The sequence below is a fragment of the Tiliqua scincoides genome, chromosome 3, assembly GCF_035046505.1.
Source record: "Tiliqua scincoides isolate rTilSci1 chromosome 3, rTilSci1.hap2, whole genome shotgun sequence".
NCBI classification, from domain to species: Eukaryota; Metazoa; Chordata; class Lepidosauria; order Squamata; family Scincidae; genus Tiliqua; species Tiliqua scincoides.
This window is the reverse complement of record NC_089823.1, coordinates 240,994,061-241,063,508: the sequence shown is the minus strand read 5'-3', so window position 1 is coordinate 241,063,508 and position 69,448 is coordinate 240,994,061. Positions and strand designations below refer to the sequence as shown.

Below are 69,448 nucleotides of genomic sequence, written 5' to 3'. Positions count from 1 at the left end.
GCCAGGATCACCCTGCAAAGGTCTTCAAAGCCCATCTCGTCATCTGGGTTGCAGGGTGGGGGTGGGATGATTGAGGGGTCACACCTGAAAGCCAGAAGCCACTTGAGAACCAGGGCACCTTTCACCTTGGGGTGCGCTGAGAATGACAGTCTTGGCTCTGTTGAGCTTGTTGACAGTGGAACAGAGTGAGCTGAATTGTCACACAGAGCAATACTAGGCGCAACAGGCCATTCTGAAGGCAAGCGTGAGTGGGCTTGTCTCTGTGGGCAGTGGGGTGGCCTTGCATTTTCATAGGCGGGGGCTGGAGCCTCTCCTCAGAGTACTTTCAGGTGTCCTCTGCATTTCCCTGCTAACTCATCACACAGTGCGTCTAAAAGGGTGGGACACTGAGCAGGTGACAGAACCCCTTGATCAGAAAAAGCCTCACCAGAAGTGAAGGCTTTGGCCAGGGACACGGAGAGCCACAGATGACACTCGGCCTTGGCCAGGAGGCGCCCTTCAGCACTTACGTCCAGTGGTCGTCTGGCACCCTCCAGCTGCTGCCAAACCGATTAGGGTCATGTCCCAGGATTCCGTCTGACTGCAGGAAATCATCCAACTGGCTCCCAGTGTAGGTGCCACACAGGCCACACAGGTGCCCCTTGTATCTTTCATCCACCTGGACAAGCAGCTCCTGGTCTCCATTGAACTTAGCCAGAAGGCCAAAGGGAGTGTGGATGACCACGTAAGGAGGCCTCTCCTCTACCCTAATCCCGAGGTGCAGCTCCACAGGGAGATCGACTTTTGCTTCATTCACCTTGAGAAAGGAGGCAATAATAACAGGAACTGACTCTGACTTGGAACCACAATTCCTGGATCAGACCAAGAAGTTGCTTGCTGCCCTCCAGCTCGCAGAAATTATCCCCTTGTTTGTCCCCAGCCCCTGGAGGTAGTGCCACTGGACATGGAGGGTCTGCACATGAGGAACTGCACATGACAGCCACTGATAGGCATCTATCTCCCTTGTCTTCCTATCCCCTTAAGCAAGAGAGCTATTCTGGAACAGATCACATTCACCTTTGAGTTTCCCAAGAACTCCCAGGGGCGGGTTGTATTTTTGTGCCCTTTAACTCTCAAACCTTGTCAGTCTCCAGAGGTGTTTGGGAGCATTCTTCCAGGACACCTTAAATGCAGTGGGGCATAGGGGGAACCCCTTTGACGTCTCCTGCAGTGGGGACTACTGGCAGGAACTCATCCTGCTTCTCTTTTGTTCCACCACTGCATCATTCAGTGATGATGCAGTGGTATTTCTTTGCTGGGTATTCACAGGGAGGGCACAAGTGGTCTTCAACCTCTTCAACCTTGACCAGCACTGAAGGGACATCTACAGACTGTTGGTGCATCTTTCCTGCAAGGTCCATTTTTGCTCCTTGTTGGAGTTGGTGCAACTGCGCCTGCTGTCCAGAGGGGCCAGGATGCTGTCCAGAAGGGGTCAAGCTATGGCCCAATGACTGTGACCTTTCTACCTGTTCTCTCTGTGATCCTTGTGGGGTGTGGCCCTAACCCTTTATCCTTTCTTTCTCCTCTGAGCACTTCCTCTTGTCCTCTGACCACCTACCTGTCAAGGTGGGCACACCAGGGCTCTGATGCCCAGGCCATCTTGAGCACAAGGCATGCAGGACGAGGCAGCTCCAGGGCCTTGCTATCTCTAAGTGTTAGCTGAACCTCTGATCCTAATCAGACGCTGTAAGAATACACTCAATGGAACTGTAAGTAAATAACTTCTTTTTGCAACTTTAACAAGCCATTGCCTCTTTGTCTTTTTTTTATTGATTAGCAGTCAACCGGGTGAGTGAGGTTCCCTGGAGTGATACCCAAAGGGGGGGGGGGTCTGCTGCTTAAGCTACTCTGCTCCCCCCCCCAAAGAGGAAACTATTTTTAATTTCCTCCAACAGGTTATGGGCCCAGGGACCCTGCAGTAAGAAACCCAGGGACTGCGTACTAAGAAGCCCAGGTACCCTTGAAGAATTTTTATTTTTTGATTTTTGGGATCTCTCCCCACTCACTTGTGTAAGGCTGAACTTGCTTGCTAAGTAAAAGATGGCAGAAGGAACAGATGTGGAAGGCTTAGCCATACAACCAATGGTCAGGCTGAACCCCAAAACTTTCCACAACTGGTATTGTAGAATAAAGGCAGAAATACAAATGTATGGAGCCTTAACTGCTCTAAACAAAGAGCGCCCAACTAGCGGAGAGGCTGCAATTGAAAAATGGGATCAGGCAGATGGGAAGGCTAAGTGCCTCATTCTCAGATCACTAACTGAGCTTCAGTTGCCTTACATGCGAGAGGCTAATACAGCAAAAGAAATGATTACAATCCTAACTGAAACCTATTCAAAAACAGGAATGAAAGACCAGTTCAGTTTGATTAATGATTTGTGTTGCCTCAGATTGGAAAGGAAAGAGGACTGTGATAAGTACTGTAGCAAGATGATCCAGCTTTTCCATGATCTTGCACTCACTGGCAAGGTTCTTTCAGAGGATCGACCTGTGGCATATCTTGTTGGATGCCTCAGCGAATCAGTTTTTGGGAGTTTTAAGTCAGCAATAAGTGGAAGAGAGAAAAGGGTGTATAAAGACATATTAGCAGAGCTGAGGGCAGAATGTACACCCTATAGGCAAGGAGACCTTGCTGAGAGTGGATCAAATTACAGGGCAGAGAGTAAACTGAACAAAGAACAGCTAAAATGCTACCAATGTGCTAAACAAGGCCATTTAGCTCGCTCTTGTTATTCAAAACAGCCAGGTGTAAAGGAGCACCTAAGCTTAGCCCAAGGCAGAGGAAAGAGTCAGAGAGAGAATCAGAAAAGGGGGGTTGGCAAACCCACTCACAGATTTACAAGCAACAGCTCAAACCAAAGAGAGAAACATGGTTGTTGCACGAAGGAGCAAAAATTAGAGAAACAAGCCTGGTTTGTAGATTCAGGATGCTTCTCCCACACATGTTCAAGCCAGAGTTTTTTCCAAGAATTGGACACCAGCATAGGAGGTCAGATTACTATAGCTGATGGAAAGAAAATTGAAATTCATGGAAAAGTAAAAGTAAAGCTGAATTGTGTGGCAAATGAACTGATAAATGAAGTCACAGAACATGAAGTTATATATACTTATATCGGGAGAATATATAAGTGGCAACATGCTTAGTGTATCAACATTAACCAAACATGGATACACAGTTAACTTCATGCAGGACAGCTGTACCATAACAAGAAAGAGTGATGGTTCTTTAATGGCTCAAGGCTTTGAGCAAGATGGAGTTTATTTTCTAGATTTGCACCATGAAGAACAGCTGATGTATGCCAAACAAACTTGTACCAATGATTGTCTGAACTTGTGGCACCGCAGGCTGGGACACAGGGACACAACTGCAGTCCTAGACTTGCAAAACAAGGACCTAGCAAAGGGAATAAAGGTAAAACACTGTGAAAACCATCCAGACAGGTGTGTATGCTGCATCTAAGCCAAGGCAGTCAGTCCATCCTTTCCAAAGAGGACTGAACAGTGCAGCTCCAAAGTCTTGGAAATTGTACACAGTGATTTAATTGGTCCAATGCCCAGTCCCTCACTAGGGAACTATAGATATGTGCTAACATTTGTGGATGATTTTTCGAGATATACAGTGCTTTATCTATTAAGAGAGAAGTGTGAAGTTCCTGAGATGCTCAGAAAATACCTAGCTATGGCGAAGAACAGATTTGGAAGGAATCCTGGTGCGTCACAGACGGACAATGGTGGTGAGTACAACTCACAGCACACAAAGTCACTTTTAGAAAGCCAAGGAATCAAACGTAAATTGACTGTCCCATACACTCCACAACAAAATGCCATTGCAGAACACAAAAACAAAAGCCTCTTGGAAATGGCTAGATGCATGCTAACTGATGCAGAGCTACCCACAAGTTTTTGGAATGAAGCAATAGTCACAGCCAACTATTTGCAAAACAGACTACCCACTAAGCGTGTTTTAGACAACAAAACCCCTTTTGAGTTGTGGCATGGCAGAGCACCAGACATGAAGCATCTTCATGTGTTTGGATGCAAAGTCTATACTTATGTTCCAAAGGAGAAAAGGTCCAAGCTAGATCTCAGAGCTGAAGAAGGTCTATTCATTCGATATGCTCCAGGAACAAAAGGTTACAAAGTTATGGACATGCACACCGGAAAGGTGACCACTAGGCATGGTCTGTACTTTGCTGAGAATGAGAGAGCTGACAAAGGTAAAAGGTTCATTGATGGTCTATCACAGACAGATGGGGAACTCATGTATGTACCAGTTTACCATAACAGCATACCAGGACCCTCATCGCCAGAGTCTGAGACCAGTGCAGCAGCAGAAGGGGAGACTGATGGAGAAGAGGAATTGTCAGAGCCAGAAGTTGCTGCAGGAGCAGACCAGGTTCCAGCAGAACCCAGACGTTCATCCCGAGAGAACAAAGGTGTACCACCTCCACGATTTGGACTGACCTACCTCGCAAGAATGCGAACCAGAATCCTGGGAAGAAGTGGAAGCAACGCCTGCAGATGAATAAAGTAAGTGGAAAAGAGCTGCACAAGAAGAGATGGATGCACTACACAAAAACAAAACATGGAAATTAACCAAGTTACCATCAAGTAAAAGGGCAATAGAATGCTAATAGGTCTTTAAGGCCAAAACAGATGCAAAGGGACAAATAGAGTGCTACAAAGCAAGATTAGTAGCCAAAGGTTACTCCCAGAAATATGGAGAAGATTTTGATGAGGTTTTTGCACCCGTAGTGAAACACACTACTATAAGACTGCTCCTGAGCATAGCTGCTTCAAGGAAAATGTGGGTACGCCATTTGGATGTTAAAACTGCATTTCTCCACGGAGAAATTAAAGAGGAGCTTTATATGAAACAACCACCAGCTTTCACAGACAGCAAGAAAGCTCACCTTGTATGCAAGCTTCAGAAGGGGCTGTATGGCTTAAAGCAATCGGCCAAAGCTTGGAATGAAAAATTGGACCAGATGTTAACACAACCACACAAGGTGCAGCAGACCAGTGTCTGTACACAAAACAAAAGGATGGAAAATGGACATATCTCTTGGTTTATGTAGATGACTTGCTATGTTTTTATGAGAGGGAACAAGACTACAGAGATTTACATAGTAAATCACCTGAACAAAGAGGTGGAAATTAAGGAACTAGGAGAAGTCACTTATTACCTGGGTATGCAAGTGGACAGAGAGGAAGACGGAAGTTTTCTTCTCAGCCAGAAAACAAAGATTTTGGACTTGTTGGAGTCACTAGGACTCAAAGATGCACACCCAACTGCTACACCAATGGAGACCAACTTTCTTAAACAAAAGGATGAAAGTGAACCTCTCCCAAACAATACACAATACAGAGAAGCAATAGGCCAGTTGCATTACCTGTCGAACACAACCAGGTCAGACATTGCTACTGCTGTAGGAATTTTGAGCAGGAAAACTAATTCTCCCACAAAATGGGACTGGCTTGGAGTTAAAAGGGTTGCAAGATACCTGAAAGGCACCCAAGACTTCAGACTGAAGTTACCAGCCAGTGAAAAGCCTAAATTAGTAGTCTATACTGACTCAGATTGGGGAGACGACAGAGCTGAACGAAAGTCAACCAGTGGACATTTGGCTCTGTATGGAAATGGAGCAATCAGCTGGGCAAGCAAGAAACAAACCTCTGTTGCTTTCTTCCACAGAGGCCGAGTACATATCTGCATCAGAAACATGCAGAGAAATAACGTGGCTTCAGAGCGCGATACCATAGTCTTTCGAGACTGAAGGTTGCCAACACAACTAAGTGATTTTGGCATAGATGAACAAAAGCCAATCCAAGTGTTTGAAGACAACCAGAGTTGTATCAGATTGGCACAGTCAGAAAGCTAAAATGCACGCACTAAGCACATAGATATCAGAAATCACTTTGTGCGTGACATGTTCAAGAAAGGAATTGTCAGGATGGACAACTGTCCAACCCAAGAAATGATAGCAGACATCTTGACTAAGCCACTAGCAAGAGATAAATTCCAGAGTCTACGAGAAAGTATGAATCTGCTAGATGACTCGTGCATCCGGAGTTGAGAAGGGTGTTGGAGTTGGCGCAACTCCGTCTGCTGTCCAGAGGGGGCAGGATGCTGTCCAGAAGGGGTCAAGCTATGGCCCAATGACTGTGACCTTTCTACCTGTTCTCTCTGTGATCCTTGTGGGGTGTGGCCCTAACTCTTTATCCTTCCCTTCTCTTCTGAGCACTTCCTCTTGTCCTCTGACCACCTACCTGTCAAGGTGGGCACACCAGGGCTCTGATGCCCAGGTCATCTTGAGCACATGGCATGCAGGGCGAGGCAGCTCTAGGGCTTTGCTATCTCTAAGTGTTAGCTGAACCTCTGATCCTAATCAGATGCTGTAAATATACACTCAATGGAACTGAAAGTAAATAACTTCCTTTTTTGCAACTTTAACAAGCCATTGCCCCTTTGGCTTTTTTATTGAACAGCAGTCAGCCGGGTGAGGGAGGTTCCCTTGGGTGATACCCAAAGGGGGGTCCACTGCTTAAGCTACTCTGCTTCCTCCCCAAAGAGGAAACTATTTTTAATTTCCTCCAACACTCCTGACCCTCCTCTCCACAGGCAGCGAGCAAGTCAAAATGCAAATTACAGGTTGCAGACGCGCTCAGCCAAATATTCTCTGGGCAAGGACCCTGTGCTTGGCTCCTGTGCACAGAAGGCATCTGGGGGGAGGGGTAGAGGAATCCCACTGCGCATGGCCACTATGGCTTCTCGGAACAATACTCACATACACCTCCTTGTTCTTCCTCAGAGCAATGTGCAGGTTTCTGAAGGAGATGGCCACTGAGTTCAGAGCTGTCCAGGCCGCACTCCAGCGACGTTCATTCCTAGTGGTCACAGAAAACTGTTCGGAGGAGTTGGTGCAGACCTTCACTGCTGTGTAATTGCAGCTACCCTGGAAATGGTACAGTCTCCCATCGAAAGTGACGTAGTGCGGGTCCCCGTAGATGTGGCAGGTGGCTGTGTCTGGTGTGTAGCAGCCCAGGACCCCGTTCTGCACCTTGCAAACTTGGCCCACTCGGCAAGTCTCTGTGTTGCAAAGCAGGCTGTTGTTTCCCACACAGCGACACTGGCCCTGGCAGTCTGCTTGCCAGAACGCCTCCCCTTTCTGTTGGAGACAAGCAGAGAGGTCAGCTCAGAACGGCTGGTGGTTGCCGCAATTGCAGCGCACTTGACACATTGCCCACAGGACTGGCCCAGGCATGGAAACAAACCTCATAATATTTGCCTTCCTGCAGGCAGCCACAGTCTGCCACCGAGACGCACTCCGCCCCGCTGAGAGCAAAGCCGGTGTTGCACTCACAGCCCTCTGCGCAGGGCTTGCTGCAGTTCCTTGGGGCCAGTGGGTTGGCACAAGTGGCTGGGCAGGCATTGGTGCACGTGTTGTAATGGCTGTTGGCAGGGCAAGGGAGTGCTGGAAGGGAAGCAAGAGCACTGTCACCTCATGTGGCAGTCCTGTACTGGAAACACCTGCACCGACTCTCAGACTCTCTGCGGAGACCTGGCAGGAAGGAACCTGTTTTGTGCTGACCCTGAGCAAAGACTCTTCAGCACACCCCACTCTCGGAGCAGCTGTGGGGAAGTTACTTGCCAAGTTGCAAAGTCTGCAGGGAATGAGACGTCAGTGTTGGATAACTAACGTTCCCCCTGCAATGCCATACCAGGAGGAAGGACCACAAAGAGTCTCAGTGTTGAGAAAAGGCCTCCACCTCTGGAACCTTTCAGCTGAGAAAAAGAGGAGCCTGAACTGTGCAGAGGTTGAGGCTCACACAGGGTGGAGGACAGAGAAGTGCTTCTTCCTCTCTTGTGACAGCAGAGAGAACTGGGCAGGCAGGAGGTGGAGGAGGGAGAAAGGACGTTCTTCACACAGCCTGGAATTATTCTCTGGAACTACTGTGAAGGAGCTGGCCCCCTGCCTCAGCCGGCATTCGAAGGGGATGAGGCAGATTCACGGAGGAGGAAGAGTGAACATCAGCCACCAGTCGCAACGGAAGCTGTGGTGCTCACGTGCGGGTCAGTGGCAGCCTGGCTGGAACACCAGTCCCAGTGGAGCTATGGAGGAGAGGGCTTTTCTCCCCTGCTTGCAGCATCCCAGAAGCATCTGGTTGGCCCCGTTGGAAACAGGAGGAAGATGAGATCAGTTGGTGGTCTGACTCAACAGGGATTCTTATCACGTAGGAGACCTGCTCGCAAACCAGCAAACCTGGTGACTGGGCCATCCACAAACCCTGGCAAAGCACGTGCCTCAGGGCCCAATCCTGAATAGTGTGCACTGGCTTACATCCGGCACACACTGTTGCAACCGTGCCATAAAGCACATTTGCGAGCCCCTAGCACTGGTGCAACACCAGTGCTCCGCTGCTTCACAGTCGCCCGAACTGCTGGGCAGAGGAGAGACAGGTGGGGCTGGGGTGGGAGGAGGCGTTCCAGGGCAGGAGGCAGGGGAGGGCTGGGAGGAGGTGTGTCGGGAGGAAGGGGCAGGGCGGGGGTGGGACTAGGGCTCAGCTGCACCAGATCCTGAGGTCTGAGATGGGCTACGCAGCCCATGATTCTCTGGCAGCCCAAGGGCTGCCCCATTGTGAGGCTGTTTTTCTTTCCCCGAGGAGCCACTGCTGGCTGCCCTGTTGCGCGCAGGATGACACGGCAGACACTCCAGTGCCACGGCAGTCCCAGCAGAACAGGCAGCTCAGGCTTGGGTGGTCACTGCTCAGCAACACACCCTCCACCCTCAGGGGGAAGGTCAGTGCCCATGTGCCAGCCTCAGCCAGGACAGGTGGGCAGCCAGAGAGTATACTGCAGTGTCTCCGGATGTGCACAAATGACACCACCACAACTGCTTGTGGACACGTCACTGCAGATAAGGCAACCACGGGGACAAGAGTCATGCTGTCGCTGGAGATGGAAGGTTCTGTTCCCTACACGAGCAAGATATCAGGGGAGCAAGGATAACTCATGGAAGGACATCTTAAGCATTCATCAACCATGTTGATTGTTCTCTTAAAAGCACCTGTCCAAAACAGTGGCTCCTTTCGATCCACAAGCACAATGTCAGACAGCTACTCACGGCAGAACGTGGAGTTCCTCCAGCGGGGCAGGTTCACGCCGACTCCCTGGCAGGCGTCGGCGTAACTCTCCAGAGCGCTGCACAAGAGCTGCAGGCTACCGGCACACACGTCGAAGACGCAGCTCTCAAAGAAGCCCGTGGGGCTGATGGCGGAGTGACAGGCCTCAAAGGGCCCCTGCTTGCTGGTCAGCAGCCCACACAAGGCCTCCGTCTCAGGCAGGCAGGGGGGTGGCGGTGGCACGGTGGCTCCCGGACCCCCACAGGAGTCTTCGTCGTGCTCTGCGCCAGGCACTTGCCAGCTCTGGCCCAGCTGGGTGGAGGTCTGGGCTTGCTGGCCGTCGGGCATCATGGAGTCGTCCTGCCGGCGGCCGTCAAAGTTCCCGCACAGGCCGCAGGTCCGGTTGAAGTAGGTGACGGGCAGCCGGATTTCCACCGAGTGGTCGGCGTCGTAGGAGACCCTCAGCCGGAAGTCCGTCTCCAGGGCCACGTATCGCCCGCTCCTGCTCACGGTCACGGCGCCGTTGAGCCTCACCACTGGAAGGGTGGCCCAGACTTTATTGACCTAGGAAAACGCAGTGCCACAGGGCCGAGGGTGAGCTCAGGCCGCCAGGCTGGCGGGACTCTCGGAGACGGAGAGGATCCTGCCGCCAAAGGGAGGGCCCAGGCCCTCCCGCCAAGGAGACCCGGCACTTAGGATGGCCGGGCTGTTATCCCGCAAAGCTCCCAGGCGTCTCGGAGGCGGCACCGCGTGCATCCGGAGCAAGACCAGGGTCTAGGCGGAAAGAGGGAGGGGGGCACACCGTGCTGGGGGAGTCGCAGCCTTCCAGCCAATGGCTGCATGACGTGGACGGGCGGGCGACCTCGCACCCGGCCCCAGCACCTCCTGGGAGCAGGACTGCCGCTTACCAGCACTCGGCTGGGGGAGTTCTTCAGGATTTCGATCTGCTGCCCGTACACCTCCACCAGGACCCTCTGGACGTAGGACACGGAGGGGTTTCCGCGGTGCTCGTTTTTGGCCTCGATGTTGAAGGAGGGCAGCCCCGTGGTGTTGGCGCACACCTTGGCCAGCGTGTAGGTGCAGATGCCCATGAAGTGGTGAGTCACGCCGTCAAAGGTGTAGTAATGGGGGTCTCCGTAGGCTTGGCAGACCCCGTAGGTGTGCGCGAGGCACTGCCGGACACCGCTCTGAACCCCGCAGTAGTAGCCCTCGGGGCAGGAAGCGCTGGAGCAGCTCAGCTGGCCGCCCCGACTGGGGCACGTGCACTTGGAGGAGCAGGTGTCATCGGCCCAGAACTCGGCCCCCACCGGGTAGTGCCGGCCCTCGTGCCAGCACCCGCACTGCCCACTGGGCACGCAGGTGCCGTCGTAGAGGAGGAACCCGCTGTCGCAGAGGCACGCTTCCGCGCAGGGCAGGCCGCAGGCGGCAGGAGCTGTCGGGTCCATGCAGGTGGGGGGGCAGGCGGTGGCACAAGCCTCGTAGTGGCTGTTGGGTGGGCAGGACACGGCTGCAGGAAGCAAACGCAGCTCCATCAGCTCTCAGCAGCGCAGACCCCGGGCGGACTCCCAAGTCAAAGAGGACGGGAGTCCTTCACCCGCAGAGAATCAGGGCCGCTTCGCACAGGACCGCTCCTAAGCGCGCACCCCGGTCGCCGCTGTGCACCCAAACAGCGCCAAACCAACAGCGGGGTCTTCCGGGAGCCTGATCGGCCGCAGCTCTCGCCCCAGCCAACCCGAGCGTGCTCCCGCCAAGCGCGGAGAAGGGCCTCCGGACTTACGACAGAAGGTGGCGTTCCTCCAGGACTCCACGCGGACCCCCAGAGCCTGACACGCGTCTGCATAGGCCTGCAAGCTCCTGCAGAGGGCGCCGGGGTCCAGGTGCAGCGCGCACTGGTCGTAGAGGCAGCTGGCAAAGTGCCCGGCCGGGCCAAAGGCGCCGTGGCAGTGCCGAAAGGGTCCCGTCACATCCGTGATGAGGCCACAGAAGCTGCTGCTCTGGGCCACTTCCTTCTCCGCCTCCGTGCAGGTCGGCTCCGACCCTGAAGAGCAACTGAGAGACAAGAGCGCCACGCTGACTGGGGCCCAGCGCTTCGCATTTTGGGGAGAACGCGTGGGGAAGCTACAAACCTGGTGCTGTTTGAGACCTGCCAGCTGACGCCCAGGCTTGCGGAGTCCGGCTCAAGCCCCCCGCTGGGGTTCTGGAAGTCGTCCGCGGGGTTCCCGTTGTAGTTTCCGCACAGCCCGCACACCTGGGCGCGGTACGCACTTGGGAGCGTCAGTTCCACTTGATGGTCTCCGTCAAACTTGACTCTCAGCCCAAAGTCCGTGGAGACCACTCTGTAGAAGCCACTGGACCGGACCTCCACACCCGGTGCCGGTGAGGCGGGGACCGTAACCTCCGCCCCGTTGACCTAGAGACGGGTTTACAGGCGTTCACGGACCGCCGTGTGTTCTGCCTGCCCCACCCCGCCGCAGGCTCCTGGTTCCTGCCCCACCGACACATACCTTGACGACTCCCCCCTTCCCCAGCGTGATCCGGACGCCGGAGACATCGACGTCCACGCTCTGGACGTAGGACACCTGCGTGTTGCCCCCCCTGTGCTCGTTGGTGGCTTCCACGTTGAAGAAGGGCAGGGAGCTGTTCTGGCTGCACAGCCGCGAAAGGGTGTAGGTGCAGTTCCCCATGAAGTGGTGGGTGTGCTTGTCAAAGGTGTAGTAATGCGGGTCTCCGGACACCAGGCAGGACTCTGTGAGTGAGTGAGAGAGAGGGGTCAGAAGCAGGCTCTGGTCCCACGCTGGACACACCCCTTCCTCAGGTCAACCTGAGGAATCCGTTCCCTCTGGGGCCCTCGGTCCCAGGGTCTCCCCCCAGCCCGTGTCTTACGACGGGCACTAGAACAAGCTCCGCCAGCGAAGGCCGGAAGGGGAAAGCTGCCGTGTAGGAACGGGCACCTAAGGACAGCTGAGGAGATCTCCAACTCACCTGAGCTGGGCAGGGCTGGAGTGTTCACAGGGGTGGTGGTTGGTTCTGCAGCAAGAGAGAAGCGCAGTTATCCTCTCGCCTGGGCTCCTTCCACGCCCTACCCTGGTGGTTCGGGCTAAGCAATGAAAGCAGCGCCTTTGGAGATCAAAGTGCTGAACAAACTCACCTGGACGTGGAGGGGCTGGAGTGTTCACAGGGGTGGTGGTTGGTTCTGCAGCAGGAGAGAGAATCACATTATTCTTTCTTCTGGATGCCTGCTGCATCCTACCCTGATGGTTCTGGGCAACTAACTGAAGGATAATTTAAAAATGACTCACTCATATAGATTGCACCTTTATAGATTGCATATAGATTGTACATTCAGATGTACACCAAGGCAGGGATTTCCAAACACAACAGAGTTAGCAGACAAAAGGAAGTGTTCAGTGGGAGGTGTAGGTGTGGATGAAGATGCCAATATCTCTTTTTCACCCCGTTAAGCTTAGAGACAGTAGGGAAAGGGGAGCTGGGCATTGTGTTAAGTTTTTCACAGAAACAGTGGGTTCCAAGAAGGGACTGGAAGGACATCAGGGAGAACACATCACGCACCCAGTAGTGCACCCAGAGCGCAAAGGTCAGGGTCAAGAGTGTGGTGGAATGAGCCAGCTGGGAGGGAGGGGGGCACAGCTACCAAGGACTTCGGATGTAAGGAGGATCTGGAACCGGAATTCTTGCCAAGCAAAGAACTGACCCTGACGTCGCAAAATTCAGGGCAGAGGAGCAAACAGCATGGACAGTTGGATTTCACCATGGGAAAAGGGGTCCTTCCACTGATTGCTCTACTCCCCCCCCCCTGTTTTCCAACAACCTCTCCTTATTGTCAAGATAAGCCCCAATAGCATGGCTCACTTGGTGATGGAGGATGACTAAGAACATAAGAAAAACCCCGCTGGATGAGGCCACAGTTCATCTAGTCCAGCTTCCTGTATCTCTCAGTGGCCCACCAAATGCCTCAGGGAGCACACAAGACAACAAGAGGGAAACCCGGGCCAGCAATTGCACTCCGCATGGTGCTCAGTGCGATCGCTGGCCGAGCCTTCTCCAGACCGGGAGGGAAGCCCAAGGCCAGAGAGAGCCTTGCTGCCAAGTGCACCCGACTGGTGAGCTCTCTCAACAGAGGTAAGCTCATTGCCGGGGAGGCTCCACCACCTCCCTCCGCCATGGTTCACACTCCCTCCCCACCTCACACTGCCCCACCCACCTTGTCCACTGTCACAGAAAAGCAGCAAGCGGGGAGGCCAGCACTTGCAGCTGAGCTGAGCAGCCGTGGTCACCTCTCCCCCCTGGATGCCTCCTGACACCCCTGGGGGCTTTCCCCGCCTCCCCAGAGCGTCGCAACGCACAGACTGAAAACCTCAGACGTAGGCACTATCTCCCAGCCCTCATGAGAGAGGACTTCTTCCCTCTCTCTCCTCCCCCTCACCAAGGCCCAACACACTTGTGTTGAGTCACAGTGTCCTCTCCACAGGACTCTCTCTCTCCCCTTCAACAGGACAGGTAACAGGACTATCTTGCACCTTGAACTCTTTCACTTCTCTCCCCCCCCCCATCTTCAGCTAGCAGCTGAGGTTGGCATAGCAGGGACCCCTAAAATCCTTCCCTACAACCCCCTCCCTGATTTCTTTGGAGGCACCAAACACACTTCACATGCAGCCAGCACGAAAGCCAGGTACACTGGATTCAATTATTAGGACCAAGATACGAGCCCTAGAATTGCTCTGCATTACGCCATCTTGTTATTCGGCCCAAGGGCCTGATGTTCCAATAAGGGCAGAGTAATAATTCCCCTAAACCAAAACAGCCCTTTCTGGGAACACTGTAGCAGGGAATTCCACAGACTAACTACATGCTGAGTAAAAAATATTTTCTTTTCTCTCCCCTAATTCTCCCAGTACTCCATCTCAGCAGATGTCTCCTGATTCTAGTGTGAGAGGGAAAAGGAGCATCTCTCCGTCTGCTGTGACCACTCCCTGCATAACTCTTGCTGCTTGCTGGAGGCCTGGATGTTGCTCCGGAAACAGGAGCCAATGAAGGCTGGTGGAGGTGCTTGATGAAGGGGGCTCTGCAGGAGGCAGGCAGGTGGGGTCGGTTGGAGCCCCTGGGCCTGGGGACCCAGAGCCATCTATATAAGCAGCTGCTTCTGGAACTCTCCACAACTGCAGCTGGACTTTGCCCTCCCACTCTCTTCTCCCCGGCAGAAAATCAAAGCCATTTCAAGGGGGCCAAACCCCCACTGAGTTCAGCAGGTCCACTTGGCGAGTGCTTACCGGCAGTGCTTGCTTCTGAGGGGGAAGATGTTGCAGTAGGAACGGTTGACCCTGGAGGAGGACTGGTTTCTGGATGTGGAACCTGGCCTGGGAGAGAGCACAGAGGTTCCACTGGGCTAGGGCCCCACGCAATCCTTTATGTCGCACAGTGGCCCCGTGCAATAAGAGGGCGTTTTCTTATGCTCTGTGCACATCTGGCCCCCATCTCAATCCTGGGATTCTGAGGCCATTCCCCTAATTGCATGGTGGTGGTGGTGGTGGGGGAGGTAGTCTAAATCTGCCCTCTTCGCACTCTTCTAAACCTACTTTAATGTAACAGCAAACTTTCTTCCACCACATACTTACATTGGCCCCTGAACTCTCCATTGCGTGGGGACAGATTTAGGTCGGTTGAGTACGCTCTGAACAAGCCTCTGATGTTCTGAACATCAGAATATGATGAGAGAATAACTCCCCCTCCATATTGGGAAATACAATGACAAGGCAATGCCCCCTTCTTTGTCAGTCCAAAGATAACTCTGAGCATGTACAGAGTGCAAGAACCTACCAAGGCAGCAACCAGGGGAAAGGGACACCTCATCCACTGCGAGCCTTGTCTGATTATCTTGGCCTGTCACGCCTTCCAGAAGGATCTGTCAAGAGACGACATCCCATGAGAACAGAGGAGCAGGTGGGGAGCGTAGGCTGCCCTGGGCTGTAACTGACGGTGCACCCCCTACCCTGGTGAGGGCGTCGTGGGCAGCACAAGAAGAAGTTCCTTAGCGGGATTCAGAAAATGGGACCTTCTTTCCTTTGCAAAGGCCCCTCGCAAAGTGGGCCAGTCAAGTCACTGAACATTCAGGCTGCACTAAATTAGGAAGTCATTAAGGACGACTCCCACCCTCCCCCCAAGACCTTATGGCTTGTGCCACCACCCCCCCATCACCCCCTTAGGCCAGAGTTCCGCGCCCTTTACCTGAAACCTGCCGGAGATGTGCAAATCCACCTCCGCTTGAAGCCAGCGGTCCCCTGTGCTCTCCGAGACTGACCAGACCAGAAGGGGACCGGCCCCTCCTTCCGGAGCCACGTAGACTTTCAGGGCATCTTCCTCGGACGCCACTGCTGTGCGGTACCAGAAGCGGAAGCAGGCCGGCTCCCGGGCGGTGCACCCCGGGCTCACCAGCAGGCCCGTCTCCCTCGCGCGGGCAAAGTGGCTGTCAGCAAAAATGTGGCGACCCCCTGAAATGGAAAGCGCAGGCCTGTCGCCTGAAGGGTCTCTGGAGATCAGGAGGGACCTGTAGCCCCCCGACGTGAGCAGAACAGCAAGGCAGGCAGGGACCCAACCCAGAGCCTGGAAGCAGCTGGAGAGGGCAGCCTTCAGCAGGGGCCCACTGCCAGAGGGACACACCAGCTGGCTCAGCTCTGCTTCCCCCACAGGACGGACCTTCCAGCACAGGGAATTCCACAGAAATGGACTCCAGGAGCAACGATGAGCAGTGCCACCTGCTAGAGCCGACCCTTTCCAGCCATGCTGTCAATCCGGTAGGCCAGGCAGACCCTGCCGGCGAGGGAAGCGCCAGCCAGGTGGTCTCCCCATGGTGCATCGGTGCGTAGGGCCCCAGACACAGAGCTAAGCTCACCTGGTGAACTGCAGCCGTCAGTGGCAGGAAGGGGGCAGTCCTCGCTCAGACTCCAGTCAAAATCCCCCAGCACGGACTGCTGCCACTCACAGAAGTCTTGGTCGTCGAAGGAGCAGTTGAAGAAGCAAGAGGCTGGAAGGAAAGCAGGGCTGTTGTGACACAGAGGGGCTGAATCGGGGATTTCTGGTTTCCCAGTGTGTGGGGGGTGCCGGTTGAAGTAACCGAGAGAGAGAAGTGCTCCTTCGCCCTGAATGCGCCAACCAGAGTCGGGGCTGGCGGGCAAGACGCTGGTGTTTCTGCAGACTAGACTGGGAGAATGGCAGCAGAGGGTGTTCCCTGTTGCTCCCGAGCAGTGGGCATGTCCTGCTCTTCAGGCCAGAGGCACACGCGCAGGCCTGTAGGGGCACACGCGCAGGCCTGTGGGGAGTCTCACCCCCAGGGAGAGTGTCGCGAACGTGCAGGCACAGGCTTCCTCTGCCTCTCAGCACTTCCCCAGGAAACCCCACCCCTACAGAGCTGGAAGAGTTAAGCACACAGCCCTTAACGGGCACGGGGCAAGGGGCGCTGCTCTTCCCGCACTGGCCACAGCAAGGGAGAGGAAGCGCCCTGGTCTGGGCAAGAGGCAGCAGGAGGCGGGCATTGGCCAAAGGACCTTCAGCCGGTGGCGCCAACAGCGACACAGACTGGGGCGGGATCGCTGGACTCACCGCAGACGGTGTCTGCCTCCCAGTCACCCAGGGCTACTCCGGCTGCCTGGCAAGCAGCAGCGTAAGAGCGAAGCAAGCTGCAGAGCTGCGCAGAGCTTCCGCCGGTGGCGCACAGGTCCTGAGTGCAGCTCTCCAGGTAGGGCTGAGGAGGAACGGCAGCATGGCAGGGCGCAAACGGACCGTCGCCAGCAGAGAGGACCTGGCAGCGTTTCTCGGCCGCTTGTTGCTCAGGAGGAGGACAGGCCTCTGGAGAGGCAATGCTGGAATTGCACCTGGAGGGCCAAGCGGAAAGAGGGGATCGGCTCCTGGCGCATGCCGGCGTCACCGAGACCCTCAACTCCCAGGGCCCTTTCAGGTCCACCCGCCCAGCGTGTGCACCAGGGGAGCTCACAACCCACCAACTCCCAAAGGGCCCGGCACCGCCCCCAGGCAGCTCTGCCGACCTGATGCAATTTCTGGGGCTAATCAGACATTTCTGCCTGTAAACCACTTTGAATGTCAAGACAGAGACACGGGACATACGTGAAGGACGTCAATGCGCCACGGAGGTGTTCGGTACTCACGGCCAGTGGTCATCTGGCACCCTCCAGCTGTTTCCAAAGGCATTTGTGTCGCCCACCACCTCTCCAGTCGGGGTGGTGAAGTCGTCCCTCGGGTCGCCCGTGTAGGTCCCGCACAGGCCGCACACCCTTCCTCGGTGGCTCTCGGTGACGCTGACCAGAAGGTCCTGGTCTCCATCGAACCGAATCCGCACTCCCAGGTCCGTGGCGAGGTGCACGTGAGAGCCAATCAACTGAATGGTTGCACCCGGGAGGGACAGTACGGGAGGTCTGGCCAAGACGCCGTTAATCTGGACAGGAGAAAAGGAGGGAACTCCAGGTGACCCTCGGCCGAAAAGAACACCTGGCCGCTTTGCTGCGCGAGGGAAGAGGCCTGCGGGTCTTGGAGGGCTCGCTCTGCTTCAAGGGAGTGTCACCAAACTTGAGCATGCTCAACGGAAACCAGTGCCGATTCTGCCTGAATATTCCCCTGCGGCCCTTCTGCTGCTGACTCCTCTGTGCTGCATTTTAGGCTACGCGCTCCTTGCGGCAAGGACCACCCCTCTTGTTCTTCGTAAAGCTCCACCCTCAGATGGAGGTGGGATGTGTCTCTCTGCCTGATCTCTTCCTTCTAATCACCAATATCATCGCACTTCTTCTGCAGCTCTGGGGGATCGTGAAGCAGGAGCAGCAGGGCCAAGCCTGCTCTAGCCTGCCTGTGGCTGCAGAGCCCCTCACACCCAGGTCCCGGCGCGGCCCTGTCAGACACATCCGTGTCTTCACCCCCAGACGGCTGAAGAGGGGCCGAGAGGGAGTGGCTTGCCAAGGCTACGCAGCAGAGGTGAGCTCTGTAAGTCAGAGGGCCTGGTTCTCTGTTCAGGCTCTTGCAGCCCACTCCTATCACCCCCTCCTCACTCCCGTGTGTGCCTTTCCTTGGGGGACAGCCTGTGGACTGGGCTGCTCCAGAGGCTGAGCTGCTGCAAGTCTGAGTGGACGTGGAAAGAGGGATCACTGCTGCCACCAGTACCACCCCCCTCTCGGCCCCAGTCCACCTTCCTCCCTACCCTGTTCCCCACCCTGTGCCTGCCCAGTTCTGCCCACTCAGCACTTGAGGCGGCGGCCCTGCATGCTTTGCGATGGCCGTAGAGGACCCGGCACCGCCAGCAGCGCAAGTCCCACCTGGGATCGACCCATTAGCCAAGCCGGCTCCAGCCAGCCGAGCCACAGACTTACGTAGACGGCCCTGCCCTTCCGCAGCGCAATGTGCAGGCCCTGCAGGGTGACGGCGACTGAGTTGAGGGCTGTCCAGAGAGGGCTGCCTCGGTGCTCGTTGCGGGCCGTGATGCTGAAGGGGGCGGAGCTGTGGTTGCAGGCCTGCACCAGGGTGTAGTTGCAGGCCCCCTGGAAGTGGTGCAGCCGCCCGTCGAAGGTGGAGTAGTGGGGGTCGCCGTAGACGTGGCACGTGGCCGTCCTGGCTGGGTAGCAGCCCCTGAGGCCTTCCTGGACCCTGCAGACCTCTTCGGGGCTGCAGGACAGGGCCACGCACTCCATTGCGCCATTGCCGCCACACTTGCAGCTCTGGGAGCAGTCCTCCGTCACAAAGCTCTCCCCTTGCTGCAGAGAAGAAGAGACGCGTGTCAGGACAAAGAACACCCACCCCGAGGACCAGCGTGTGCTGCGGTTTGGCCCCCAGTGCAGGGAGGGGGAGGGCATGGAGAGCTTGGACCAGATTCTGGAGCACAGAGATCCTCAGGAGGCAAATCCCCGCCAGGCAGCAGATCTGACCCTCATGGCAGTCTCGGAGCAGAGCGCCTTCCCTTGGAGGAGGAGCAGAACCAACGCTAGGGGGAGGAGGGGAGGGGGGCTGTCCCCAAGGCTCCTTTGCCACTCACGAGATAGTACTGGCCGGCGTGCACACAGCCACAGCTGGAAGCAGCCACGCAGTCTCGGCCACTGAGCACCAATCCAGCGTCGCAGGCGCAGTCCTCAACACAGGGTTGACTGCAGTTCTCGGGGGCCTGTTGCTGGAGGCAGGTGGCGGGGCACGCCGTGGCGCAAGGCTCGTAGTGCGCGTTCGGAGGGCACGGGAGAGCTGTAGGGGGACGGAGTGGTTAAAGGGAACGGGCTGTCTGCACGCGCTCAGAGGCATTCACTGCAGACGTTCCAACCCACTTATCAACTGGCTGTCGAACACAGCGGGGGACAGAGGGAGGGCAGAGCCACACGCCCCACCAAGACGCCAGACATTCTGCTGACTGAGACACCGCAAGGAAGAGGAAGGGAAACGTCTCTCCCTGGGGAAAGAGGGCGGGAAAGACCGTCCCTAAGAGCTGAGCACCCCGAAGAGCTCCTGGCTACAGAGCTGAGTCAGCAGCCACATGGACCATTGCAGGACAGTGTCCCTCCCCGAGGATCAGTGACTGCGCAATGCGCTTGAACAGCCCACTGCAGGGACGGAGGGGGCCTCTGAAGAGGGACCCCTTCCCAGCGGTGGTCTGGGAAAGAGGCCAGGTCTGGACGGAAACCAAGCGAAAAGGGGATTGCATCATCAGAAGGAAGCCTCAGGAGGGAGCAAACTGGCAGGGTGCCCCGGCCATCCCAGAACACACGTGACGTCACTCGGACGGGGGCAACAGGAGGAATCTGCCTGCAGCACCGGCACTCACGGCAGAAAGTGGAGTTCCTCCAGCGGGGCAGGTTCACGCCGACTCCCTGGCAGGCGTCGGCGTAACTCTCCAGAGCGCTGCACAAGAGCTGCAGGCTACTGGCACACACGTCGAAGACGCAGCTCTCAAAGAAGCCCGTGGGGCTGATGGCGGAGTGACAGGCCTCAAAGGGCCCCTGCTTGCTGGTCAGCAGCCCACACAAGGCCTCCGTCTCAGGCAGGCAGGGGGGTGGCGGTGGCACGGTGGCTCCCGGACCCCCACAGGAGTCTTCGTCGTGCTCTGCGCCAGGCACTTGCCAGCTCTGGCCCAGCTGGGTGGAGGTCTGGGCTTGCTGGCCGTCGGGCATCATGGAGTCGTCCTGCCGGCGGCCGTCAAAGTTCCCGCACAGGCCGCAGGTCCGGTTGAAGTAGGTGACGGGCAGCCGGATTTCCACCGAGTGGTCGGCGTCGTAGGAGACCCTCAGCCGGAAGTCCGTCTCCAGGGCCACGTATCGCCCGCTCCTGCTCACGGTCACGGCGCCGTTGAGCCTCACCACTGGAAGGGTGGCCCAGACTTTATTGACCTAGGAAAACGCAGTGCCACAGGGCCGAGGGTGAGCTCAGGCCGCCAGGCTGGCAGGATTCTCGGAGACGGAAAGGATCCTGCCGCCAAAGGGAGGGCCCAGGCCCTCCCGCCAAAGAGACCCGGCACTTGGGATGGCCGGGCTGTTATCCCGCAAAGCTCCCAGGCATCCGGAGCGAGACCAGGGTCTAGGCGGAAGGAGGGAGGGGGGCACACCGTGCTGGGGGAGTCGCAGCCTTCCAGCCAACGGCTGCATGACGCTGGCGGGCGGGCGACCTTGCACCCGGCCCCAGCACCTCCTGGGAGCAGGACTGCCGCTTACCAGCACTCGGCTGGGGGAGTTCTTCAGGATTTCGATCTGCTGCCCGTACACCTCCACCAGGACCCTCTGGATGTAGGACACGGAGGGGTTTCCGCGGTGCTCGTTTTTGGCCTCGATGTTGAAGGAGGGCAGCCCCGTGGCGTTGGCGCACACCTTGGCCAGCGTGTAGGTGCAGATGCCCATGAAGTGGTGAGTCACGCCGTCAAAGGTGTAGTAATGGGGGTCTCCGTAGGCTTGGCAGACCCCGTAGGTGTGCGCGAGGCACTGCCGGACACCGCTCTGAACCCCGCAGTAGTAGCCCTCGGGGCAGGAAGCGCTGGAGCAGCTCAGCTGGCCGCCCCGACTGGGGCACGTGCACTTGGAGGAGCAGGTGTCATCGGCCCAGAACTCGGCCCCCACCGGGTAGTGCCGGCCCTCGTGCCAGCACCCGCACTGCCCACTGGGCACGCAGGTGCCGTCGTAGAGGAGGAACCCGCTGTCGCAGAGGCACGCTTCCGCGCAGGGCAGGCCGCAGGCGGCAGGAGCTGCCGGGTCCACGCAGGTGGGGGGGCAGGCGGTGGCACAAGCCTCGTAGTGGCTGTTGGGTGGGCAGGACACGGCTGCAGGAAGCAAGCGCAGTTCCGTCAGCTCTCAGCAGCGCAGACCCCGGGCGGACTCCCAAGTCAAAGAGGACGGGAGTCCTTCACCCGCAGAGAATCAGGGCCGCTTCGCACAGGACCGCTCCTAAGCGCACACCCCGGTCGCCGCTGTGCACCCAAACAGCGCCAAACCAACAGCGGGGTCTTCCGGGAGCCTGATCGGCCGCAGCTCTCGCCCCGGCCAACCCGAGCGTGCTCCCGCCAAGCGCGGAGAAGGGCCTCCGGACTTACGACAGAAGGTGGCGTTCCTCCAGGACTCCACGCGGACCCCCAGAGCCTGACACGCGTCTGCATAGGCCTGCAAGCTCCTGCAGAGGGCGCCGGGGTCCAGGTGCAGCGCGCACTGGTCGTAGAGGCAGCTGGCAAAGTGCCCGGCCGGGCCAAAGGCGCCGTGGCAGTGCCGAAAGGGTCCCGTCACATCCGTGATGAGGCCACAGAAGCTGCTGCTCTGGGCCACTTCCTTCTCCGCCTCCGTGCAGGTCGGCTCCGACCCTGAAGAGCAACTGAGAGACAAGAGCGCCACGCTGACTGGGGCCCAGCGCTTCGCATTTTGGGGAGAACGCGTGGGGAAGCTACAAACCTGGTGCTGTTTGAGACCTGCCAGCTGACGCCCAGGCTTGCGGAGTCCGGCTCAAGCCCCCCGCTGGGGTTCTGGAAGTCATCCGCGGGGTTCCCGTTGTAGTTTCCGCACAGCCCGCACACCTGGGCGCGGTACGCACTTGGGAGCGTCAGTTCCACTTGATGGTCTCCGTCAAACTTGACTCTCAGCCCAAAGTCCGTGGAGACCACTCTGTAGAAGCCACTGGACCGGACCTCCACACCCGGTGCCGGTGAGGCGGGGACCGTAACCTCCGCCCCGTTGACCTAGAGACGGGTTTACAGGCGTTCACGGACCGCCGTGTGTTCTGCCTGCCCCACCCCGCCGCAGGCTCCTGGTTCCTGCCCCACCGACACATACCTTGACGACTCCCCCCTTCCCCAGCGTGATCTGGACGCCGGAGACATCGACGTCCACGCTCTGGACGTAGGACACCTGCGTGTTGCCCCCCCTGTGCTCGTTGGTGGCTTCCACGTTGAAGAAGGGCAGGGAGCTGTTCTGGCTGCACAGCCGCGAAAGAGTGTAGGTGCAGTTCCCCATGAAGTGGTGGGTGTGCTTGTCAAAGGTGTAGTAATGCGGGTCTCCGGACACCAGGCAGGACTCTGTGAGTGAGTGAGAGAGAGGGGTCAGAAGCAGGCTCTGGTCCCACGCTGGACACACCCCTTCCTCAGGTCAACCTGAGGAATCCGTTCCCTCTGGGGCCCTCGGTCCCAGGGTCTCCCCCCAGCCCGTGTCTTACGACGGGCACTAGAACAAGCTCCGCCAGCGAACGCCGGAAGGGGAAAGCTGCAGTGTAGGAACGGGCACCTAAGGACAGCTGAGGAGATCTCCAACTCACCTGAGCTGGGCAGGGCTGGAGTGTTCACAGGGGTGGTGGTTGGTTCTGCAGCAAGAGAGAAGCGCAGTTATCCTCTCGCCTGGGCTCCTTCCACGCCCTACCCTGGTCGCTCGGAGTAAGCAATGAAATCAGCGCCTTTGGAGATCAAAGTGCTGAACAAACTCACCTGGATGCGGAGGGGCTGGAGTGGTGGTTGGTTCTGCAGCAAGAGAGAGAATTGCATTTACTCTTCGTGCTTTAGGCTCAGTAGCTGCCCAGAATGCGGGGAAGGCTCTTCTTGGCAACGGAACTTCCCAGGTGACCATACGGGTCTCAAGGGACCATAGCGAAGGAGGTTGCTGCCCGGGACCCCTCAGTGTGGTGCTGAGGGATACCAGAAGCCGAGGCAGAAGAGGCCCAGGTCCCCCCACCACTTTGGACAACCAGCCTCTGTGCTTCCAGCCAGACGCCAGGACTGAACACGTTGCAGAGGCTGCCCCAAGTAGGGCATGTTTGAGCAGAGACATGTGCCCAGTTTCGAGTTCCATGTGGCTCTCCTGCTGCCACCCCACTGCACCTAGGAACAGCCCCATGGAGCAGTGGTGCCTGGGGAGCCTCACCTGAGCAGTATCCGTCCACTACGGAGATATCGTCCACAGCCACGTCGCTGCGGTAGTCCTCTCCCCGCACACCTTCCAGGATGACCTAGGCCAAGGGAGGAATTATCTTGGTCAGAGGAATTCCTCTGGCTGCTGGCCAGGCCTGAGCTCCCGCCGCCAAGTCCTGGCTCCCTTACCTGCACGCTTCCTTGGTGAGCCACGCTGACCTCCGCCTTCCACCACCGGTTGCCCTGGTTCCCACTGGCAGACCAGATCAGCTCAGGCGCCGCACTGCCGGAAGCCACGTACACACGCAGTGACATTGTGCGAGCCACGCCGTACATGTGATACCAGAAGCGGAAGCACTGGGGCTTGTGGGAGGAGCAGGTGGGGCTGACCAGGTGCGCCACGTCCCCTTCCTCGGCTCTGCTGCCGTCCAGGTAGATGAAATATCCGTCTGAAGCAGACAAGCAAGTTAAAGGCGGCTGGAGGAGGAAAGCACTTGGCTTCCCAAGGGCGGCCCAGCCACACCCCGCACTGCAGCAGGTGCGTTTAGGGACTGTCAGAGGGATCTGCAGCCACACCCAGGCTGTTTCCCCGCAGGGTCCTTCCTTGGAGCGTCCCGCCCACCCTCACCTCCTGTGGTGTGGTCAAAGGACGGCCCCGTGGTCGGCGAGGGTGTCGGGCCTTTGTGACGGGTCCAGTCGGTGCTGTCGGAGGAGGACTGCCTCCAGGAGCAGAGGTCGGTGTCGAAGGAGCAGGAGAGGTCGCACGGAGATGGGGCACCTGGTGGAGCAGCAGGGAGGCCCACGTCAGAGGCGGCAGGCCAGCGAAGCGACCAATGTGTGGGGCCATTGATTGTTGGGTGGAGGCAAATGGGTTGAGGCGCCTTAACCTGGCAGTTCTGGGCAAGCAGCAAATGTAATGCCTCTGGAGATGTCAGTGCTTAGCAAACTCACCTGAACTGGGTGGGGCTGGATTGTTCACAGCGGTGGTGGTTGGTGCTGCAGCAAGAGAGAGAATCCCATTACTTTTTCATCTTGACTCCTTTCACCCTGCTGCCCTACACTGTCAGAGGGGCTTCCTTATGCATCCCCTTAATACCCCAAGGCACGTGGGTCAGAGCTAGATCAGCAAGTGCCGATCCCACTAAGACCTGAAAGTGGAAATGACCGGCCCCAGGTTGGCCAGCGAGTTTCCTCTGCAGCATGTGGCTGGTGCTCTCCCCACTAGGCTCTGCTGCTTCTCCAGTGATCGCGGTCGGGAAGATCCCGAAGTGGACTGGAGGACAGAGAAAGGGTGACATGGGCAGGGCAATGTGAGAGGCCAATGTATGGGGCCAAAGAGTGCTGGGTGGCGGCAAGGGGGCTGAGGCGAGCAAAACGCAGGCAGTGGAAGTGCCAGGAAGAGCTGGCCGGGGTGAGCCTGACGTTTTCTTAGTTGTGAGCAGGAAAAAGGAAAGGTTGGATTCCAGTCATATTGTCGAGGGGAAGGACTTCGTTAGCAGATGAGTATGGTGAGCCAGGAGGGGAAGAAGAGTCCCAGACAAAGCCAAGGCTTGCTGCCGGTTCCCTGGGGCGAATGGCAGCACTGTCAGGACAAGCAGAGCCTGTGCGGAGAGGAGGGCCTCAGAGGAAGCCGGGGCACAGCCGTGGATCATCCCTGTGGAAACGGCAGGCAGCTGGAGCTGCGGAATGGTTGCCAGCAGAGAGTGTGGAGCAGAAGGAAAGGGCGCCTGGCTCTCCTTACTTGTTCCTGGGAGGGCTGTTGGCTCCGCTGATGCTGTCGGTGGGGATGTGGCACTGGATGTACCTGGTGGAGTAAAGACAAGCATTGTTTGCATGTGGGCAGAGGAGGAGGGAGGCTGTCTTCCAAATTGGCACCCCCAGAAATCTCTGACCTGGAGCACCCACTTGGGATACTGGTAATAAGGCCGTGCCAGGCCTTTGGCTTCTCTCAGCCAGGATGCGGCAGAGGGGCCTTGAGGTCCAGGCCCGGTGAATTTAAAACAATGTAAAAGCAGCACTGTTGCCAGTAATCAGCTGCACCTGCGTTCGGTGGGAGCCACGTGACTTGGGGAGATGTACGCTGAGTCACTTAGGCAATGGTCGAGTCTTGCAATTCCCCACTCGGCAGCCAATCAGGGTTGGTCACAAGACTGTCACAAGACTATGAGGTCGCCCTACTCTGATTGGCTGGCCCCAGTATATAAGGGGGCGAGAGCACACCAAACGTGGGTTGATCGTGGTGGATGTTCTAGGTGACTGGTTTGTTCTGTGACTCGGACTGCTTATCAGGACTGTGCCTTGCTGTACCCCTGACAGTGGCATGCGTGGGAGCTTGGCCTGTGCCCTACAGCCCTCACTAAGGCCTTGCTTGTTTTTCGTTTTATTGGCCACCACGAGCCCAACCAGTTTCACCCACCGCAAACGGTATCCTTCCTCCAGTCGCCGAGGTCTTCGCCACGGAGTTCGCACGCTGCCGCATAGGCTTCCAAACTTTTGCAGAACTGCCCAGTGTCTCCACCCGTGGCACACTGGTCGTACACACAACTCTCAAAGTACAGTTGAGGGGGGATGCTCCAGTGGCAGACCTCGAAAGGCCCCTCTGTTGCCAGGATCACCCTGCAAAGGTCTTCAAAGCCCATCTCGTCATCTGGGTTGCAGGGTGGGGGTGGGATGATTGAGGGGTCACACCTGAAAGCCAGAAGCCACTTGAGAACCAGGGCACCTTTCACCTTGGGGTGCGCTGAGAATGACAGTCTTGGCTCTGTTGAGCTTGTTGACAGTGGAACAGAGTGAGCTGAATTGTCACACAGAGCAATACTAGGCGCAACAGGCCATTCTGAAGGCAAGCGTGAGTGGGCTTGTCTCTGTGGGCAGTGGGGTGGCCTTGCATTTTCATAGGCGGGGGCTGGAGCCTCTCCTCAGAGTACTTTCAGGTGTCCTCTGCATTTCCCTGCTAACTCATCACACAGTGCGTCTAAAAGGGTGGGACACTGAGCAGGTGACAGAACCCCTTGATCAGAAAAAGCCTCACCAGAAGTGAAGGCTTTGGCCAGGGACACGGAGAGCCACAGATGACACTCGGCCTTGGCCAGGAGGCGCCCTTCAGCACTTACGTCCAGTGGTCGTCTGGCACCCTCCAGCTGCTGCCAAACCGATTAGGGTCATGTCCCAGGATTCCGTCTGACTGCAGGAAATCATCCAACTGGCTCCCAGTGTAGGTGCCACACAGGCCACACAGGTGCCCCTTGTATCTTTCATCCACCTGGACAAGCAGCTCCTGGTCTCCATTGAACTTAGCCAGAAGGCCAAAGGGAGTGTGGATGACCACGTAAGGAGGCCTCTCCTCTACCCTAATCCCGAGGTGCAGCTCCACAGGGAGATCGACTTTTGCTTCATTCACCTTGAGAAAGGAGGCAATAATAACAGGAACTGACTCTGACTTGGAACCACAATTCCTGGATCAGACCAAGAAGTTGCTTGCTGCCCTCCAGCTCGCAGAAATTATCCCCTTGTTTGTCCCCAGCCCCTGGAGGTAGTGCCACTGGACATGGAGGGTCTGCACATGAGGAACTGCACATGACAGCCACTGATAGGCATCTATCTCCCTTGTCTTCCTATCCCCTTAAGCAAGAGAGCTATTCTGGAACAGATCACATTCACCTTTGAGTTTCCCAAGAACTCCCAGGGGCGGGTTGTATTTTTGTGCCCTTTAACTCTCAAACCTTGTCAGTCTCCAGAGGTGTTTGGGAGCATTCTTCCAGGACACCTTAAATGCAGTGGGGCATAGGGGGAACCCCTTTGACGTCTCCTGCAGTGGGGACTACTGGCAGGAACTCATCCTGCTTCTCTTTTGTTCCACCACTGCATCATTCAGTGATGATGCAGTGGTATTTCTTTGCTGGGTATTCACAGGGAGGGCACAAGTGGTCTTCAACCTCTTCAACCTTGACCAGCACTGAAGGGACATCTACAGACTGTTGGTGCATCTTTCCTGCAAGGTCCATTTTTGCTCCTTGTTGGAGTTGGTGCAACTGCGCCTGCTGTCCAGAGGGGCCAGGATGCTGTCCAGAAGGGGTCAAGCTATGGCCCAATGACTGTGACCTTTCTACCTGTTCTCTCTGTGATCCTTGTGGGGTGTGGCCCTAACCCTTTATCCTTTCTTTCTCCTCTGAGCACTTCCTCTTGTCCTCTGACCACCTACCTGTCAAGGTGGGCACACCAGGGCTCTGATGCCCAGGCCATCTTGAGCACAAGGCATGCAGGACGAGGCAGCTCCAGGGCCTTGCTATCTCTAAGTGTTAGCTGAACCTCTGATCCTAATCAGACGCTGTAAGAATACACTCAATGGAACTGTAAGTAAATAACTTCTTTTTGCAACTTTAACAAGCCATTGCCTCTTTGTCTTTTTTTTATTGATTAGCAGTCAACCGGGTGAGTGAGGTTCCCTGGAGTGATACCCAAAGGGGGGGGGGGTCTGCTGCTTAAGCTACTCTGCTCCCCCCCCCAAAGAGGAAACTATTTTTAATTTCCTCCAACAGGTTATGGGCCCAGGGACCCTGCAGTAAGAAACCCAGGGACTGCGTACTAAGAAGCCCAGGTACCCTTGAAGAATTTTTATTTTTTGATTTTTGGGATCTCTCCCCACTCACTTGTGTAAGGCTGAACTTGCTTGCTAAGTAAAAGATGGCAGAAGGAACAGATGTGGAAGGCTTAGCCATACAACCAATGGTCAGGCTGAACCCCAAAACTTTCCACAACTGGTATTGTAGAATAAAGGCAGAAATACAAATGTATGGAGCCTTAACTGCTCTAAACAAAGAGCGCCCAACTAGCGGAGAGGCTGCAATTGAAAAATGGGATCAGGCAGATGGGAAGGCTAAGTGCCTCATTCTCAGATCACTAACTGAGCTTCAGTTGCCTTACATGCGAGAGGCTAATACAGCAAAAGAAATGATTACAATCCTAACTGAAACCTATTCAAAAACAGGAATGAAAGACCAGTTCAGTTTGATTAATGATTTGTGTTGCCTCAGATTGGAAAGGAAAGAGGACTGTGATAAGTACTGTAGCAAGATGATCCAGCTTTTCCATGATCTTGCACTCACTGGCAAGGTTCTTTCAGAGGATCGACCTGTGGCATATCTTGTTGGATGCCTCAGCGAATCAGTTTTTGGGAGTTTTAAGTCAGCAATAAGTGGAAGAGAGAAAAGGGTGTATAAAGACATATTAGCAGAGCTGAGGGCAGAATGTACACCCTATAGGCAAGGAGACCTTGCTGAGAGTGGATCAAATTACAGGGCAGAGAGTAAACTGAACAAAGAACAGCTAAAATGCTACCAATGTGCTAAACAAGGCCATTTAGCTCGCTCTTGTTATTCAAAACAGCCAGGTGTAAAGGAGCACCTAAGCTTAGCCCAAGGCAGAGGAAAGAGTCAGAGAGAGAATCAGAAAAGGGGGGTTGGCAAACCCACTCACAGATTTACAAGCAACAGCTCAAACCAAAGAGAGAAACATGGTTGTTGCACGAAGGAGCAAAAATTAGAGAAACAAGCCTGGTTTGTAGATTCAGGATGCTTCTCCCACACATGTTCAAGCCAGAGTTTTTTCCAAGAATTGGACACCAGCATAGGAGGTCAGATTACTATAGCTGATGGAAAGAAAATTGAAATTCATGGAAAAGTAAAAGTAAAGCTGAATTGTGTGGCAAATGAACTGATAAATGAAGTCACAGAACATGAAGTTATATATACTTATATCGGGAGAATATATAAGTGGCAACATGCTTAGTGTATCAACATTAACCAAACATGGATACACAGTTAACTTCATGCAGGACAGCTGTACCATAACAAGAAAGAGTGATGGTTCTTTAATGGCTCAAGGCTTTGAGCAAGATGGAGTTTATTTTCTAGATTTGCACCATGAAGAACAGCTGATGTATGCCAAACAAACTTGTACCAATGATTGTCTGAACTTGTGGCACCGCAGGCTGGGACACAGGGACACAACTGCAGTCCTAGACTTGCAAAACAAGGACCTAGCAAAGGGAATAAAGGTAAAACACTGTGAAAACCATCCAGACAGGTGTGTATGCTGCATCTAAGCCAAGGCAGTCAGTCCATCCTTTCCAAAGAGGACTGAACAGTGCAGCTCCAAAGTCTTGGAAATTGTACACAGTGATTTAATTGGTCCAATGCCCAGTCCCTCACTAGGGAACTATAGATATGTGCTAACATTTGTGGATGATTTTTCGAGATATACAGTGCTTTATCTATTAAGAGAGAAGTGTGAAGTTCCTGAGATGCTCAGAAAATACCTAGCTATGGCGAAGAACAGATTTGGAAGGAATCCTGGTGCGTCACAGACGGACAATGGTGGTGAGTACAACTCACAGCACACAAAGTCACTTTTAGAAAGCCAAGGAATCAAACGTAAATTGACTGTCCCATACACTCCACAACAAAATGCCATTGCAGAACACAAAAACAAAAGCCTCTTGGAAATGGCTAGATGCATGCTAACTGATGCAGAGCTACCCACAAGTTTTTGGAATGAAGCAATAGTCACAGCCAACTATTTGCAAAACAGACTACCCACTAAGCGTGTTTTAGACAACAAAACCCCTTTTGAGTTGTGGCATGGCAGAGCACCAGACATGAAGCATCTTCATGTGTTTGGATGCAAAGTCTATACTTATGTTCCAAAGGAGAAAAGGTCCAAGCTAGATCTCAGAGCTGAAGAAGGTCTATTCATTCGATATGCTCCAGGAACAAAAGGTTACAAAGTTATGGACATGCACACCGGAAAGGTGACCACTAGGCATGGTCTGTACTTTGCTGAGAATGAGAGAGCTGACAAAGGTAAAAGGTTCATTGATGGTCTATCACAGACAGATGGGGAACTCATGTATGTACCAGTTTACCATAACAGCATACCAGGACCCTCATCGCCAGAGTCTGAGACCAGTGCAGCAGCAGAAGGGGAGACTGATGGAGAAGAGGAATTGTCAGAGCCAGAAGTTGCTGCAGGAGCAGACCAGGTTCCAGCAGAACCCAGACGTTCATCCCGAGAGAACAAAGGTGTACCACCTCCACGATTTGGACTGACCTACCTCGCAAGAATGCGAACCAGAATCCTGGGAAGAAGTGGAAGCAACGCCTGCAGATGAATAAAGTAAGTGGAAAAGAGCTGCACAAGAAGAGATGGATGCACTACACAAAAACAAAACATGGAAATTAACCAAGTTACCATCAAGTAAAAGGGCAATAGAATGCTAATAGGTCTTTAAGGCCAAAACAGATGCAAAGGGACAAATAGAGTGCTACAAAGCAAGATTAGTAGCCAAAGGTTACTCCCAGAAATATGGAGAAGATTTTGATGAGGTTTTTGCACCCGTAGTGAAACACACTACTATAAGACTGCTCCTGAGCATAGCTGCTTCAAGGAAAATGTGGGTACGCCATTTGGATGTTAAAACTGCATTTCTCCACGGAGAAATTAAAGAGGAGCTTTATATGAAACAACCACCAGCTTTCACAGACAGCAAGAAAGCTCACCTTGTATGCAAGCTTCAGAAGGGGCTGTATGGCTTAAAGCAATCGGCCAAAGCTTGGAATGAAAAATTGGACCAGATGTTAACACAACCACACAAGGTGCAGCAGACCAGTGTCTGTACACAAAACAAAAGGATGGAAAATGGACATATCTCTTGGTTTATGTAGATGACTTGCTATGTTTTTATGAGAGGGAACAAGACTACAGAGATTTACATAGTAAATCACCTGAACAAAGAGGTGGAAATTAAGGAACTAGGAGAAGTCACTTATTACCTGGGTATGCAAGTGGACAGAGAGGAAGACGGAAGTTTTCTTCTCAGCCAGAAAACAAAGATTTTGGACTTGTTGGAGTCACTAGGACTCAAAGATGCACACCCAACTGCTACACCAATGGAGACCAACTTTCTTAAACAAAAGGATGAAAGTGAACCTCTCCCAAACAATACACAATACAGAGAAGCAATAGGCCAGTTGCATTACCTGTCGAACACAACCAGGTCAGACATTGCTACTGCTGTAGGAATTTTGAGCAGGAAAACTAATTCTCCCACAAAATGGGACTGGCTTGGAGTTAAAAGGGTTGCAAGATACCTGAAAGGCACCCAAGACTTCAGACTGAAGTTACCAGCCAGTGAAAAGCCTAAATTAGTAGTCTATACTGACTCAGATTGGGGAGACGACAGAGCTGAACGAAAGTCAACCAGTGGACATTTGGCTCTGTATGGAAATGGAGCAATCAGCTGGGCAAGCAAGAAACAAACCTCTGTTGCTTTCTTCCACAGAGGCCGAGTACATATCTGCATCAGAAACATGCAGAGAAATAACGTGGCTTCAGAGCGCGATACCATAGTCTTTCGAGACTGAAGGTTGCCAACACAACTAAGTGATTTTGGCATAGATGAACAAAAGCCAATCCAAGTGTTTGAAGACAACCAGAGTTGTATCAGATTGGCACAGTCAGAAAGCTAAAATGCACGCACTAAGCACATAGATATCAGAAATCACTTTGTGCGTGACATGTTCAAGAAAGGAATTGTCAGGATGGACAACTGTCCAACCCAAGAAATGATAGCAGACATCTTGACTAAGCCACTAGCAAGAGATAAATTCCAGAGTCTACGAGAAAGTATGAATCTGCTAGATGACTCGTGCATCCGGAGTTGAGAAGGGTGTTGGAGTTGGCGCAACTCCGTCTGCTGTCCAGAGGGGGCAGGATGCTGTCCAGAAGGGGTCAAGCTATGGCCCAATGACTGTGACCTTTCTACCTGTTCTCTCTGTGATCCTTGTGGGGTGTGGCCCTAACTCTTTATCCTTCCCTTCTCTTCTGAGCACTTCCTCTTGTCCTCTGACCACCTACCTGTCAAGGTGGGCACACCAGGGCTCTGATGCCCAGGTCATCTTGAGCACATGGCATGCAGGGCGAGGCAGCTCTAGGGCTTTGCTATCTCTAAGTGTTAGCTGAACCTCTGATCCTAATCAGATGCTGTAAATATACACTCAATGGAACTGAAAGTAAATAACTTCCTTTTTTGCAACTTTAACAAGCCATTGCCCCTTTGGCTTTTTTATTGAACAGCAGTCAGCCGGGTGAGGGAGGTTCCCTTGGGTGATACCCAAAGGGGGGTCCACTGCTTAAGCTACTCTGCTTCCTCCCCAAAGAGGAAACTATTTTTAATTTCCTCCAACACTCCTGACCCTCCTCTCCACAGGCAGCGAGCAAGTCAAAATGCAAATTACAGGTTGCAGACGCGCTCAGCCAAATATTCTCTGGGCAAGGACCCTGTGCTTGGCTCCTGTGCACAGAAGGCATCTGGGGGGAGGGGTAGAGGAATCCCACTGCGCATGGCCACTATGGCTTCTCGGAACAATACTCACATACACCTCCTTGTTCTTCCTCAGAGCAATGTGCAGGTTTCTGAAGGAGATGGCCACTGAGTTCAGAGCTGTCCAGGCCGCACTCCAGCGACGTTCATTCCTAGTGGTCACAGAAAACTGTTCGGAGGAGTTGGTGCAGACCTTCACTGCTGTGTAATTGCAGCTACCCTGGAAATGGTACAGTCTCCCATCGAAAGTGACGTAGTGCGGGTCCCCGTAGATGTGGCAGGTGGCTGTGTCTGGTGTGTAGCAGCCCAGGACCCCGTTCTGCACCTTGCAAACTTGGCCCACTCGGCAAGTCTCTGTGTTGCAAAGCAGGCTGTTGTTTCCCACACAGCGACACTGGCCCTGGCAGTCTGCTTGCCAGAACGCCTCCCCTTTCTGTTGGAGACAAGCAGAGAGGTCAGCTCAGAACGGCTGGTGGTTGCCGCAATTGCAGCGCACTTGACACATTGCCCACAGGACTGGCCCAGGCATGGAAACAAACCTCATAATATTTGCCTTCCTGCAGGCAGCCACAGTCTGCCACCGAGACGCACTCCGCCCCGCTGAGAGCAAAGCCGGTGTTGCACTCACAGCCCTCTGCGCAGGGCTTGCTGCAGTTCCTTGGGGCCAGTGGGTTGGCACAAGTGGCTGGGCAGGCATTGGTGCACGTGTTGTAATGGCTGTTGGCAGGGCAAGGGAGTGCTGGAAGGGAAGCAAGAGCACTGTCACCTCATGTGGCAGTCCTGTACTGGAAACACCTGCACCGACTCTCAGACTCTCTGCGGAGACCTGGCAGGAAGGAACCTGTTTTGTGCTGACCCTGAGCAAAGACTCTTCAGCACACCCCACTCTCGGAGCAGCTGTGGGGAAGTTACTTGCCAAGTTGCAAAGTCTGCAGGGAATGAGACGTCAGTGTTGGATAACTAACGTTCCCCCTGCAATGCCATACCAGGAGGAAGGACCACAAAGAGTCTCAGTGTTGAGAAAAGGCCTCCACCTCTGGAACCTTTCAGCTGAGAAAAAGAGGAGCCTGAACTGTGCAGAGGTTGAGGCTCACACAGGGTGGAGGACAGAGAAGTGCTTCTTCCTCTCTTGTGACAGCAGAGAGAACTGGGCAGGCAGGAGGTGGAGGAGGGAGAAAGGACGTTCTTCACACAGCCTGGAATTATTCTCTGGAACTACTGTGAAGGAGCTGGCCCCCTGCCTCAGCCGGCATTCGAAGGGGATGAGGCAGATTCACGGAGGAGGAAGAGTGAACATCAGCCACCAGTCGCAACGGAAGCTGTGGTGCTCACGTGCGGGTCAGTGGCAGCCTGGCTGGAACACCAGTCCCAGTGGAGCTATGGAGGAGAGGGCTTTTCTCCCCTGCTTGCAGCATCCCAGAAGCATCTGGTTGGCCCCGTTGGAAACAGGAGGAAGATGAGATCAGTTGGTGGTCTGACTCAACAGGGATTCTTATCACGTAGGAGACCTGCTCGCAAACCAGCAAACCTGGTGACTGGGCCATCCACAAACCCTGGCAAAGCACGTGCCTCAGGGCCCAATCCTGAATAGTGTGCACTGGCTTACATCCGGCACACACTGTTGCAACCGTGCCATAAAGCACATTTGCGAGCCCCTAGCACTGGTGCAACACCAGTGCTCCGCTGCTTCACAGTCGCCCGAACTGCTGGGCAGAGGAGAGACAGGTGGGGCTGGGGTGGGAGGAGGCGTTCCAGGGCAGGAGGCAGGGGAGGGCTGGGAGGAGGTGTGTCGGGAGGAAGGGGCAGGGCGGGGGTGGGACTAGGGCTCAGCTGCACCAGATCCTGAGGTCTGAGATGGGCTACGCAGCCCATGATTCTCTGGCAGCCCAAGGGCTGCCCCATTGTGAGGCTGTTTTTCTTTCCCCGAGGAGCCACTGCTGGCTGCCCTGTTGCGCGCAGGATGACACGGCAGACACTCCAGTGCCACGGCAGTCCCAGCAGAACAGGCAGCTCAGGCTTGGGTGGTCACTGCTCAGCAACACACCCTCCACCCTCAGGGGGAAGGTCAGTGCCCATGTGCCAGCCTCAGCCAGGACAGGTGGGCAGCCAGAGAGTATACTGCAGTGTCTCCGGATGTGCACAAATGACACCACCACAACTGCTTGTGGACACGTCACTGCAGATAAGGCAACCACGGGGACAAGAGTCATGCTGTCGCTGGAGATGGAAGGTTCTGTTCCCTACACGAGCAAGATATCAGGGGAGCAAGGATAACTCATGGAAGGACATCTTAAGCATTCATCAACCATGTTGATTGTTCTCTTAAAAGCACCTGTCCAAAACAGTGGCTCCTTTCGATCCACAAGCACAATGTCAGACAGCTACTCACGGCAGAACGTGGAGTTCCTCCAGCGGGGCAGGTTCACGCCGACTCCCTGGCAGGCGTCGGCGTAACTCTCCAGAGCGCTGCACAAGAGCTGCAGGCTACCGGCACACACGTCGAAGACGCAGCTCTCAAAGAAGCCCGTGGGGCTGATGGCGGAGTGACAGGCCTCAAAGGGCCCCTGCTTGCTGGTCAGCAGCCCACACAAGGCCTCCGTCTCAGGCAGGCAGGGGGGTGGCGGTGGCACGGTGGCTCCCGGACCCCCACAGGAGTCTTCGTCGTGCTCTGCGCCAGGCACTTGCCAGCTCTGGCCCAGCTGGGTGGAGGTCTGGGCTTGCTGGCCGTCGGGCATCATGGAGTCGTCCTGCCGGCGGCCGTCAAAGTTCCCGCACAGGCCGCAGGTCCGGTTGAAGTAGGTGACGGGCAGCCGGATTTCCACCGAGTGGTCGGCGTCGTAGGAGACCCTCAGCCGGAAGTCCGTCTCCAGGGCCACGTATCGCCCGCTCCTGCTCACGGTCACGGCGCCGTTGAGCCTCACCACTGGAAGGGTGGCCCAGACTTTATTGACCTAGGAAAACGCAGTGCCACAGGGCCGAGGGTGAGCTCAGGCCGCCAGGCTGGCGGGACTCTCGGAGACGGAGAGGATCCTGCCGCCAAAGGGAGGGCCCAGGCCCTCCCGCCAAGGAGACCCGGCACTTAGGATGGCCGGGCTGTTATCCCGCAAAGCTCCCAGGCGTCTCGGAGGCGGCACCGCGTGCATCCGGAGCAAGACCAGGGTCTAGGCGGAAAGAGGGAGGGGGGCACACCGTGCTGGGGGAGTCGCAGCCTTCCAGCCAATGGCTGCATGACGTGGACGGGCGGGCGACCTCGCACCCGGCCCCAGCACCTCCTGGGAGCAGGACTGCCGCTTACCAGCACTCGGCTGGGGGAGTTCTTCAGGATTTCGATCTGCTGCCCGTACACCTCCACCAGGACCCTCTGGACGTAGGACACGGAGGGGTTTCCGCGGTGCTCGTTTTTGGCCTCGATGTTGAAGGAGGGCAGCCCCGTGGTGTTGGCGCACACCTTGGCCAGCGTGTAGGTGCAGATGCCCATGAAGTGGTGAGTCACGCCGTCAAAGGTGTAGTAATGGGGGTCTCCGTAGGCTTGGCAGACCCCGTAGGTGTGCGCGAGGCACTGCCGGACACCGCTCTGAACCCCGCAGTAGTAGCCCTCGGGGCAGGAAGCGCTGGAGCAGCTCAGCTGGCCGCCCCGACTGGGGCACGTGCACTTGGAGGAGCAGGTGTCATCGGCCCAGAACTCGGCCCCCACCGGGTAGTGCCGGCCCTCGTGCCAGCACCCGCACTGCCCACTGGGCACGCAGGTGCCGTCGTAGAGGAGGAACCCGCTGTCGCAGAGGCACGCTTCCGCGCAGGGCAGGCCGCAGGCGGCAGGAGCTGTCGGGTCCATGCAGGTGGGGGGGCAGGCGGTGGCACAAGCCTCGTAGTGGCTGTTGGGTGGGCAGGACACGGCTGCAGGAAGCAAACGCAGCTCCATCAGCTCTCAGCAGCGCAGACCCCGGGCGGACTCCCAAGTCAAAGAGGACGGGAGTCCTTCACCCGCAGAGAATCAGGGCCGCTTCGCACAGGACCGCTCCTAAGCGCGCACCCCGGTCGCCGCTGTGCACCCAAACAGCGCCAAACCAACAGCGGGGTCTTCCGGGAGCCTGATCGGCCGCAGCTCTCGCCCCAGCCAACCCGAGCGTGCTCCCGCCAAGCGCGGAGAAGGGCCTCCGGACTTACGACAGAAGGTGGCGTTCCTCCAGGACTCCACGCGGACCCCCAGAGCCTGACACGCGTCTGCATAGGCCTGCAAGCTCCTGCAGAGGGCGCCGGGGTCCAGGTGCAGCGCGCACTGGTCGTAGAGGCAGCTGGCAAAGTGCCCGGCCGGGCCAAAGGCGCCGTGGCAGTGCCGAAAGGGTCCCGTCACATCCGTGATGAGGCCACAGAAGCTGCTGCTCTGGGCCACTTCCTTCTCCGCCTCCGTGCAGGTCGGCTCCGACCCTGAAGAGCAACTGAGAGACAAGAGCGCCACGCTGACTGGGGCCCAGCGCTTCGCATTTTGGGGAGAACGCGTGGGGAAGCTACAAACCTGGTGCTGTTTGAGACCTGCCAGCTGACGCCCAGGCTTGCGGAGTCCGGCTCAAGCCCCCCGCTGGGGTTCTGGAAGTCGTCCGCGGGGTTCCCGTTGTAGTTTCCGCACAGCCCGCACACCTGGGCGCGGTACGCACTTGGGAGCGTCAGTTCCACTTGATGGTCTCCGTCAAACTTGACTCTCAGCCCAAAGTCCGTGGAGACCACTCTGTAGAAGCCACTGGACCGGACCTCCACACCCGGTGCCGGTGAGGCGGGGACCGTAACCTCCGCCCCGTTGACCTAGAGACGGGTTTACAGGCGTTCACGGACCGCCGTGTGTTCTGCCTGCCCCACCCCGCCGCAGGCTCCTGGTTCCTGCCCCACCGACACATACCTTGACGACTCCCCCCTTCCCCAGCGTGATCCGGACGCCGGAGACATCGACGTCCACGCTCTGGACGTAGGACACCTGCGTGTTGCCCCCCCTGTGCTCGTTGGTGGCTTCCACGTTGAAGAAGGGCAGGGAGCTGTTCTGGCTGCACAGCCGCGAAAGGGTGTAGGTGCAGTTCCCCATGAAGTGGTGGGTGTGCTTGTCAAAGGTGTAGTAATGCGGGTCTCCGGACACCAGGCAGGACTCTGTGAGTGAGTGAGAGAGAGGGGTCAGAAGCAGGCTCTGGTCCCACGCTGGACACACCCCTTCCTCAGGTCAACCTGAGGAATCCGTTCCCTCTGGGGCCCTCGGTCCCAGGGTCTCCCCCCAGCCCGTGTCTTACGACGGGCACTAGAACAAGCTCCGCCAGCGAAGGCCGGAAGGGGAAAGCTGCCGTGTAGGAACGGGCACCTAAGGACAGCTGAGGAGATCTCCAACTCACCTGAGCTGGGCAGGGCTGGAGTGTTCACAGGGGTGGTGGTTGGTTCTGCAGCAAGAGAGAAGCGCAGTTATCCTCTCGCCTGGGCTCCTTCCACGCCCTACCCTGGTGGTTCGGGCTAAGCAATGAAAGCAGCGCCTTTGGAGATCAAAGTGCTGAACAAACTCACCTGGACGTGGAGGGGCTGGAGTGTTCACAGGGGTGGTGGTTGGTTCTGCAGCAGGAGAGAGAATCACATTATTCTTTCTTCTGGATGCCTGCTGCATCCTACCCTGATGGTTCTGGGCAACTAACTGAAGGATAATTTAAAAATGACTCACTCATATAGATTGCACCTTTATAGATTGCATATAGATTGTACATTCAGATGTACACCAAGGCAGGGATTTCCAAACACAACAGAGTTAGCAGACAAAAGGAAGTGTTCAGTGGGAGGTGTAGGTGTGGATGAAGATGCCAATATCTCTTTTTCACCCCGTTAAGCTTAGAGACAGTAGGGAAAGGGGAGCTGGGCATTGTGTTAAGTTTTTCACAGAAACAGTGGGTTCCAAGAAGGGACTGGAAGGACATCAGGGAGAACACATCACGCACCCAGTAGTGCACCCAGAGCGCAAAGGTCAGGGTCAAGAGTGTGGTGGAATGAGCCAGCTGGGAGGGAGGGGGGCACAGCTACCAAGGACTTCGGATGTAAGGAGGATCTGGAACCGGAATTCTTGCCAAGCAAAGAACTGACCCTGACGTCGCAAAATTCAGGGCAGAGGAGCAAACAGCATGGACAGTTGGATTTCACCATGGGAAAAGGGGTCCTTCCACTGATTGCTCTACTCCCCCCCCCCTGTTTTCCAACAACCTCTCCTTATTGTCAAGATAAGCCCCAATAGCATGGCTCACTTGGTGATGGAGGATGACTAAGAACATAAGAAAAACCCCGCTGGATGAGGCCACAGTTCATCTAGTCCAGCTTCCTGTATCTCTCAGTGGCCCACCAAATGCCTCAGGGAGCACACAAGACAACAAGAGGGAAACCCGGGCCAGCAATTGCACTCCGCATGGTGCTCAGTGCGATCGCTGGCCGAGCCTTCTCCAGACCGGGAGGGAAGCCCAAGGCCAGAGAGAGCCTTGCTGCCAAGTGCACCCGACTGGTGAGCTCTCTCAACAGAGGTAAGCTCATTGCCGGGGAGGCTCCACCACCTCCCTCCGCCATGGTTCACACTCCCTCCCCACCTCACACTGCCCCACCCACCTTGTCCACTGTCACAGAAAAGCAGCAAGCGGGGAGGCCAGCACTTGCAGCTGAGCTGAGCAGCCGTGGTCACCTCTCCCCCCTGGATGCCTCCTGACACCCCTGGGGGCTTTCCCCGCCTCCCCAGAGCGTCGCAACGCACAGACTGAAAACCTCAGACGTAGGCACTATCTCCCAGCCCTCATGAGAGAGGACTTCTTCCCTCTCTCTCCTCCCCCTCACCAAGGCCCAACACACTTGTGTTGAGTCACAGTGTCCTCTCCACAGGACTCTCTCTCTCCCCTTCAACAGGACAGGTAACAGGACTATCTTGCACCTTGAACTCTTTCACTTCTCTCCCCCCCCCCATCTTCAGCTAGCAGCTGAGGTTGGCATAGCAGGGACCCCTAAAATCCTTCCCTACAACCCCCTCCCTGATTTCTTTGGAGGCACCAAACACACTTCACATGCAGCCAGCACGAAAGCCAGGTACACTGGATTCAATTATTAGGACCAAGATACGAGCCCTAGAATTGCTCTGCATTACGCCATCTTGTTATTCGGCCCAAGGGCCTGATGTTCCAATAAGGGCAGAGTAATAATTCCCCTAAACCAAAACAGCCCTTTCTGGGAACACTGTAGCAGGGAATTCCACAGACTAACTACATGCTGAGTAAAAAATATTTTCTTTTCTCTCCCCTAATTCTCCCAGTACTCCATCTCAGCAGATGTCTCCTGATTCTAGTGTGAGAGGGAAAAGGAGCATCTCTCCGTCTGCTGTGACCACTCCCTGCATAACTCTTGCTGCTTGCTGGAGGCCTGGATGTTGCTCCGGAAACAGGAGCCAATGAAGGCTGGTGGAGGTGCTTGATGAAGGGGGCTCTGCAGGAGGCAGGCAGGTGGGGTCGGTTGGAGCCCCTGGGCCTGGGGACCCAGAGCCATCTATATAAGCAGCTGCTTCTGGAACTCTCCACAACTGCAGCTGGACTTTGCCCTCCCACTCTCTTCTCCCCGGCAGAAAATCAAAGCCATTTCAAGGGGGCCAAACCCCCACTGAGTTCAGCAGGTCCACTTGGCGAGTGCTTACCGGCAGTGCTTGCTTCTGAGGGGGAAGATGTTGCAGTAGGAACGGTTGACCCTGGAGGAGGACTGGTTTCTGGATGTGGAACCTGGCCTGGGAGAGAGCACAGAGGTTCCACTGGGCTAGGGCCCCACGCAATCCTTTATGTCGCACAGTGGCCCCGTGCAATAAGAGGGCGTTTTCTTATGCTCTGTGCACATCTGGCCCCCATCTCAATCCTGGGATTCTGAGGCCATTCCCCTAATTGCATGGTGGTGGTGGTGGTGGGGGAGGTAGTCTAAATCTGCCCTCTTCGCACTCTTCTAAACCTACTTTAATGTAACAGCAAACTTTCTTCCACCACATACTTACATTGGCCCCTGAACTCTCCATTGCGTGGGGACAGATTTAGGTCGGTTGAGTACGCTCTGAACAAGCCTCTGATGTTCTGAACATCAGAATATGATGAGAGAATAACTCCCCCTCCATATTGGGAAATACAATGACAAGGCAATGCCCCCTTCTTTGTCAGTCCAAAGATAACTCTGAGCATGTACAGAGTGCAAGAACCTACCAAGGCAGCAACCAGGGGAAAGGGACACCTCATCCACTGCGAGCCTTGTCTGATTATCTTGGCCTGTCACGCCTTCCAGAAGGATCTGTCAAGAGACGACATCCCATGAGAACAGAGGAGCAGGTGGGGAGCGTAGGCTGCCCTGGGCTGTAACTGACGGTGCACCCCCTACCCTGGTGAGGGCGTCGTGGGCAGCACAAGAAGAAGTTCCTTAGCGGGATTCAGAAAATGGGACCTTCTTTCCTTCGCAAAGGCCCCTCGCAAAGTGGGCCAGTCAAGTCACTGAACATTCAGGCTGCACTAAATTAGGAAGTCATTAAGGACGACTCCCACCCTCCCCCCAAGACCTTATGGCTTGTGCCACCACCCCCCCATCACCCCCTTAGGCCAGAGTTCCGCGCCCTTTACCTGAAACCTGCCGGAGATGTGCAAATCCACCTCCGCTTGAAGCCAGCGGTCCCCTGTGCTCTCCGAGACTGACCAGACCAGAAGGGGACCGGCCCCTCCTTCCGGAGCCACGTAGACTTTCAGGGCATCTTCCTCGGACGCCACTGCTGTGCGGTACCAGAAGCGGAAGCAGGCCGGCTCCCGGGCGGTGCACCCCGGGCTCACCAGCAGGCCCGTCTCCCTCGCGCGGGCAAAGTGGCTGTCAGCAAAAATGTGGCGACCCCCTGAAATGGAAAGCGCAGGCCCGTCGCCTGAAGGGTCTCTGGAGATCAGGAGGGACCTGCAGCCCCCCGACGTGAGCAGAACAGCAAGGCAGGCAGGGACCCAACCCAGAGCCTGGAAGCAGCTGGAGAGGGCAGCCTTCAGCAGGGGCCCACTGCCAGAGGGACACACCAGCTGGCTCAGCTCTGCTTCCCCCACAGGACGGACCTTCCAGCACAGGGAATTCCACAGAAGTGGACTTCAGGAGCAACGATGAGCAGTGCCACCTGCTAGAGCCGACCCTTTCCAGCCATGCTGTCAATCCAGTAGGCCAGGCAGACCCTGCCGGCGAGGGAAGCGCCAGCCAGGCCGGTCTCCCCATGGTGCATCGGTGCGTAGGGCCCCAGACACAGAGCTAAGCTCACCTGGTGAACTGCAGCCGTCAGTAGCAGGAAGGGGGCAGTCCTCGCTCAGACTCCAGTCAAAATCCCCCAGCACGGACTGCTGCCACTCACAGAAGTCTTGGTCATCGAAGGAGCAGTTGAAGAAGCAAGAGGCTGGAAGGAAAGCAGGGCTGTTGTGACACAGAGGGCTGAATCGGGGATTTCTGGTTTCCCAGTGTGTTGGGGGTGCCGGTTGAAGTAACCGAGAGAGAGAAGTGCTCCTTCGCCCTGAATGCGCCAACCAGAGTCGGGGCTGGCGGGCAAGACGCTGGTGTTTCTGCAGACTAGACTGGGAGAATGGCAGCAGAGGGTGTTCCCTGTTGCTCCCGAGCAGCGGGCATGTCCTGCTCTTCAGGCCAGAGGCACACGCGCAGGCCTGTGGGGAGTCTCACCCCCAGGGAGAGTGTCGCGAACATGCAGGCACAGGCTTCCTCTGCCTCTCAGCACTTCCCCAGGAAACCCCACCCCTACAGAGCTGGAAGAGTTAAGCACACAGCCCTTAACAGGCACGGGGCAAGGGGCGCTGCTCTTCCTGCACTGGCCACAGCAAGGGAGAGGAAGCGCCCTGCTCTGGGCAAGAGGCAGCAGGAGGCGGGCATTGGCCAAAGGACCTTCAGCCGGTGGCGCCAACAGCGACACAGACTGGGGCGGGATCGCTGGACTCACCGCAGACGGTGTCTGCCTCCCAGTCACCCAGGGCTACTCCGGCTGCCTGGCAAGCAGCAGCGTAAGAGCGAAGCAAGCTGCAGAGCTGCGCAGAGCTTCCGCCGGTGGCGCACAGGTCCTGAGTGCAGCTCTCCAGGTAGGGCTGAGGAGGAACGGCAGCATGGCAGGGCGCAAACGGACCGTCGCCAGCAGAGAGGACCTGGCAGCGTTTCTCGGCCGCTTGTTGCTCAGGAGGAGGACAGGCCTCTGGAGAGGCAATGCTGGAATTGCACCTGGAGGGCCAAGCGGAAAGAGGGGATCGGCTCCTGGCGCATGCCGGCGTCACCGAGACCCTCAACTCCCAGGGCCCTTTCAGGTCCACGCGCCCGGCGTGTGCACCAGGGGAGCTCACAACCCACCAACTCCCAAAGGGCCCGGCACCGCCCCCAGGCAGCTCTGCCGACCTGATGCAATTTCTGGGGCTAATCAGACATTTCTGCCTGTAAACCACTTTGAATGCCAAGACAGAGACACGGGACATACGTGAAGGACGTCAATGCGCCACGAAGGTGTTCGGTACTCACGGCCAGTGGTCGTCTGACACCCTCCAGCTGTTTCCAAAGGCATTTGTGTCGCCCACCACCTCTCCAGTCGGGGTGGTGAAGTCGTCCCTCGGGTCGCCCGTGTAGGTCCCGCACAGGCCGCACACCCTTCCTCGGTGGCTCTCGGTGACGCTGACCAGAAGGTCCTGGTCTCCATCGAACCGAATCCGCACTCCCAGGTCCGTGGCGAAGTGCACGTGAGAGCCAATCAACTGAATGGTTGCACCCGGGAGGGACAGTATGGGAGGTCTGGCCAAGACGCCGTTAATCTGGACAGGAGAAAAGGAGGGAACTCCAGATGACCCTCGGCCGAAAAGAACACCTGGCCGCTTTGCTGCGCGAGGGAAGAGGCCTGCGGGTCTTGGAGGGCTCGCTCTGCTTCAAGGGAGTGTCACCAAACTTGAGCATGCTCAACGGAAACCAGTGCCGATTCTGCCTGAATATTCCCCTGCGGCCCTTCTGCTGCTGACTCCTCTGTGCTGCATTTTAGGCTACGCGCTCCTTGCGGCAAGGACCACCCCTCTTGTTCTTCGTAAAGCTCCACCCTCAGATGGAGGTGGGATGTGTCTCTCTGCCTGATCTCTTCCTTCTAATCACCAATATCATCGCACTTCTTCTGCAGCTCTGGGGGATCGTGAAGCAGGAGCAGCAGGGCCAAGCCTGCTCTAGCCTGCCTGTGGCTGCAGAGCCCCTCACACCCAGGTCCCGGCGCGGCCCTGTCAGACACATCCGTGTCTTCACCCCCAGACGGCTGAAGAGGGGCCGAGAGGGAGTGGCTTGCCAAGGCTACGCAGCAGAGGTGAGCTCTGTAAGTCAGAGGGCCTGGTTCTCTGTTCAGGCTCTTGCAGCCCACTCCTATCACCCCCTCCTCACTCCCGTGTGTGCCTTTCCTTGGGGGACAGCCTGTGGACTGGGCTGCTCCAGAGGCTGAGCTGCTGCAAGTCTGAGTGGACGTGGAAAGAGGGATCACTGCTGCCACCAGTACCACCCCCCTCTCGGCCCCAGTCCACCCTCCTCCCTACCCTGTTCCCCACCCTGTGCCTGCCCAGTTCTGCCCACTCAGCACTTGAGGCGGCGGCCCTGCATGCTTTGCGATGGCCGTAGAGGACCCGGCACCGCCAGCAGCGCAAGTCCCACCTGGGATCGACCCATTAGCCAAGCCGGCTCCAGCCAGCCGAGCCACAGACTTACGTAGACGGCCCTGCCCTTCCGCAGCGCAATGTGCAGGCCCTGCAGGGTGACGGCGACTGAGTTGAGGGCTGTCCAGAGAGGGCTGCCTCGGTGCTCGTTGCGGGCCGTGATGCTGAAGGGGGCGGAGCTGTGGTTGCAGGCCTGCACCAGGGTGTAGTTGCAGGCCCCCTGGAAGTGGTGCAGCCGCCCGTCGAAGGTGGAGTAGTGGGGGTCGCCGTAGACGTGGCACGTGGCCGTCCTGGCTGGGTAGCAGCCCCTGAGGCCTTCCTGGACCCTGCAGACCTCTTCGGGGCTGCAGGACAGGGCCACGCACTCCATTGCGCCATTGCCGCCACACTTGCAGCTCTGGGAGCAGTCCTCCGTCACAAAGCTCTCCCCTTGCTGCAGAGAAGAAGAGACGCGTGTCAGGACAAAGAACACCCACCCGAGGACCAGCGTGTGCTGCGGTTTGGCCCCCAGTGCAGGGAGGGGGAGGGCATGGAGAGCTCGGACCAGATTCTGGAGCACAGAGATCCTCAGGAGGCAAATCCCCGCCAGGCAGCAGATCTGACCCTCGTGGCAGTCTCGGAGCAGAGCGCCTTCCCTTGGAGGAGGAGCAGAACCAACGCTAGGGGGAGGAGGGGAGGGGGGCTGTCCCCAAGGCTCCTTTGCCACTCACGAGATAGTACTGGCCGGCGTGCACACAGCCACAGCTGGAAGCAGCCACGCAGTCTCGGCCACTGAGCACCAATCCAGCGTCGCAGGCGCAGTCCTCGACACAGGGTTGACTGCAGTTCTCGGGGGCCTGTTGCTGGAGGCAGGTGGCGGGGCACGCCGTGGCGCAAGGCTCGTAGTGCGCGTTCGGAGGGCACGGGAGAGCTGTAGGGGGACGGAGGGGTTAAAGGGAACAGGCTGTCTGCACGCGCTCAGAGGCATTCACTGCAGACGTTCCAACCCACTTATCAACTGGCTGTTGAACACAGCGGGGGACAGAGGGAGGGCAGAGCCACACGCCCCACCAAGACGCCAGACATTCTGCTGACTGAGACACCGCAAGGAAGAGGAAGGGAAACGTCTCTCCCTGGGGAAAGAGGGCGGGAAAGACCGTCCCTAAGAGCTGAGCACCCCGAAGAGCTCCTGGCTACAGAGCTGAGTCAGCAGCCACACGGACCATTGCAGGACAGTGTCCGTCCCCGAGGATCAGTGACTGCGCAATGCGCTTGAACAGCCCACTGCAGGGACGGAGGGGGCCTCTGAAGAGGGACCCCTTCCCAGCGGTGGTCTGGGAAAGAGGCCAGGTCTGGACGGAAACCAAGCGAAAAGGGGATTGCATCATCAGAAGGAAGCCTCAGGAGGGAGCAAACTGGCAGGGTGCCCCGGCCATCCCAGAACACACGTGACGTCACTCGGACGGGGGCAACAGGAGGAATCTGCCTGCAGCACCGGCACTCACGGCAGAAAGTGGAGTTCCTCCAGCGGGGCAGGTTCACGCCGACTCCCTGGCAGGCGTCGGCGTAACTCTCCAGAGCGCTGCACAAGAGCTGCAGGCTACCGGCACACACGTCGAAGACGCAGCTCTCAAAGAAGCCCGTGGGGCTGATGGCGGAGTGACAGGCCTCAAAGGGCCCCTGCTTGCTGGTCAGCAGCCCACACAAGGCCTCCGTCTCAGGCAGGCAGGGTGGTGGCGGTGGCACGGTGGCTCCCGGACCCCCACAGGAGTCTTCGTCGTGCTCTGCGCCAGGCACTTGCCAGCTCTGGCCCAGCTGGGTGGAGGTCTGGGCTTGCTGGCCGTCGGGCATCATGGAGTCGTCCTGCCGGCGGCCGTCAAAGTTCCCGCACAGGCCGCAGGTCCGGTTGAAGTAGGTGACGGGCAGCCGGATTTCCACCGAGTGGTCGGCGTCGTAGGAGACCCTCAGCCGGAAGTCCGTCTCCAGGGCCACGTATCGCCCGCTCCTGCTCACGGTCACGGCGCCGTTGAGCCTCACCACTGGAAGGGTGGCCCAGACTTTATTGACCTAGGAAAACGCAGTGCCACAGGGCCGAGGGTGAGCTCAGGCCGCCAGGCTGGCGGGACTCTCGGAGACGGAGAGGATCCTGCCGCCAAAGGGAGGGCCCAGGCCCTCCCGCCAAGGAGACCCGGCACTTAGGATGGCCGGGCTGTTATCCCGCAAAGCTCCCAGGCGTCTCGGAGGCGGCACCGCGTGCATCCGGAGCAAGACCAGGGTCTAGGCGGAAAGAGGGAGGGGGGCACACCATGCTGGGGGAGTCGCAGCCTTCCAGCCAATGGCTGCATGACGTGGACGGGCGGGCGACCTCGCACCCGGCCCCAGCACCTCCTGGGAGCAGGACTGCTGCTTACCAGCACTCGGCTGGGGGAGTTCTTCAGGATTTCGATCTGCTGCCCGTACACCTCCACCAGGACCCTCTGGATGTAGGACACGGAGGGGTTTCCGCGGTGCTCGTTTTTGGCCTCGATGTTGAAGGAGGGCAGCCCCGTGGCGTTGGCGCACACCTTGGCCAGCGTGTAGGTGCAGATGCCCATGAAGTGGTGAGTCACGCCGTCAAAGGTGTAGTAATGGGGGTCTCCGTAGGCTTGGCAGACCCCGTAGGTGTGCGCGAGGCACTGCCGGACACCGCTCTGAACCCCGCAGTAGTAGCCCTCGGGGCAGGAAGCGCTGGAGCAGCTCAGCTGGCCGCCCCGACTGGGGCACGTGCACTTGGAGGAGCAGGTGTCATCGGCCCAGAACTCGGCCCCCACCGGGTAGTGCCGGCCCTCGTGCCAGCACCCGCACTGCCCACTGGGCACGCAGGTGCCGTCGTAGAGGAGGAACCCGCTGTCGCAGAGGCACGCTTCCGCGCAGGGCAGGCCGCAGGCGGCAGGAGCTGTCGGGTCCACGCAGGTGGGGGGGCAGGCGGTGGCACAAGCCTCGTAGTGGCTGTTGGGTGGGCAGGACACGGCTGCAGGAAGCAAGCGCAGTTCCGTCAGCTCTCAGCAGCGCAGACCCCGGGCGGACTCCCAAGTCAAAGAGGACGGGAGTCCTTCACCCGCAGAGAATCAGGGCCGCTTCGCACAGGACCGCTCCTAAGCGCACACCCCGGTCGCCGCTGTGCACCCAAACAGCGCCAAACCAACAGTGGGGTCTTCCGGGAGCCTGATCGGCCGCAGCTCTCGCCCCGGCCAACCCGAGCGTGCTCCCGCCAAGCGCGGAGAAGGGCCTCCGGACTTACGACAGAAGGTGGCGTTCCTCCAGGACTCCACGCGGACCCCCAGAGCCTGACACGCGTCTGCATAGGCCTGCAAGCTCCTGCAGAGGGCGCCGGGGTCCAGGTGCAGCGCGCACTGGTCGTAGAGGCAGCTGGCAAAGTGCCCGGCCGGGCCAAAGGCGCCGTGGCAGTGCCGAAAGGGTCCCGTCACATCCGTGATGAGGCCACAGAAGCTGCTGCTCTGGGCCACTTCCTTCTCCGCCTCCGTGCAGGTCGGCTCCGACCCTGAAGAGCAACTGAGAGACAAGAGCGCCACGCTGACTGGGGCCCAGCGCTTCGCATTTTGGGGAGAACGCGTGGGGAAGCTACAAACCTGGTGCTGTTTGAGACCTGCCAGCTGACGCCCAGGCTTGCGGAGTCCGGCTCAAGCCCCCCGCTGGGGTTCTGGAAGTCGTCCGCGGGGTTCCCGTTGTAGTTTCCGCACAGCCCGCACACCTGGGCGCGGTACGCACTTGGGAGCGTCAGTTCCACTTGATGGTCTCCGTCAAACTTGACTCTCAGCCCAAAGTCCGTGGAGACCACTCTGTAGAAGCCACTGGACCGGACCTCCACACCCGGTGCCGGTGAGGCGGGGACCGTAACCTCCGCCCCGTTGACCTAGAGACGGGTTTACAGGCGTTCACGGACCGCCGTGTGTTCTGCCTGCCCCACCCCGCCGCAGGCTCCTGGTTCCTGCCCCACCGACACATACCTTGACGACTCCCCCCTTCCCCAGCGTGATCCGGACGCCGGAGACATCGACGTCCACGCTCTGGACGTAGGACACCTGCGTGTTGCCCCCCCTGTGCTCGTTGGTGGCTTCCACGTTGAAGAAGGGCAGGGAGCTGTTCTGGCTGCACAGCCGCGAAAGGGTGTAGGTGCAGTTCCCCATGAAGTGGTGGGTGTGCTTGTCAAAGGTGTAGTAATGCGGGTCTCCGGACACCAGGCAGGACTCTGTGAGTGAGTGAGAGAGAGGGGTCAGAAGCAGGCTCTGGTCCCACGCTGGACACACCCCTTCCTCAGGTCAACCTGAGGAATCCGTTCCCTCTGGGGCCCTCGGTCCCAGGGTCTCCCCCCAGCCCGTGTCTTACGACGGGCACTAGAACAAGCTCCGCCAGCGAAGGCCAGAAGGGGAAAGCTGCAGTGTAGGAACAGGCACCTAAGGACAGCTGAGGGGATCTCCAACTCACCTGAGCTGGGCAGGGCTGGAGTGTTCACAGGGGTGGTGGTTGGTTCTGCAGCAAGAGAGAAGCGCAGTTATCCTCTCGCCTGGGCTCCTTCCACGCACTACCCTGGTGGTTCGGGGTAAGCAATGAAAGCAGCGCCTTTGGAGATCAAAGTGCTGAACAAACTCACCTGGATGCGGAGGGGCTGGAGTGGTGGTTGGTTCTGCAGCAAGAGAGAGAATTGCATTTACTCTTCGTGCTTTAGGCTCAGTAGCTGCCCAGAATGCGGGGAAGGCTCTTCTTGGCAACGGAACTTCCCAGGTGACCATACGGGTCTCAAGGGACCATAGCGAAGGAGGTTGCTCCCCGGGACCCCTCAGTGTGGTGCTGAGGGATACCGGAAGCCGAGGCAGAAGAGGCCCAGGTCCCCCCACCACTTTGGACAACCAGCCTCTGTGCTTCCAGCCAGACGCCAGGACTGAACACGTTGCAGAGGCTTCCCCAAGTAGGGCATGTTTGAGCAGAGACATGTGCCCAGTTTCGAGTTCCATGTGGCTCTCCTGCTGCCGCCCCACTGCACCTAGGAACAGCCCCATGGAGCAGTGGTGCCTGGGGAGCCTCACCTGAGCAGTATCCGTCCACTACGGAGATGTCGTCCACAGCCACGTCGCTGCGGTAGTCCTCTCCCCGCACGCCTTCCAGGATGATCTAGGCCAAGGGAGGAATTATCTTGGTCAGAGGAATTCCTCTGGCTGCTGGCCAGGCCAGAGCTCCGGCCGCCAAGTCCTGGCTCCCTTACCTGCACGCTTCCTTGGTGAGCCACGCTGACCTCCGCCTTCCACCACCGGTTGCCCTGGTTCCCACTGGCAGACCAGATCAGCTCAGGCGCCGCACTGCCGGAAGCCACGTACACACGCAGTGACATTGTGCGAGCCACGCCGTACATGTGATACCAGAAGCGGAAGCACTGGGGCTTGTGGGAGGAGCAGGTGGGGCTAACCAGGTGCGCCACGTCCCCTTCCTCGGCTCTGCTGCCGTCCAGGTAGATGAAATATCCGTCTGAAGCAGACAAGCAAGTTAAAGGCGGCTGGAGGAGGAAAGCACTTGGCTTCCCAAGGGCGGCCCAGCCACACCCCGCACTGCAGCAGGTGCGTTTAGGGACTGTCAGAGGGATCTGCAGCCACACCCAGGCTGTTTCCCCGCAGGGTCCTTCCTTGGAGCGTCCCGCCCACCCTCACCTCCTGTGGTGTGGTCAAAGGACGGCCCCGTGGTCGGCGAGGGTGTCGGGCCTTTGTGACGGGTCCAGTCGGTGCTGTCGGAGGAGGACTGCCTCCAGGAGCAGAGGTCGGTGTCGAAGGAGCAGGAGAGGTCGCACGGAGATGGGGCACCTGGCGGAGCAGCAGGGAGGCCCACTGTCAGAGGGGCTTCCTTATGCATCCCCTTAATACCCCAAGGCACGTGGGTCAGAGCTAGATCAGCAAGTGCTGATCCCACTAAGACCTGAAAGCGGAAATGACCGGCCCCAGGCCTTTGGGCTGATTCAGCGGGGCTCTTCTTATGTTCTTATGTTCGGGTCTGCTATGAAATCTAGTGCTGGTTCTTGGAAGGTACACCCAGTTACTCTCCAGTTTGTGCAAGGACTGGGATTTATGGGACAATGTTAAATAGCTACAGTAGGGACTGTATTTGGAGCCAGACACATTGAGAGAATATATTTTGTGCTGTTTGCTCTTTTCACTCCAAGTCAGCCTGTAATCTTCACGAGTTGAGTGGTGCATGTGGATTTTGTGTGCTTTGCTCTCGAGTAGCATCCCAGCTCCCTCTGCTGGGCATTACTGGTTACAGCATCCAATCTGGTCAAGTCACCTTTTGTGCACATCTAACCAGATTCAGGCATTTTCTGTCACCCTGCTTGTTGTATTCTCCTCTACCCACTTTCCCCATTTGTTTTAATTATTTTACTTTGGATTTTTTTTAAATAAGCTAGTTAGAGGCTGGCAGAACCTTGCTTTTGTAGACCGCCTTAAGACTAGTAAAGAGTGTGTTTCTTGGTACAAGGCAAAACCATGAGTTCTCCTATTCTGGTTGCTTCTGAAATGCAAAGGTGGATGAGGAGTTACTTACTACAAGGACCGCTTCTAACAGCTACGTTGTCCATGGCCGTGTCTCCATATTCCGTCAATCCTCGAACTGCCTCAAAAGCCACCTAGTGCAGAGTGAAAGCAAAACACTGTGGTCCCCAGTCAGAGAAGCCTCAGAATCTAGAGCCCCTCTTCATTCTGCAGCAGCAGAAGCACTCTGCTGGGTCAGGCCTGGAAATGGAGCCTTCCTCTGACAGGGAGGCTGTGGTGCTGAGGCCTGGGTCTTCAGGGGCAGTCCTTGCTGCGATAGCCACTGCTACATTGAGCAATTGTTCACAGTTAGCTGACTAAGCAATATCTGGAAAACAGTTGTGGTAGTCCTGGGACTCAGGTTCCCAACAGCACCCATTTTCTGCATTCCTTTGCATATTATAACCGCTCAGGGCATTTTCACAGATGTGGCTTAGAATGACCCAAGCTTCCCCTGATCTTGGAGCACCAATGCAAATTTTGGTTAGCCAAAGTGCACACCTGCAGGGCAAATCTCTCTGGCACCAGTTTTCTTTGCCCTGAACAACTATCAGGTGCTTCTAGAGGAGCGGCTCAAAGGCAATTGGACCCTCTCCCAGGAAAATGCTCTCCATGTGTAAAAATGGTGCAGTTTTTTTACACTCTCCATGTGTAAAAAAGATGTGCACTCCATGTCCTGTCCTTTTAAATAAAACCGGAATTCCCACACTTCTGGGTCTGAGAAAGCCATGCAAGGAGCACAGGAAGGGGACTGCTTTTTTCTCCCGAGCGCTGTGGTCTCCACCTCTGGTGTCCCAGGTCGCGCTGCTCTGTTCCCAGTGAGCCCTGAGAAGAGGCCCCTGCCTTGTAACACAGAGTCCCTCTGGCAGGCATTACCTGGATGCGTCTCTCCTTCCCGAAATGCACGGCTGTTAATCCGTGCAGCCAAGCAGAGCTCTGGTTTCCCTTTCGGCTCCAGACCTCAGATTCCTCAGTTTCCGCCAGGATGATGACTTTCAGTTCGTTCAAATCCTCTGAGCCGTGCATGTGATACCAGAAGTCTATGCACACTTCTCCAGAGACCACAAGCACTGGGCTCTCGAGTCTGTTGGTGTCGAATGGAACAAGGTTGCTGGCTTCCTGGTAGATGAAGTAGCCTCCTGAGAGGGGAAAGAAGGGACACCAAGGTGCAAAGCCTGGGCAATCTCTGTCCAGAGCACTGGCTCGGAGCTAAAGAGCAACCCTTTCTGGAATGGAGCATAGTAATGCTCCACTTCACCTTCCTGCAGCATTTCTTCTGCATCACCTTCCTACACCATCTTCTGCATGTCCCTGTGACTGCTGGTTTATTTTGGGATGTCCGAAAATCTCACTTTTAAAAACAGAGCTGAACAGCAGCACCCTCCTGGTCAACTGGACAGACAATGTGCTGTTTTGGCTTTTCAGGGCTCCTGTGCTGATGAAATTGAACATCCCCTTCTCAACAGGCCTGGGGGCTGCAGGGGCTGCATCAGGAGTCGGCAGTAGCTGAGGACCCTGGACTGGATTGCCAGCACCAGGGGCAGTGGTGGCAGGCAATGGGGACCATGCAGGGGCTGCAAAAGGAGGGTGGAGGTGAACCTGCTGCCTTGCCTGTCCCCTCCCCCTGCCACCATTCAGCAGACCATTTGCACTTACTTCCATCAGGGTAGTCACCCTCTGGGCCTGTCTCGGGAGTGGGAGTGGCATGTTTGGTGCGTATCCAAGTCCCTTGGCTAGAGCCACAGATCTGTGTCCAGTCGCAAAAGGGCTGAGAGTTGTTGTTGAAGTCACACCTGGTCAAGTAGTCTAAAGTACAGAGACAATACGGAATGATAAACAGGTGTGGCTTGGTGGGCGGTAGAGCAGGTCTGAGAGCCAAGGGGGAGGGGCCTACCTGTGCCAGGGTCCCATACTCCTGAACCAGTGACAAGGTTTCTCCGTTCAAGCCTGCAAAGAGAGATTGACTTATTTCCTTGATGGCTTTTGCACATTGACATCCTGCCCTTCCATATTGACCTCCTCCAGGTCACCCAGCAAGCTTTCTGGCTGAGCAAGGGATGAACCCAGGTCAGGCTATTCCAAAGCCAACACTCTAACTACTACACCACACTGTCTAGCACATTGTACCAGATCCACTGCTGCAAATGGATTTGATCACTTTTAAGCCCTATGGATATGGGCATCATTGACTCATAGCCTGGAAGCTACAATTGTTAGCAGAGAAGGTTCCTTAATGACCTGCTGCAAAGTAGGAGACAAGCTTGATGACTCATTTATGGAGTAAGATCTGGAAGAGAGTCAGTGGTTATACAATCTGTTCAGCAGAGAGAGAGAGAGAGAGAGAGAGAGAGAGAGAGAGGTTCTCTCAGGCCCAGAACTAATATGCAAAAACCCACAACTCACTTGGAAATCAGCATCTGCTATGGAATAACTGCATGTTTGGATGCAAAACCCACAAGTATTTCCTTATCCATAAGTTTTTTCCCCCAGGGAACAAGCCAAGTGCCTGCTTCACTTTTTAGTATGCAAGTGCCAAACCTCCCACATGGGTTTGTGGTTGTCTGACTGCAGAACCCATGTGGCTGTTGATAGCTGTGAGTTTGAGCTCTTGGAGGAGGTGAGCCCTCCTGGGCTGCAAAACTTGTCCCCTCCTTGTCTTTGTTAGCAGAGCTGAGGGATTGAGCAGCCCCACACATTGTAAACAGGCTTTGGTAAGAACTTTACTGGGACAAGACCAGGTGCTACAAACAAGCATTATGAAGGCAAAAGGCGAAAAATTCTTGAATCTTTACAGAGCCAAATGTAGGCTCTGTAAAGAAAGATGAAACCACCTATCACGTTGTAAGTGAATACAGCAAAATCACAGAGTGTGTACAAAATCACCACAGTAAAGTCACTGCTCTGCTACACTGAAACTTGTGCAAGAAACATGGAATAACGTGGGTAAAGAAATGGTGGAAGCCAGGCCTGCAAAGGTGGGAGATAATGAGCAGGTCCAAATCTTATGCAACTTCATAAGAATGTAAGAACATAAGAACAGCCCCAGTGGATCAGGCCGTAGGCCCATCTAGTCCAACTTCCTGTATCTCACAGCGGCCCACCAAATGCCCTAGGGAGCACACCAGATAACAAGAGACCTCATCCTGGTGCTCTCCCTTGCATCTGGCATTCTGACATAGCCCAGTTCTAAAATCAGGAGGTTGCACATGTACATCATGGCTTGTAACCCATAATGGATTTTTCCTCCAGAAACTTGTCCAATCCCCTTTTAAAGGCGTCTAGGCCAGATGCCGTCACATCCTGTGGCAAGGAGTTCCACAGACCAAACACACGCTAAGTAAATAAATATTTTCTTCTCTCTGTCCTAACTCTCCCAACACTCAACTTTCGTGGATGTCCCCTGGTTCTGGTATTATGCGAGAAGGAAAAGAGCATCTCTCTATCCACTCTAGCCTTCCCCTGCATGATTTTGTATGTCTCAATCATGTCCCCCCTCAGGTGTCTCTTTTCTAGGCTGAAGAGGCCCAAACGCCGTAGCCTTTCCTCATAAGGAAGGTGCCCCAGTCCAGTAATCATCTTAGTCGCTCTCTTTTGCACCTTTTCCATTTCCACTATATCCTTTTTGAGATGTGGTGACCAGAACTGGACACAATACTCCAGGTGTGGCCTTACCATAGATTTGTACAACGGCATTATAATATTAGCTGTTTTGTTCTCAATACCTTTTCTACTGATCCCAAGCATAGAATTGGCCTTCTTCACTGTCACCGCACATTGGGTCGACACTTTCATCGACCTGTCCACCACCACCCCAAGATCTCTCTCCTGTTCTGTCACAGACAGCTCAGAACCCATCAGCCTATATGTGAAGCTTTGATTTTTTGCCCCAACGTGCATGACTTTACACTTACTGACATTGAAGCGCATCTGCCATTTTGCTGCCCTGCCAGTTTGGAGAGATCCTTCTGGATCTCCTCACAATCACTTCTGGTCTTCACCACTCGGAAAAGTTTGGTGTCGTCCGCAAAAGTAGCCACCTCACTGCTCACCCCTGTCTCCAGGTCATTTATGAAGAGGTTGAAGCGCAACCTCTTCAACCTCAACTTCAAAATGGGAACACATCACACCAGCTACAACAGTAGCTGAGAAGAAACTATTGATCAATAAGCAAGAAGCAATAGTTTCTAAGCATCACTCCTCAATTTGATTATCTCCTGGACTGGCCACATCAATAACCAAATTGAGGAGAAACAACTGGAAAAGATCACAAAATACAAGGACCTGGACACTGAAATACCATACCTCTGGGGAAAGAAAACCACCAACCACTAGAGTAATTGCCGCACTAGGCGTAATCCCCAAGGCCCTTGGGAAATATCTGGCTAGTATAAGTAGGAAAATGGTTGAACAATGCAATGAGCCACCCTACTAGGAACACTGAACTTTAAACCAGTTCTGAAACTCTTGGGTAGAGTTCAGACTAGTGAATGCTCAAAAACACAGCTCCAGATGACAACATTGTCACTGCCAAGTTTCAGAAGCCGGAGAGAGGTGCTGCACCAGGTTTCAGTTAAGCCACATCAGTTCAGTTCAGCCACATCTCAAAAAGGACATAGTGGAAATGGAAAAGGTGCAAAAGAGAGCGACTAAGATGATTACGGGGCTGGGGCACCTTCCTTATGAGGAAAGGCTATGGCGTTTGGGCCTCCTCAGTCTATAAAAGAGGCGCCTGAGGGGGGACATGACTGAGACATACAAAATTATGCATGGGAAGGACAGAGTGGATAGAGAGATGCTCTTTACACTCTCACATAACACCAGAACCAGGGGACATCCACTGAAATTGAGTGTTGGGAGAGTTAGAACAGACAAAAGAAAATATTTCTTTACTCAGCGTGTGGTTGGTCTGTGGAACTCCTTGCCACAGGATGTGGTGATGGCGTCTAGCCTGGACGCCTTTAAAAGGGGATTGGACAAGTTTCTAGAGGAAAAATCCATTACAGGGATTATGATGTGTATATACAACCTCCTGATTTTAGAAATGGGTTATGTCAGAATGCCAGATGCAAGGGAGGGCACCAGGATGAGGTCTCTTGTTATCTGGTGTGCTCCCTGGGGCATTTGGTGGGCCGCTGTGAGATACAGAAAGCTGGACTAGATGGGCCTATGGCCTGCTCCAGTGGGGCTGTTCTTATGTTCTTAACTACAATTCCCAGGAAGCCTTGCAGGTCTCTTGTTATCTGGTGTGCTCCCTGGGGCATTTGGTGGGCCGCTGTGAGATACAGAAAGCTGGACTAGATGGGCCTATGGCCTGATCCAGTGGGGCTGTTCTTATGTTCTTAACTACAATTCCCAGGAGGCCTTGCAGGTCTCTTGTTATCTGGTGTGCTCCCTGGGGCATTTGGTGGGCCGCTGTGAGATACAGGAAGCTGGACTAGATGGGCCTATGGCCTGATCCAGCGGGGCTGTTCTTATGTTCAGTTCCAGCTGCACAGTCACACAACCACACAGCTTACAGGGAACAATGCATTCCCATCGCTCTTGGAAATATCCATGCATTTAGGCCATGACCCCTGGTTTGGGAACCAGTGGCTTGGACTCCACGCACCCACCCAGCTGTGCTGCTGACAAATGTATTTGCATCTGAGAGGGTCTCTTAAGTGGTGGGACGAGGAGTCATGGACTTTACCAAGGATGATTTTTCCCTGCATCCCAAAGTAGAGTGAATTTCCAGCAACCCATATGGAAGCCACACTATTTAAAGAAACAGGATGATTTTGAGCCTGCTCAAGCAGGGAAACAAAAGGCAGAGAAACAGCCAACAAACAGATAATACCTCTTGAAAGGATGGATAACGTTGCAAACAAACCAGAGAAAGACATTCAAATATCTCCCTTTGAATACATCCCAGGAGGTTGTACTTGATTCCAAATTTTAAAAAAACAAAACACTGAAGGAAAGACAGGAGGAAATCCATGTGGTCAGCTGGACAAAGGGTCAACCTCTCCATCCTTTCAAGAGTGGTTTGGAGAAGAGGAGAAAGGCAGGTTCGCAGAGAAGCCCACGTGACTCAGCCTTCTGCTCTCAGAGGGAGACCCTTGTGTGTAAGGTGAGGACAGAGAAGGGGACGGAAGAGCAAGTTGCTTACCCTCTGATACTTGTCACGGAGAGGCAGAAGACAACCAAAACACACTGCAGATGTTGAACAGTCTTCATGCTACCTGGATGGGCTAAACACAGCTGTCGCCTGAAGCCTGCATCATAACACAGATCTTTTGCCTTTGCAAGCCAGGGATTGAGTGAACATTGGCACGGGTGGGTCATAGGCTATCACTGAGAGGGCGGAGCAAAAACTCTGCCTGGCCAGGTATGAATAAGCAGGAAAGGGCAGAGAGGTGCTGCCAGGCACATGCAGAGATGCCGTCCGTCCTCCTCACTTTTTCTTCAAATAACACAAAGAAAGAGAGAGCAAAACCAAACTGTGATGGGGCGAAGGCTCAAAACTTTTCTATGTGGCAGTCCAGGATGTTTTCTTTCTTTCTTTCTTTCTTTCTTTCTTTCTTTCTTTCTTTCTTTCTTTCTTTTGGTTATAGTTTTATTTTAAAAGATCAAAGATAAAGGCTGCAATCCTAATACACTTTCTTGAGAGTAAGCCCCGTTGAACAAAATAGTACTTACTTCTAAGTAGACCTGGTTAGGATTTTGCCCTAAAACATACAAACTCAGTAAATTAAAAATACAAATCAGAAATAGATGAAAATAAAAATTAAAAAAGAGAAAAAAAGATACTGAAAGCTGTGTGGCAGGTGCAGAGTTATCAGTCTAAGTTTCTTTGTTGTTCTACAAAATCATATAACATATTGGGTATCGCATCTTAAACAGTCTGATAATTATTCTAAAGTACATTTTCAATAACCAAAAGAAATGAGGGGGAAAATTATATATCATAAGAACATAAGAAGAGCCCTGGATCAGGCCCAGGGCCCATCTAGTCCAGCTTCCTGTATCATAGTGGCCCACCAGATGCCCAGGGAGCACACCCAAGACCACAAGACACTTGCATCCTCCCTGCATCTAGCATTCTATTTATGCAAAGACCCCAGATTGCAACTGGGTTTAACTTGTGCTACTTTATTAAACAAAGTGACCAATTTTAATGCATGAAACCTACAGAACACACCTTCCCTCCCTTGCCAGTCTGGGGCCAGCGAAAAAATGCCATCCACAGGCAATTTGGATGACAGAAAACAATACCTACCCGGCTCTCATGATGAGTGACCGGTAATCTGAGACCGTACAGACCCATCATGGCTTGTGACCTGTGGTGGAGTTTTCCTCCGTAAATCTGTCCAATCCCATTTTAAAGGCACCTAGGCTGGATGCCATCACCACATCCTGTGGCAAGGAGTTCCACAGACTAAATACATGCTGGGTAAAGAAATATTTCCTTTCGTCTGTTCTAACTCTCCTGCCACTCAGTTTTAGTAGATGAACCCTGGTTGTGGTGTTGTGTGAGAGGGAAAAGAGCATCCCTCGATCCAGTCTATCGATCCCCTGAATAATTTTTTATATCTCAATCATATCTCCCCTCAGGCATCTCTTATCTAGACTGAAGAGCCTCAAGCGCTGCACCTTTCCTCATAAGGGAGGTGCCCCAACCCAGTAATCATTTTGGTAGCCCTCTTCAGCACCTTTTCTAGTTCCACTATGTCCTTTTTAAGATGTGGGGACCAGAACATGCTAGGTGTGGCCATACCATCAATTTGTACAATTGTGTTATAATATTAGCTGTTTTATTCTCAAACACATCTGCCATTTTGCTGCCCAGTCTCCCAGTTTGGAGGGATCCTTCTGGAGCCCTTCACAATCGCTTCTGGTCTTCACCACTTGGAAAAGTTTGGTGTCTTGTTTACTTGATCCCTTTTGGTTCTGCATTCGTTCCTTCACAACAACCCTGTGAGGAGCAGTGATCTACATTGGGGCTCCAACCCACAAGGCCAGGCTCTTGCTGTTGCTGTAGGAGCTTGCAAAGACTGATCCTCTGAGGCGACAGGCCCATCACAATTCCGGTTTGTGATGGTCCGATGGAGGCCCTCTCAGCAAATTTCCACCATTACTGGAAGCAGAGCTCCCCTTCTGCTGGGCCAGATCCTTCACGAAGGAGGAAGCGTGCCACGGCTCAGTATTGCTCAAGACATTATCTAGCTGTCATTGGCATCATTTATTCTTTTATAGAAGCACTTGAAGTCTATTAGCCTCTGTACATGGGTACAATGTGACAGTCTGTACATAAGGACTTTTCACTGCCAACTGAAATCCCGACAGGGCAGCAATTTGGTGTTCCTGAGCCTTGACCTGCTGGGTGAGGAGGGGAAGGGCCTGTGCCAGAGCACTGCCAGTCAGTGCCGCCCCAGTTCCTGCTTACAGAGTGACTCCACCATCACCTTTGCTCTGCTGGGAGCATTGGGAGGCAGTAATTCCTTCACGATTCTAATACGCAAGCAAAAAAGGTTATTGCAAAGAAAGATATTTTTGGAGCACTGCACCGTGTGGGGGAGTGGGAAATGTGGGTGTGCAGGAGCTCCTTGCCTCCAGGGTGACCAGATGTCATAACCGACAAAGAGGACAAGGCATCCCAAAACGTAGGACACCAAGAAAAATGTAGGACATGTCAAAACAAAAGCTAAAAACACTTGTAGATTGATTTCATGTGGTTAATTTCAACACTATATTACTTATTAAATTTAAAACTATATTACATAGAATTTATTACACAGAATTTATTAATTACAAGGAGGCTCTGCACTGCCCACTCATAGGAAAAAGGAGAACATTTAAGTTCTCTTCCAGGACACAAGGCTAAAAAAAGAGGACATGTCCTGAGAAAAGAGGGTGTCTGCTTGCCTTGCCTCCCCCACTTCCCGAGGACTAGACCACCCCAACAGTCTTGTTGAGACTGATCATACTTCATGTAGAAATGGAGCTTGTTTTATGCGGTGAACGACATCTCCAGCCAGAGCAGGATGTTTCCGTGCAGAAGGAAGTGACAAGAGAAAAGCCTCAGAGCCGCCACCAGCACTCAGACACGGGGAGCAGGTGACCACCCCATGCCTGGCGGCTCCGAGGGGCTTTGTGCTTGTACTTGTCCCGTAGCCATCTCCCTGCACACCACCCTGCACCGGAAGTCCTTGCTGTTGGGGGGCAACCTTGCAGGGGGGCCTTCCCATTGTCCCTGCCACTTTCCCTTGCTTGGTCAGCCACGGCCCCTCCAGGCTCTGTTGTGGGGAGTGCTGCAGGGAGGAGAGGGGCCGCTGCCCTGGGCGGGACTGAGCATTCTTCAGGTCTGGTTGCAGGCAAGAACTGCACAGTGATTGAATCCAGCACAACGTCAAAGTTTCACTGCCCATCAGCAAGACGAGGCTCGTCCGTTTGGCAGCAGTTCAGCAGTTCGGGCCCATTCCTGACTTTAGTGAGCCGCACCCTTGACTCAGTGCCAGTCTTGTCAACGTGGATGGCCATGCGCAGCGGAGGGGACCCCAGTTGAGTGCACTGTAGCATTTGATGCCGCTCCACCTTTCCCCTGTACCCCCACCCCTCTTTCTCCATTTCCTCCAGCATGTGCCCTCTGAACACGGGCAAAGTTCATGTTCAAGAGATGTCTACTCGGCTTCCTGCCTGGCAATCCCTCTTTTCAGCTCCGTGGTTCAGAGCAATTCCCCCTCAGCTGACCAGTTTGCATGCTGATGACAAGCATTTCCAGGCAACCTTTACCCTCCCAGCAGCAGCGCACAAGCCCAGAGGCCGGCAGTTGGCTGCTGGGTGGCGCCCCCGCACAAGTCTCCCTCCCCCGGCTGCCCTGCAGACTGCTCTGCATGCCCTCAGCAGCCTGTGGAAGACTTTCAGAGGCAGCACCTGAACACTCCTTGCTGCAGCAGGGATCCCGTGCCAGGCTCCACCCCAGTTCCTTTTGCCCAGCCCAGGATCAGCTCCAGCTCCGGAGCCCCACAAGCTTCCCCCCCCCCCAGGGTGCTTCCCTGCGATGCAATAAGCATGTGTGTGGCAGAGACCAGTCTGTCCAAGAAGCAGGCCAGAGAATGAGGGTCCACTGCCACTGCCTGCTCCTGGGGCAATGAGGGGCAGCAGCAGGATTTGCCCAGGGGTGCCGGCTGGAAGAGGGTGGTCTGTGGCTGCTGCACTACTGAACACACCATGAGCTGGGACTGCCAGGCGGTGGCTGGGAGCAATGGCAGCTACTGGCCATTTTTTCACTGCCACGGGGCAGGCACTTGTGAAGGCAGGGGATGGGGGGAAACGGCAAACTGCGCTCTGCAGCTGCCTGACCCCTCCCTCTGCCCCACCCCCGCTGTTTTGATCGGCTCTCTTCTCCTGGGACAGCCCACCTCTTTCTCCAGGGGCGCCCTCAAATGCATGGTTGCTGTGGAGGCCCTGCAAGAAGCAGCAGCACCGCAGGCCACTGCTGGTGTCTCAGTTTCAGAGCAGTCAGGACTGGGCCGCTCAGCTCCGTCTCCAGCCGGATGCCCCCGGTGCTTCCTCCCACCTCCTTCTCCCTCTCCTGGCTGAAACGAGCAGGGTGAGTGGGGCATGCTGGTGCACTCCCAGCATGCCCCACACTTCCTGCTTGTTTCAACTGGAACTGGCAGAAGTGGCACTGGAGCTGCAGGTAGGTAGAAGGAGGCAGGTGGGTCTCCAGGTCACCTCGCCTCACCTGGCTGCTTCCTCACAGAGCAGCAGCAGCAGCATTGTGGTGTGCAACATGTGCAGAAAGGCATGCAGGAGGCTTCTGTTTTCAAAGGGGAGTGAAACAAGCAGAGGTGGGGGTCTGCCCCAATTCAGGCAGCAGGTCCACTCAGAGTGCTCCTGTACCTGAGTGCAAGTCCACTCAGAAAGCCATGAACAGGCTCTCCAAACTTCAGAGCCCACATCTGGTTTCCCTTAAGATCTGTTCAGGGCAGTTTGGACAGTGTCCGCAATACTGTTCCCACAGACACCCCACCACCACCTCCAGCCACTATGGGGTGGGCAATTGGAGCAAAGAGCCCAGCCGGGCTGCCAACCCTCATCCAGGCACCCGACTCACTGAGTGGTTTGGGGCCAATCTCTGCTGCTCAGTCAAGTTGACCTCCTTGGACCTTAATCTCAGGGAGAGACATGCCTTGCTAAGGACTCCGTGGGGGGAGGACCAGGACCATGTGGACCGACCAGACTGGAGCAGCTTTTCCGCCTGTTACTTCCTCATTCGTGCGCCTGACCAAAAGTTCAGCAGGGCCTGGGAAGGAGATAATAACTTCAGCTAATGCCTTGAAGAGGAGAGTTGAGGAATGACCTTGGGTGACATGCACACAGCTCCACTTTCCGGATTCCCTTCCAGTTGCTTCCAAGACTTTGATCACAGAACGTGAAGGGGAATTTCCCTCCGCTGACAATTGGCAGTTGACAGGTTCCTTCCTTCCGTGAAGCTGCACTTTGCTGCAGAGGAGGCCACAGCCTTCTAGGACTCTGCACTCAAGAAGGCATTTTGCACTCACCTGTTTCCTTGTCTCATTCCTGCAGGGGACCTCGTGACACTATACCTGGCAAGCCACATGATTCAGTCGGGGGAGGTGTGATGGTGAAAGAAAGCCAGGGTTGACCCAGGCGGCCAGCCTGGCAGTGGCTGCTTCTAGACTAACCATGTAGAGGGCAATCCTTTGCATGCTCACTCAGAAGTAACCCCACTGATTTGCAGTTTCAAGCCCCAATTCTATCTTTCGATTAGTATATCAGGAATCTCCTTTAGAACCACTGATGTGAAGTGTTGAAGGCTCCTTCCATCACCATGAACGCCTGCCCATGCTGGCCCAGCGAGGTCGGCTGCACTGGTGGGTTGTGGGAGGTTCGAGGCAGAGCAGGGGGAAGGTAGGGGGTGGATCTTGATAGCATGCTGGATCCTATCCCCCATTTTTCAAATTGCTCCCCCCCCTTCCTATCATTGCACATAAGCCAGCAAAAGAGCCAGCATGAATCAGAGCCAGGGATGTGCGGTGGGCAGGTGAGGCAGAGCCTCCCCACCATAGTCCTTTGAAAAGCAGCACCACCGTGTGAGGTGCACAAGCACTCTTTACTCACACACAGAGTGCTTGCGCATTTCACACGGTGGCACCGCTTTTCAAAGGACTACGGTGGGGAGGCTCTGCCTCACCTACCTTCCCACCCACTGCACATCCCCTGTCAGAGCAGACCCATAGGTGGCCAGAAGGCCTACTGAAAAGTAGGTTAAAATGCCCCCCCCCCAGCATGCAGTGTGAACTCCGTTGGTGCTGCTGCTTGCTATGGCGTGATTGCCACCACTTGCCTTTTACCAGACATGGAGAAGACATGGTCGTTGCCAGCCTCTTGCACTCCATGGCTTGCTGAGTTGTCCTCCAACCTTTGCCCAGGCCTGCTTTAGAGTGGCATCACCCTCTCCTGTGGAAATAACTGGCAAAGTGTTGTGGAGGCTTTTCAGAGCCGCTGTGGGTGGGATTTGGAGCATCTTCTGGGGACTTCCTGTCTCTAATTACTGCCTGCCCAAAGCAGCCGCCAGGGTTCTTGATGAATTGCCTCTAAACCAGTCAGTTCTGTGTGTGGTGGAGGAGTTTTAATTTCCAATTTCCTCTTGCTAATATGTTTATTTTGCCAAATGCCACTAATTAAGGGGCAAATCACCCTCAACACTGGACAGAAAGCAACTACAGTCAACCTGCGTCTGACACAAGGGGTCAGAGCATAAAACCAAAACTGCAGAGTCAAAACTCCCTTAAAGCCAACAACTATGTACTATCTCTTTAAGAACTGAAAGCACAGTAGGAGAGACCTGGGAACCAAGGGACCAGCAGCTGCATTCCCTCATTTCAGGCTCACTCTGGGGGATAAAGGAACAGATCTGCTGTGGAGATTCTCTGGCTGCAAACACCTTGAGCTTGACAGTTCAGTGGAATGCAGCTGCTTAGCAGGATTTCACACACACACACCCGGTCTAGAGGCTGGGGACTGACTGCAGGGGAGGGCTGTAGCCTTTGCACCCCACTTCTGGGGTTCCTGGGGTTGCCACCGCTGGCCATGGGGTGCTAGACTAGGTGGCCCTTCCATTTGACCCGGCCACTGGGCTCCTCAGACGTGGCGGATGGAGGATTCTGCCTTCTGCACCAGGATGCACCTCACTTGACAGCAGCATCTGTAGTAATAATAATAATAATCCTTAGCTGTGGTGCCACCACTCCCCACTGCAAAGCCAGCCCCATGCACAGCACAGCTGGTGGGGGCGAGGGACCAGCTGTCCTTCTTGCAGTGGCTTTCTTCATGTCCCCACCAACAGCACAGCCACCATGAGAACTGCTCCTCCTGTGGCTGGACCAGGGCTGCCTCCAGTGCTCAGGCAAGTCAGGGGGGAGGCCTTGGGGAGGGCTTTGTTCTAGGCCAACATGCAAAATGCCGCACCAATAAAAGTGTCAGTGTGTAAAAAGAGGCGTCTTTGCCCTGCGGCTCTCACCTCCGCAACTCCCATGCGACATGGAGATGTCGTCCACGGCAATGTCACTGGCAAAGTCTTCCCCTCGCATCCCCTCCACAATGACCTGAGGAAAGGAGCCTCTCCTGAGTGAACTGCCTGGTTCCTCGGCAGCCCCTCACTCTCAGCAACAGGCCCACATCTTCGCTCTCAGCAACAAGCCCAAGCCTGCCTGATCACGGGTAAACCAGGGAGTGGGGCTGTGTGCACTTCAAAGGGCCAAGGAGGCGTGGTGGGTCCTGAACCAGCGGCTCTGAGTTGGAGTCAGGGCTGGCCCATCTAGGAGGCCAAGTGAAGCCTCAGGTTGGTAGGGTTGCCCATCTCTGCCCGCCCACTTGCCTCCACTGCTCCTCTTTCTCTTTCCATCCCTGCACTGGAAAAGGAAGGGGGGGGGAGAGTGCTGAGCTGGGACACTGGAGAGTGGGAGGAGCAGAGGCTGGTGCATCACTGGGGAAAGGGGCAGCCTTTGGCAAATCCCCTCGGGTGGCAGGAGGTCTGGGGCCAGCCCTGCCCAAAGTCCGCCATCCTGGCATGGGGCTTCCATGCTGGAAAGAAGGCTGCTGGAGAAGGGGCTGTGGGGAGGGGTTCACATCCTGGCCCATGACCCCCTACCCTTCAAAGCCCTGCTCCCGTGCTTGGCAGCTGGCTTTCTTCTGAGATGGGGGCCTTCCACTGTCGTCCCCCCCCCCCGACTTTTGGACCTGGCTGAAGGGTCCTGCAGCTTCCTCAGTGTTACCTGCAGCTTCCCGGTGCCGGCGATGGTGACGTCTGCAGGCAGCCACCTGTCCCCCTTGCTGCCGGTGGCGATCCAGAGCCTTCTGGGCTGCCTGCCTTCCAGGACAACGTAGACTCTCAGAGACATCAGGCTGGCGGCCCCAAACAGGTGATACCAGAAGCGGAAGCAGTGCCGCCCCAGCAACAGGCAGGGGGAGCTGAGCAGATGGGCGACGTTCCCCTCGATCCCGTTGTCCCCTTCCACGTAGATGTAGTGGCCCTCTAAACAGACCGGAGGAAGATGGAGAAGGGACTTCTTGGGGCTGCGCAGAGGAGTCTCCACCTTCCAGGCGACCTTCCCCACCTCTCCCAATGACTCCTTCTCAGGAGCATCAACCCCTCCCCCCCTTATTGCTGCGCAGAGTCTTCTCCAGTGGCTTGTGTTGAAGGTGTCTTTTTGTGTAGATTGTCTGCACCCTTCTATACATGTTTACTCAGCAGTAGGTCCACTGTGTTCAGTGGGGCTTACTCTTAGGTAAGCATGACTAGGATTGCAGCCCGTGAGCGCTTTGGGGACAGGGAACCATCTTCTCATTTCTCCTGTGATGCAGGCTGCTCTGAGAAGACCAGTAAGGAGATACTCCGCGTACTGGAGATGCAGCCCCAAACCAGGATAGTTGCAGCAGACTTTCCCCCTCCATGCAGAATGTTCTGATGTGCACTTTTCCAATGGAGGAGGCAGGAGAGGGCTCCCCAAAACCTGCCCCCTTCCCCTTATTGGTTCCAGAGCTCCATCCCCTCGCTCTTCAGGCAACATCTGCCCAGAACAAGCAGCATGATGTTGCGCACAATAATCAGGATGACTGAGCAGCTGGAAGCAGGAGCCAAGGCTGCAGCAGGGAACCGCCACAAAGGCTGCCCCAAAGGAAGCCAGCAGTCCTGAGGAATGGAACCGACAGGCCCCCTGGCTGTCCCCGCAGTGGAGACTCAAGGCTCGCCCTGGGTCTGGGAGCAGAAGGGGAGCTGCACAACTGGGTCAGGACTAGGGAGACATGCCCCCCCCCAGCCACAGGGAGTGGTCTAGTGTTTGGCACTCCCTGAAGTTTACTGTCTTCAAGGACAGCCCCACCTACAATGCACCGCAGCAGTCTAAGTGGGATGTTGCCGGAGCCTGGATACCTTTCTCACAAGAAAGGTCTTGCGTCACTGAAGCCCTGGGAGCTGTGGCCAAATCTGAGCACACGCTCAGACTATAGTTTGCTCTCACTGCTGTGCTGAGTGCACTCTTTCCCCCCAAATGTGTGCAGTCTACTCTAACTCCATTTTGGTTTCTGGTGGCATTTTTCTGGGGACCAGGCAGGACATTGCTCTGGAAGAGGCTGAACTTTCAAGAGAGGCTGCCGCTTTTAAGGGCCACTAAGGGGAAGGAAGGCTGCAGCACTGACAGGAACCTGTGTGTCTCCATCTGTGTATCTCCATGTGGGACAGGTCAGTCCTTCAGGAACCCTGGGCCCAGACACCGATGGCATTAAGGTCATGGCCAGCACCTTGAATTGCACCCAGAAACAGACTGGTAACCAATGGAGCGAGGAGAGCAGGGGCAGGATAGCAACATTTGGCCCTGGGAAAAGTTTCGTGGCTGCATTTTGTACTCACTGCAACTTCCAGAGAGTCTTCAAGGGCAGCCTCACATATAAGAACATAAGAACAGCCCCGCTTAATCAGGCATTGGCCCATCTAGTCCAGCTTCCTATAGCTCACAGCAGCCCCCCAGATGCCCCAGGGAGCACACCAGGTAACAAGAGACCTGCATCCTAGTGCCCTCCCTTGCATCTGGCATTCTGACAGAGCCCATTTCTAAAATCAGGAGGTTGCACATACACATCATGGCTTGTACCCCATAATGGATTTTTCCTCCAGAAACTTGTCCAATCCCCTTTTAAAGGCATCCAGGCCAGATGCCAGCACCACATTCTGTGGCAAGGAGTTCCACAGACCAACCACACGCCGAGTAAAGAAATATTTTCTTCTGTCTGTCCTAACTCTCCCAACACTCAATTTTAGTGGATGTCCCCTGGTTCTGGTGTTATGCGAAAGGGAAAAGAACATCTCTCTATCCACTCTATCCTTCCCGTGCATAATTTTGTATGTCTCAATCATGTCCCCCCTCAGGAGCCTCTTTTCTAGGCTGAAGAGGCACAAACATTGGAGCCTTTCCTCATAAGGGAGGTGCCCCAGCCCAGTAACCATCTTAGGCTGCAATCCTAACCACACTTTCCTGAGAGTAAGTCCCATTGAACAAAATAAGACTTACTTCTGAGTAGAACTGGTTAGGATTGTGCCCTTAGTCGCTCTCTTTTGCACCTTTTCCATCTCCACTATATCCTTTTTGAGATGTGGTGACCAGAACTAGACACAATACTCCAGGTGTGGCCTGACCATTGATTAGTACAGTGGCATTACAATATTAGCTATCTTATTCTCAAAGCCTTTTCTAATGATCCCAAGGATGGAATTAGCCTTCTTCACTGTCGCCGCACATTGGGTTGACACTTTCTTCGACCTTTGAAAAGGTCGATTCTTTGAAAAGGTCAACAGGCATGTGGATGCGGGAGAACCCATGGACATTATATATCTGGACTTTCAGAAGGCGTTTGACACGGTCCCTCAACAAAGACTACTGAAAAAACTCCACAGTCAGGGAATTAGAGGACAGGTCCTCTCGTGGATTGAGAACTGGTTGGAGGCCAGGAAGCAGAGAGTGGGTGTCAATGGGCAATTTTCACAATGGAGAGAGGTGAAAAGCGGTGTGCCCCAAGGATCTGTCCTGGGACCGGTGCTTTTCAACCTCTTCATAAATGACCTGGAGACAGGGTTGAGCAATGAAGTGGCTAAGTTTGCAGACGACACCAAACTTTTCCGAGTGGTGAAGACCAGAAGTGATTGCGAAGAGCTCCAGAAGGATCTCTCCAGACTGGTAGAATGGGCAGCAAAATGGCAGATGCGCTTCAATGTCATTAAGTGTAAAGTCATGCACTTTGGGGCAAAAAATCAAAACTTTAGATATAGGCCGATGGGTTCTGAGCTGTCTGTGACAGATCAGGAGAGAGATCTTGGGGTGGTGGTGGACAGGTCGATGAAAGTGTTGACCCAATGTGCGGCGGCAGTGAAGAAGGCCAATTCTATGCTTGGGATCATTAGGAAGGGTATTGAGAACAAAACGGCTAGTATTAAAATGCCGTTGTACAAATCGATGGTCAGGCCACACCTGGAGTATTGTGTCCAGTTCTGGTCACCGCATCTCAAAAAAGACATAGTGGAAATGGAAAAGGTGCAAAAGAGAACGACTAAGATGATTACAGGGCTGGGGCACCTTCCTTATGAGGAAAGGCTACGGCGTTTGGGCCTCTTCAGCCTAGAAAAGAGACGCCTGAGGGGGGACATGATTGAGATATACAAAATTATGCAGGGGATGGACAGAGTGGATAGGGAGATGCTATTTACACTCTCACATAATACCAGAACCAGGGGACATCCACTAAAATTGAGTGTTGGGCGGGTTAGGACAGACAAAAGAAAATATTTCTTTACTCAGCGTGTGGTCGGTTTGTGGAACTCCTTGCCACAGGATGTGGTGATGGCGTCTAACCTGGATGCCTTTAAAAGGGGATTGGACAAGTTTCTGGAGGAAAAATCCATTATGGGGTACAAGCCATGGTGTGTATGCGCAACCTCCTGATTTTAGAAATGGGCTATGTCAGAATGCCAGATGCAGGGGAGGGCACCGGGATGCAGGTCTCTTGTTATCTGGTGTGCTCCCTGGGGCATTTGGTGGGCCGCTGTGAGATACAGGAAGCTGAACTAGATGGGCCTATGGCCTGATCCAGTGGGGCTGTTCTTATGTTCTTATGACCTGTTCACCACCACCCCAAGATCTCTCTCCTGATCTGTCTCAGATAGCTCAGAACGCATTAGCCTATATGTAAAGTTTTGGTTTTTTGCCCCAATGTGCATGACTTTACACTTACTTACATT

The 69,448-nt window shown here is 55.2% G+C and overlaps 2 protein-coding genes across 2 annotated transcripts in view; both read right to left on the bottom strand.

Moving 5' to 3' along the window:
* LOC136645360 (IgGFc-binding protein-like) overlaps nucleotides 1-10,694 on the bottom strand; it is an 18,406-nt gene extending 7,712 nt beyond the window's left edge. The window contains exons 1-7 of the mRNA XM_066621586.1: nucleotides 10,071-10,694; nucleotides 9,769-9,936; nucleotides 9,165-9,726; nucleotides 7,315-7,514; nucleotides 6,828-7,208; nucleotides 510-796; nucleotides 1-84 (exon numbers count right to left, since the gene is read on the bottom strand). The exon at nucleotides 1-84 is cut by the window's left edge and continues 188 nt beyond it. Coding sequence (XP_066477683.1) covers nucleotides 1-84; nucleotides 510-796; nucleotides 6,828-7,208; nucleotides 7,315-7,514; nucleotides 9,165-9,726; nucleotides 9,769-9,936; nucleotides 10,071-10,694 — 2,306 coding nt within the window. The remainder of the gene's footprint in view (nucleotides 85-509; nucleotides 797-6,827; nucleotides 7,209-7,314; nucleotides 7,515-9,164; nucleotides 9,727-9,768; nucleotides 9,937-10,070) is intronic.
* Nucleotides 10,695-36,921: 26,227 nt separating this feature from the next.
* LOC136645359 (IgGFc-binding protein-like) lies at nucleotides 36,922-64,751 on the bottom strand. The gene is made up of 27 exons (XM_066621585.1): nucleotides 64,682-64,751; nucleotides 52,810-52,959; nucleotides 52,030-52,292; nucleotides 51,167-51,248; nucleotides 50,281-50,430; nucleotides 49,842-50,101; nucleotides 49,666-49,750; nucleotides 49,067-49,111; nucleotides 48,589-48,830; nucleotides 48,211-48,494; nucleotides 47,862-48,133; nucleotides 46,993-47,591; nucleotides 46,691-46,858; nucleotides 45,805-46,648; nucleotides 45,313-45,512; nucleotides 44,655-45,035; nucleotides 43,446-43,732; nucleotides 42,883-43,154; nucleotides 42,199-42,330; nucleotides 41,534-41,796; nucleotides 40,579-40,665; nucleotides 38,943-39,003; nucleotides 38,439-38,483; nucleotides 38,273-38,317; nucleotides 37,795-38,036; nucleotides 37,417-37,700; nucleotides 36,922-37,339 (listed from the first exon to the last, which is right to left on the bottom strand). Exons 1-27 carry the CDS (start codon nucleotides 64,749-64,751, stop codon nucleotides 36,922-36,924), a joined length of 6,231 nt encoding a protein of 2,076 aa, XP_066477682.1.
* Between the last annotated feature and the right edge of the window lie 4,697 nt (nucleotides 64,752-69,448).

Coding starts and splice junctions, on each gene's coding strand:
- LOC136645359 (XM_066621585.1), bottom strand. CDS start 64,751: ATGCGAGGGGAAGACTTTGCCAGTGACATTGCCGTGGACGACATCTCC. Junction 49,751..49,841: donor CTCACCAAGGAAGCGTGCAG/GTAAGGGAGCCA, acceptor CCCTTGGCCTAG/ATCATCCTGGAAGGCGTGCG. Junction 42,331..42,882: donor GGAGGCAGACACCGTCTGCG/GTGAGTCCAGCG, acceptor CTTTCCTTCCAG/CCTCTTGCTTCTTCAACTGC.